A 72,089-nucleotide genomic window follows, 5' to 3' on the forward strand; every position below is an offset into this window, starting at 1 on the left:
GGAAAGTGTTACTGCCCTTAACTCACATGGTTGAACCATGTCTTCTACAACAGAGGGAGATTACTCTTCACACATAACAAATTTGTGCATCTTTTTACTTTCCCTATACAATTAGGTGTTGAATTGTTCTCTATCATTGCTATTCTCTTCTCTTCCCAACCGTCAAGTAAGAACCAATCTCTGAAAATATCTAGGCAACCTCTTCTTTTAAGGGTATAGAAAGACGATTTCAAAAGAGATGTCCTTTTGATATTTCTTAGCACGCTTTACTTGCCCTTTCTCACTGCATATTGGTTTTGCTTTGTCCTTTTCATCATGATGGGAAAATCAGATGTTGAATTTTCAACCTTAGTTTGGCAAAAAGCAAAAGATCCTCTGGGAAAGCTCTGGCCTTTGACTTATATGTCCCCAGCAGTTACACACTAAGGATAGGTAACAGCGGGGGTGATCAGGTGCTGGTTTATGAGCTTACCAAGTTTATTAGAAAGTTGGATAGGATAATGAAAGGCATGGTAGAGAGGGGTAAAAACAAATGCTAGAGTTAAACTGGCCAGAGCTGAAATGGTGCTGTCCTTTCTTAACTGTGATGTTAGGAACTCATTCAACTTCTGTTTGTATCTGCAAAAATTAGATCAACATTGTATACTGCAAAAAATGAAATGAGTTAACATATTACCATTTACTTTAATGTCTGCTACATAATAGGTGCTGAAAATGCTTGAAGGCCATCTGTCTTCAGAATGCTTAGGAGGCACATGGGTGGCTCAGTGGTTGAGTGTCTGCCTTCGGCTCGGGTCCTGATCCCGGGGTCCTGGGATGGAGTACTGCATCAGGCTCCTTGCAGGGAACCTGCTTCTCCCTCTGCTTATGTCTGTACCTCTCTCTTTGTGTCTCTCATGAATAAATAAATAAAATCTTTTAAAAAAAAGTGCTTAGTGTCCCCAGAATGCACTGCTGGATTTCTATGTGTTGTCCTTTGTTGGGCAGAGTAGTGTTACTTCATTTAATGCGTTTCTTTGCCTTCTTTCCCTGCTGCTGGCTTTCCTTGGGTTGCCAAATTGTTGGGTTGCCATGTCAGGTAAGTAGGTATCAAAAAATATGCATCATAGGAATAGAGTTTTTAAAGTCTTTTTTTTTTTTTTCAACCTAAACTGTTCTGATTCCAACAGGACAGCTGAGTAGAATTCTAGCATGCTAGATTGGCGGGCAGGGTTTTCAGGGAAATCAGTTCACTTACTTCTGTCCTTTGAAACCTTGAAATGTAATTCATACTTAAAGAGGCTGGACTATCTTGCAAAATATGATTTTCGGATCAGCATAGCCCTCTCAGACAGCAAAACTGTGGTCTCCTGAAATTCTAGAAAGACAAAACCAACCCTGTACCGCCTGAAATGTAAATACTGGGTAGATAATTTACACATTACGTCATTTCAGTGATTGACACCACAGTGTGAATAAAGTTGTAAACCTTAAATAACTTTTCTCTAGCTTTGGTGAATAGGAAAGGTGTGAGAATAAATGGAGGAAGAGAAAACAGGCAGGTCTCTCTCTTGGTTTACCCTATGAAGGAAGGCAGATATGGTAGATGGCTCACCATTTGGGAAACAAAATAAGGACTCAATGATTATTTGCTGGCAATATGAAAAAGAAGAAAGTTGACCTCCAACAGGGCTTAGTTTGTAACTAAATACTAGACCAATATTTTCTAAGATTTATGGGAGGTCCTTATATTCTGAATATTTATCACCTGATTCTGAGCAATTATGAAGTTATAGAAGCAGAACTGGCCACAACATGAAATTATTCATAAACTATGGCAACTTTATCAAAACTTCTTATTCTTTCTAGAAACACAGCCAGAACTACATATCCCAGTATGCCGTGTGGCTACAGATGGCCACACCACAGAATTTTGGCTGAGAGAATTTGGGTAGTACTGATGGATGTATACAACATCCAGGTTTAGTCCACAAAAAAATCGTTGTCCACAGAGAACATTCTATCTCCTCCATCATTGGCTAGTTGGCTGACGAGGCCAAGAGAAATTTGTGAAGGCACTGAAGTTTAGGGGTTTATCTGTCACAGAAGCTACTGTTGCCTTAATTAACAAAGAAATTGGAGCCAAAGGATATATGATATTATCAAAATCTAAATATGTGACACTGACTTAGCATTTCGTTTCTTGGCAATGCGCGGTGGGAAAATTGACGATCAAATCTGGGAAGATACAGACCCATGCTATTCAGTGGTGAAACATTTGGGAAAGCCATTATCCTAGGAGAGCTTGGAAAGCAGACACAGAGAAGACAAAGTGTATAGCTCTAGGCTGGAAAATAGAATGTTACTAGAGGGTGTTGATTGTTACTGACTTAGCTAGTTTTTCAAAGAAAGAAGTGAGCTTAAGCAAGATTTGGCTGGTTTGCAAAGAATTCATACCACTCAATATAAAAAAAAAAATCCAATTAAAAATGGGCAGAGGACCTGGTAGACATTTTTCCAAAGAAGACATAAAGACAGCCAACAGACATATGATAAGATGCTCAACATCACTAATTATCAAGGATATGCAAATAGAAAACGCAATGAGATATTACTTCACACCCATCAGAATGGCTAGTATCAAAGAGACAAAAAATAGCAAGTGTTGGCAAGGGTGTAGAGAAAAGGGAATCCTTTGTGCACTGTTGGTGGCAATGCAAATTGGCACAGCCACTGTGGAAAACAGCATGGAGGTTCTGCAAAAATTGAAAATAGAAACACCATATGACCCAGTAGTGCCGCTTTTGGGTATTTACTCAAAGGACACAAATTTTCAAAAAGATTTATGCACCTGGGTGCTTATTGCAGCATTATTTGCAACATCTAAGATATGAAAGCAACCTAAATGTCCATTGATAGGGGGATGGATAAAGAAGATGTCATATATATATGTATATATATAAAATGCGTGTGTGAATGTATATACACATGTTGGAATATTACCAGCCATAAGGAAGAGTGTTAAAAATTGCCATATGTAACAACATGGATACCCTAGAGGGTACTGTGCAAAGTGAAGTAGGTCAGACAGCAAAAGAAAAATACTATATGATTATATGTGGTCATATAAGTCAAAAGAAAGTTTATCATTTTTTTTAGATTATTTATTTATTTGACAGAGAGAGACATAGAGAGCACAAGCAGGGGGAGTGGCAGAAAGAGGGAGAGGGAGAAACAGACTCCTTGCTGAGCAGGGAGCGCAATGTGGGATTCGATCCCAGGACCTTGGCATCATGACAGGAGCTAAAGGCAGATGACCAACCAATTGAGCCACCAGACACCCCAAAAGAAAGTTGACTATATTCATATCACTAGGAACATCTAGAGCATCAATATTTTGCCCTCAGTTCCCTAAACTCCAGTTCCCACAGGTTGATGGCCAGAGCGTGAGATGATACTTGTCCACTCAATCAATGGGTTGGGTTGCAAGAGAGAAATCAGACTTTAGGAAACTCGAATCTTTTATTTTGGGCAGTAAGCATGCTGCTCTTTGTTCTAATGGAAGACATTAACTTTATTATACTAGACAGTAAGCATGACTGCCCGTTGCTTCAGAGGGAAACACTGTCTTTATATTTTAAGACTGTAAGGAAACCTGCTCTTTGCGCCAGTGGAAGATATTATCTCTACATTCCAAGAATATTTACTATACAAATTTTTGAAAAGATAGAATGAAGGGTAGACTTGTTTGTAAAATATGAAGAAATGCAACAAATCTATGAAGAATTGTTTTTAGTACAACTCTCTAAACCTTTAGTCTTTTTTTTTAAATATTATTTATTCATGAGAGACACACACACACAGAGGCAGAGACACAGGCAGAGGGGGAAACAGGCTGCCTCTGGGGAGGCTGATGTGGGACTAGATTCCAGGATCCCGGATCATGCTCTGAGCCAAAGGTAGATGCTCAACCACTGAGCCACCCAGGTGTCCCAAAACCTTTAGTCTTAATGGTTCCTAATTTGTTAAGAAGTAGACCCATTCCATGCATTTATTAAATTTAAGAAAGTTCACTTTACTGTAATACTTATTCTGCCAAATTTTCTACTGCCTGCTTGCAGAAATGTCTTCTTTTTCTTCCTGAATGTGATTTACTTTCCTGTATAGCAACCATGGAAGTAATCACATAGATTTTTTTTTTTTTTATTTGATGATGGAAAGAAGAATGTCAGTTGTGTAGTGTCTGAAATATTTTTTCAAATATGTAGAAGTTACCAACTTTTTTTTTAAGATTTTATTTATTTATTCAGGAGAGACAGAGAGAGAGAAAGAGAGAGAGAGAGAGAGAGAGAGAGGCAGAGACACAGGCAGAGGGAGAAACAGGCTTACTGCAAAGAGCCGATGTAGGACTTGATCCCGGATCCCGGGATCACACCCTGAGCCAAAGGCAGACGTTCAGCTGCTGAGCCACCCAGGAATCCCAAGACGTTACCAACTTTATCTTAACTATTATTGTTGCCACTATCAAATATCACTTCTGGTTGGGTAGCCAATTTACAATTTAACCATATATATGGTTTTTTTTTGTTTTTCTATTGGGTTTAGTTTTCAGATTATTAGGTTTGTGGAAAATACGTTAAACCTAAATATATAGTTGCCTGGAAAAGAATTTGTCAAACAAGAAGTATTTTGCACAGTGTTTCATTTTTTCATAAAAATGTTCAATACATATGCTTATTAATACATACATAATTTTTAAGAGTGATAACTTTTTAAAGAGTGATAATCACCAGAAGTTTGTTAATGTGTTAATTTTGTTACTTTCTACAAAGAAGGAATAAATCTAAGATCTACATTAAGATAGAGTTATATAGATCTAATACCAACATTGTGTTCCTATTGATTTTCTAGAAATGGGGACCAGATATGTTCAAGATGTTGTGGGAACTATTTTTCTGTTATTCTGAATTTGACGCTAATGTCCCAGAACTAAAACAATAGCAATGAAACCCTTCGTACTCCGGACTGACACTGCTTATACTTTCATCGAAAAACCACCCTGACTACAGAACCTATGAAAGGGGAGGCTCAACCATTCCTGCCTTTCCCACCCATCATGGCTGCTTCTCTTTCTCCCTCCCATACAAAAAAATGTGGAGAGAAAAGGAGAGGAAATGCAAATGTATTGTTTATGATGAGATATTATTTTCTTTCTTTTCCCATTGGTGGATAAGCATTCACCAAGATTGGGGTTGTAGCAAGAAAAGTTTTTTTTTTTTTTTTTTTTTTTTGCTTCTCTGCTGGGGAGCCACAGGCCCAACCTGGAACAGGTTTGGGAGCACAGCTGAGTCTGAGGTTCAGGTGTAGTTGATTTGGGTCACGAACTAAGAGTCAGGTGCCTACATTTCCCCTGGAGATTAGTAAAGGTGGGGGCCTTGCTAAAATAACCTGTGCCAGTGGGATGGGAAGGGATTATAAAGCTGTGCTGGGGAAGAAAAGGAAGCTTTTGGAGGATCTCAGTGATTCACACAGGGTGGCGTGAAGTTTAGGGAAGGAGGCCAGTGACTATGCAAGAATCTGTTGCAGCTAAGAGAGAGATTGCAAGCATGGTCTATTGGTCCTGAGGAGAAGTGGCTGCAGAGTAATGAAAGGCCAACCACACCCATTAGCGTGGTAGCTTTTGTGGGTTTTCTGAGGAACTGCATCCCATATGCCAATGATAAGCCATCCTATCTAGCCGCTCCTTGCTCCATATTCTGTGCATCAAGGCCACTTGTCCTGTCAAGGCCAGGAGCTTCAGGTTTTTGTTTGTTCGTTTTTTAGATCTTTCTCAACATGTTTCAAGATGCAACTGATACCATAAAAGCTGTTGCAAGGAGACCCCTCTCGACCCACATGAATCATTTGCAGCTTTTCTCTTCCCGATCAAAAGACAACCAGCCGGTTGATTCAGTCCAAAGCATGAGCCACTCAGATCTATTGTTCTGGAAGTTTATAGATGAAATAATGTTAATGAGCTACTTTGTATTCAGGCAGTACCCAATCCTTCTGGGTTCAGCTCTTGGAAATGTGGTGGAGAAAAGATATTTGGTGATTCCTAGAATTACAGAGACGGATTTATCTATCCAGTTTTGTATAGGCACCACTTTTGTTTTACATTTGTTTTAGCTGCATAATGTAAAATTCTTAAGTTTGGCTAAGCTTTCCATTCATGTAACCTGGGGCTCAGTATTTCATATCCTGGAACTGGGGGAGTTTTTCATACTTTCTCTTGCTGTCTTTGCCAGGCTTGTGCACTCTGGGCTTCACGTCTTGAGCAAGGGCCCTGTTGATTCAAAATGACTTCCCCCTCCCCCCCTCCAGGAGTTTGGTTTTCATCTATGGCTGGATCATGTTGGGAGTTATCTTTCAATTTCTGGCTACCGCAGCCAGAAAACTCTGTTAGCTAATTGCATTTTTTTTTTTTTTTTTTTTTTGGTCTCCCTACAGACCCAGAGGCACTATAAAAAGCTCAGATCTGACACACCAAGAGGAAAAAAAAGAAGAATAAACAAGTGTGCTGTGAGCTTTCTACTGTGTAAGGGTGCAGATGCACTCGAGTTCTTAGCATCTTTTGCATACCATGACCATAGTTTGAGAGGTAGCCAGCTCTGACCAGGAGTTAGACTTCAGACATCTCGTGCCTCCCTCAAGAGCATTGTCACTGATCTAAGACATGGGCTGAATATGAACCAAGTTCTCTTTGTTATGTTTCAAAATCCAAAGCAGGGAGGGAGATAATCACTTTACTCCTCCTCCCAACAAGCCTTCCCCTTGTAATGATGGGCTTTGTTCTAGGGAGTACATTTCTCAACTTTGCTCTCATGCTTGGGTAGTTTGGCAGGGTTTCTGATGCTTTGGGGCAATCTGAATCACACCTGAAGCTGATGGGTTGCTGACATATGGAGCTTTAATTAAACCAAGCTGAAAACGGAGAGCATCTGGAAACCAGGGCTGGGCCTTGGAAGGGCCTGGGTGGTTGCTTTTTTGATTATGTTTTTTTTTTTTTTCTTTTTTTTTTTTCAGAGACCGTGTTTATCTTTTCTACCAAAAAAAGTTGGAATAACATGAATAACCGCATTGAACTTGGTCAAAATGTTGTGTCAAGACAGATTTGTTTTCTTTTGTGAGTGTTATAGGCAATACTTGAAAGAGTTGAAGTGGGATTTGGTCATGAAAACAGCTGTTTGAAGGGCACATTGCTCTTCTCTCTCAAGACTGATTTTCAATGGCCTTAAGGGAAGGTGGTGGAAGCCCATTAAGCCAAAAGTGACCCCTACCAGGAGAGGGGTTTTCGATTCAGAACCTGCAATAGATGACCATTATAAAGCTTTGGTGATGCAAAAGACATTTCCTGTTCCTGAAAGTGAACTAATTTATAAAAGTCTTTGACTATATGAAAAATTAATTATAGTAACAATACAGGCCAAAATTGAATTGTTCCTAAATTATGAGAAGAAACAAGAGTACCTTTCCATTTATTAAGTATTTATTTTGACCTAGGCACTGCCTTTGATCCTAGGGTTGGGATCACTCGTTCATTCATGCACAATCCATTCATTCATTCATTCATTCAACAAATACTGTTTGCCTATTATGTACTAGGTGCTGTTTTAGATACCAGGGATAAACTAGTAAGCATGGAAAAGTAGCTGCTCTCATGGAGTCAGTTTCTTAGTGGGAGAGTCAGATAATAAAATGTAAGCAAGGAAACCAAAAATATAATTGTAGGGTGTGATAAGAGACTTAGGAAAAGCAAAATGAAGATAATATGCCACAGACACCTTCATTCATTAGTTCATTTGTCCTACAACATTTCACTGAGGGCTCTTCAGGTGTCAGGGACTTTGCCAGACACATAGGAGCCATTGGAGACTGACATGGGATGAGTACCCCTAAGGAAACCAGGGGTGGAGACGAAGAAGCAGGGGCTTAGATAGGAGTTTGGATGGGCCTAGGAGTGCTTTAGGCAGGGGCTTTGGAAAGACTTTTCTGAGGACCTAAATTATGAGAAGGAAGTGGTGGAGGGAACGATGCTGTATGTGTTGTTGTTGGTGGGAAGATCATTCTAGACAGAAGGAGCACATTATTCAAAGGTTCTGAGGCAGGAAAGATTTGGTGAGGATTGGCCATAAACACCCTTGGTCATGGGTTGGAAGAGCTGGTTAACCAATGTGCCTAAGATGGTGTTGGGGCTAGATCACACAGTGCCTGCAGGCCACATGGAACATTTTGAGCTTTATTCTATGGGCAGTGTGACAACACAAAAGAATTTTGAGCAAGGGTGTGACATGATCTGATGCACCTTAAAATCACTTTCAGTGCTGTGGCCAGGACAGATTAGAGGTGGGCAGAGGGTAGGAGAGCAGCTTGGAGGCTTCTTCAATAATGTGGGCAAGATAGGTGGAGAAGAGACCCACCGATGAGCCTCATGTGCCGCACACACCTCTCTGGCAGTCTTTCTCCCATCCTTCATCAGATCCACAAAAATGGGCTCACGATTCCAGACTTCTGCCTGTAGGCCATTGAATGCACAGGCTAATTTAAAACCTGGGGCGTTTGAGGTATTTGGAAAGACAGCTCTTATTTTAAACTTAATTTTAATCAGGATGTTTCCTGAGAAGCCCAGTTCCTCCTTTTGGTCAGAGTCTGACGTTAAAACAACCACCACCACCACCACCAAAATCTGTAACTCCTGAATATGCCAGTAAGAGCCTGAGTTTAAAAGTAGAGACAAAAAAAAAGAAAAAAAAGTAGGGACTGTACAACTAATTGGTACTAATATTGCGACTCAAATATTTGTTCGCCGGCATTGTCTGGGAGGATGGCATCCTCGGAACAGGACAGTGCGCATGATTTTCAGGTGAAACTTGCCACCCCAGCTGCGAGTGAATGCTCTTGGGTGGTGGCACAGAAAGGCAGTGGGTTGTAGGCCGAAGTAGACCTGAGTCTGAATCTCGGTTCCGCTGCTCAACTGACGAGGTGGCATGTGGCAGGTCACCCCAGAGCTTGTGAGTGTGAGTGTGTGCTTCTACGGAAAGTGAGATGCTGTGTGTGATAAGTGGTACATCATCACTACTCTGGGAGCAAAGCTTCCCTTGTTTCCTTCATGGCTTTCCTCTTCCCTCTTTGAAAGCACATCTCCCCTTTCCTGGCTGTGACACTCTTGAAGATGTTCAGCTCGATTTTCTTCCATCATCACAGAAATATGAAGAGGATAGTTCTCTCCTGTCTACCCCTCCCCCTTCCTCTCCCTGACTCTCTCATCCTCTCTTCTAGAGTCTTTCTCCTTCTGCTCTTCCCTCCTCTACGCCTTCCTCCTTCCCTTCTCTCTCTTCTTTGGTGGAAATAATTCCAGATTAACAATTATGTCCCAACCACAAAAGCTTAGTGTTGGGCACCATGCTAGTTACTCTGCAGGCTTTAACTCGGTCTACACAACAATTCCAAGAGGGAGGAACTGATATAATACCCATTTTATGGATGAGGGAGCTGTGGCTTAGAGAGTCTTCATTGCTTACCCAAATATCACACAACCCGTAAGTGGTGGTGTTGGAATTTGAATCCAGGTAGTTTGACTCCAGAGCCCTTTATGGCTACCTTTTGTGTGTGTTAGATTTCTCTCCTCCTTTGGATGATTTTATAGGGTGTGGGGCATAGGAGCCTTGGTATTGCTGATGGCCTTGGTGGAGAGGTGGGGATTCCTGCCAGGAAGTAAGTAGGATTTGCTGTTTATGCGAGTATGTGGGTGTGTGTGCCTGATTCATGAAAAATTGCTCCCTCCCCCCTTTATTGTCCACCATCTGTGTCACACCTGGAGGTGCTCAGCATTTTCCAGAAATATAAATGATTCATACAATTATTTTCTTATAATGTCTAACCTCGCAGAGGAGGGACCAGAGAGGAACGTTCATTTACGAAGATCAGTTATGCTTTTAAAGGCATCTTAATTTGGTGAGTTGGAGAAAGCCAGGCTGCTAATTGATTAGCTTGTTTCTTGACCTGCTAATTGAGACTTGGTCTCTACTCACATGGCTCCTCGGCAGTTCTGGCTTCAGTTGTGTGTCCTGATCTACGCTTGCCAAAATCAGATGCTTTGGGGTGTAGAGTTAACAATCTGGCAGGGCATCTGGACATGTAATATAGATGCCGTTATGGAAAAATGAGGAACTTCTCTCCCAATTAGAGAAGACTGTGCTGTTGCTTACTCTGTTGTTACAAGCTTGTTCTCTTAAATACCTCCGCTGTCACATTCCAAAATATATGACAATTTTTTTTTTGAAGAGGGAAACCTGTGTATGTTTGAATGCTATGTCTATTATAAATGAATGCTCTCAAGTAAGTGCTCGGTGGTGAGGAGCTGACTCAGTTAACATAGCCCACGTAGGACTAGGTGAAGACGGAGAGGTTTCATGTGGATTTTAACTACCCTCGTCAGAGAGAGGCGCAAGCCACAATGCAGTTTGCAGAAGGGATGGGGTAAATAAAGGGATTTCTGACCGGTTGGCAACCTTTGTTGAACCCTCAGGGTCTCTTGTATGCCCCCATTTGCAGGTAAGGTTTGCTCTGTGTTGTCTTTAGTATCTGCTTTCCGAGTCCTGGGTCTTCTAGGTGGTCGCTGCCTTGCTCTGTGCTTTTACACACACACACACACACACACACACACATATACACACACACCCCTGCCAATCATAAGGCAGTAAACATTTGTTTCTCATCTTTTTTTTCTTTATAGATTTTATTTATTTGAGAGAGAGAGATAGAGAGAGAGAGAGTGGGAGGGAGAGAGAATCTGAAGCTGACTCCGTGCTGAGTGCAGAGCCCGACATGGGCCTCGATCTCACGACCCTGAGATCATGACCTGAGCTGAAATCAAGAGTTGGATGCTTCACTGACTGAGCCACCCCGGAGCACCTTGTTTTTTCATTTTCAAAGCAATCTTCGCGCATTACGAAAAGAGCAGAGAAAAGAAGTCCCTCAAACCTTCTGAAGTAATTAACAAACCATCAAGTTTTCTTTTTTTGTTTGGGAAAAGAAAATAATAACCTACCCATTTTTGAGGACTAATACAATAGCCTATTTAAAGCATAAAACACAGGGCCTAACCTCCAATAAATGGTTGCACCATTTAATAATTCACATTCTCCTGTGTCTCTGCAGGTTTACCACTTTGCTTCTACCCTCCTTCTCCTCCACCCCATTCCCTCTTCCCCCTCTGTCGCTCCTTCTTTATAACACATAGACTACATATATATAGATTGATAACCAACTTATCAGAGATGTTTTGTCTAGAACATTTGAACCAAGTAATCATTAGTACGAGAGTGGGACCCCATTTCCCGCTCACTATTTTTTTTGACAATGCCAATTCATCATTGTGTTCTCCTGTCATAGCTTCAGCAAGGGAGCTGGGTCTGGCAATCTGCCTGCCCTCCGTCCTTCCCTCTGATCCCCATTCCCTCCTGGCTTTCCAAATGGCTAATAACTGGAAGGTGCCAAGTTCAGGGAGCCTACATGCGGATCTCAAAAGATGTGTTTGGGAAACGCTTACAGAGGCAGAACATTCTCAGGATTCTACACAGTGAAGCTGACTTGTAAATCAGTGGGCACTCAGAGAAATAAAAAGACGCCCAAACTGGGACTACTTTCTCAGCTCCTGCCCCCAATTCCACTTCAGATCACTTCTTATCTGGTTAAGCGGTTTGGTTCAAATTATGATTTGAACTCAAGGATCATTTTGCTCAGAATCGTTTTGTCTGAGGTTGGGGCAGGACGACCTCTGATTTCTCTTCCAACCCTGTGATTCTGTGACTTTTATGAAGAGGAGGAGGAAGACGAGGCCAACAAATGGCATTTACCCTTTTGAAAATTCCCCAAGAACTGCACGACTTCGAGTCTATTTATTCAATTCCTCTGCACGTTGGGTATTCTTTAAACACGTTGTCAGGACAGCCTGGCTCAATGCCTGTATATTTTACTAAGAGGTTGGTGGGCTTATTTGAGTTAGCTCATGTTAGAAGTTTAATTGTTTTTTTCTTATTCGTCCTTTTGCTGGCCACAACTGTATCTAGGAGAATAACGCTTTGTCCAAGCGCCCCTCTCATTCCTCACACACGTGAGATGGGGACTGGGGACGGCTGGTGTTTTTCTGAGGTTTCCCCCTGGACCATGTGTTTCACATCAAGTGAGCAAATACCTTTTCGGCTGAAAACCTTTCAACGGCCTCAAGTTTCCAGACCAGACTTTACCTCTGGGCTCCGCACAGATCCAGCCTTACTTCATGTTGGTTCACCCTTAATATTGGCATAATAGATGCTGATTCATGAGAGTAAGTTCCAAAGACCTGCCTTGAGTCTTAAACCTATTATTTCTCCCCAGTCCAAGTCCTGCCATCCTGCAATGGGATGATCTGTGCATAGCGATGCCATAGTAATAATGACACCCCTGCTTCTTCATGAGAACTCTGCAAAGTAGGCATGACTATTATCCATATTTTACGGGTAAGGAAGGAGGCTTAGGGAGATAAAGTCACCTGCTCAAGGTAGAGGCATTAGCATGTAGGGTCGGGATTAGAATCTACATTTATAACACCCAAGTTCAGGCTTTTAACCCCCACGCCAAACTGTCTACAGCAGGAAGGGTAAGCTCTAAGGGCATTTTTTCCCCCTTCCTTGTTGATCAATTAATTTAGAACCAAAGGGATCTCTGAGATCACCTGGTTCCACTTCTTCTATAGATGCAGAAGTCAAGGTTTGCAATGACCACTCGTTGGCTCAAGGTCACATTCCAAGCAGTGCCAGCACCAGAGCAAGTGGGGGCCTGTGCTCCTCCCAGCATAGCACACTGGGTGGGAGCAAGAATCTGGAATTACAGAGAAGTGAGAAGGTGCTGGCCAAGAATTAAGAGAGCAAAGATTTTGTCCTAAATTAAAAATGAATTTACATTTCCTTGAAATAAAAATATATATATTAAAGAATCAAACACATGTAAGGGATCTGGAAGGCTTTTCTGGTGGAGTCCTTCAGTAAAAACCAAACTCCTTCCAGGATCTACAAGGCGATGTATGATCTCTCCCTGGCTTTCCATCCCAAGCTGTCAGTGTTATTCTTGTCTGAGTCCTAGACTCTGGGTCATTTTCTGCCTTGGGCTTTGCACTGCCATTTTACCTACTCCCAGTTCTGTCCCTCTTGGTAGGGCTGGCTCCTATTTAAAAAAAAAGTTTTTTTTTTTTTTTTTAAAAAGAGGTATAATCGGCATATAATGTATTAATTTCAGGTGTACAACATAACGATTCAGTACTTGTTTATATTACAAAGTAATTGGGTTGGCTCTTTAATGCCTCAAATCAAATATCCATCTGTAGACTTCATTTAAATAAGTCTTTCCAGCTATCTCTCTGTATATATACCTCTGCCCCCTCCTTTATCATCTTACCTTTTATTCTTTGGCTCTTACCATGATTTGTTAATTATTTCTTTTTTAGTTCACTTGTATAATGCTTGTCACTCATGCTAGACTAGAAGAAGTCCAGCGCAGTCAGGGTACCTACAACCTGACATATTTGTTGAATAACTGGCTGGCTGGCTGATTGGCTGGCTACATAAGTGAGTGAATGAATTTCCATCTGGTGAACCCCAGATAGCCACTCCTTAGAAACAGCATTATTTGAAGCTCCTCATGGGGAGAGATTCTAGTATTCCAATCCAATTCGAATTTATTTTCCAGGAGTAGTAAACTTAAATCACTAATATTTCACTGTGATTTTTGTCCCTCCTCCAAGCTAAATAGCTACTTAGCAAAAGCCCAAGAGAATGGGCTAGAAGCAAGGCATTATGTGTGTGTGTGTGTGTGGGAAGGTAAAGGATCAAGAACCGTGAGGGTTGGAGGTACCGGGTGCAGGTAGTGCATGCATGCATTGACCTGCAAAAAACTCCCTTTTCCAAATTTTGAATAATTAAAAGAATTCTTAGTTCAAGCTAGTGTCTACTTCCTCTTTCCATAAGTCAAGTTCCTCCTAGAGTGGAGTTCCTTTCTCTACTGAAGAGACTGTATCCAATGCCTCATCCAGTCCCTGGGGCCCAGCCTAGTGCCAGGTGCTCTACTAATGCTTGTTAGGCTGTCTTCATACAGGAAACATACTCATTTATATTTTATAAATATGCTCATTTACATTTTATAAATATAAAATTAAGGATGATAAAAATATGAATAGCGATCATGGAGTGCTTACTGATACAAGGCTTTGTTTTCAGTATTATTTAATTCTTATAATGACCCTTTGAAGTAGGTTCTTCCAAGCTGGTCTCTCGTTTTGTTTTTGGTTTTTAAGATTTTATTTATTCATTTGACAGAGAAAGAGAGAGAGAAAGAGAGAGAGAGAGAAGGAGAAGCAGGCTCTCTGCTCAAGAGATGCGAGGCTCCATCCCAGGGCCCTGGGATCATGATCTGAGTGGAAGGCAGATGCTTAACTGACTGAGGCCCCCTGCCAAGATGGTCTCTGACTCCAGAGCTTTTGTACTAAGCACTCTGTGGTGAACACAAGTCTTTTTTTTTTTTTTTTTTTTTTTTTTTGTGAACACAAGTCTTGACTCACCTTCCCATCTTCTTGAGGAGGAGAGCTAATCAAGAAAGAACCAAGAAGGATCTACCTGGTGGCAGATTCTGGAAGAGCTGCAGCAGAGAGGCCGGGCTGCCTTTGGGCCAGCAGGTAAGTGCGGGGACAGCTCCTGCCTGTAGCCTCTGGGCTGTGTGATTTCCCAAGGAACTTTGTGACACTCTTGGGGCTATAGGACTCTTCTGAGGAAGGTACCAGGACTGAATTTCTGGTTACTGTTCACAGCTGAGCAGTAGTGGAAAGAGACTAGGCCTAAGTGTGGCTTTGAACTCCCTGGCTTTGTGATTCGGGGCACAGCGTCTACCTCCCCTGAGATGGCTTTTTCCTCTGTCAATAAAGACAGAGTGAGGCTAATCACTAATGAGGCTGTCTGTTGTCTGGACTGAAAGAACATAATGTATTCAAAAGTGCTTTTATGCTGCACTATTTTCTAAATGCAAAGGTGGTTATTAGTGATGGCTCTTTCACGTAAAAAATGTGGTGCCTTTTGATCCAGGCATAAGTGATCAATAAGTATTGATTGTTTGATTTGCCCAGTATCCAGGGCCCAACTGCCCTGAATTCCGCTGGCTATTGTCCAGTCTCTAACGGGTGGTAGATCCCAGGCTTCCAAAGCTATGGCCCTTACAGTTGGCTTCCATTGCTGAGAAATGTAAATGAGACCCAGCCACAGGTTCCCGAACATCTGGAGCATTTGTCCCTTTGAACTTATTGCTGTGGAGCATAATTTGTACACTCTAGGTCTGTTCACTGGTACATTTGTATTTGTTCCAAGCAATTGCCCCAAATGTAGAAGTCATGATGTTGGTGGCCAAATACTTTGTCCTGTGCTGACAGGCCGCCAAGCCTTGCATAGTGGTCACACCAGAGCATCACCACAGAACAACCAATCTGCTGGGAGGAGGAAAGGAAACACTTCCGCTCATTTCTGAGTCAGCTTTCTGACTTATTGGTTTTGTTCCTTCCCACGTGAAGCATTTATAGAAATGTACTTGGCTCTGGGAAGCAAGCGCTCCTGATTGGAGAGACGCATGCCTCAGGGGTGTTGAGTGGCTCAGGCAAGGTTCTAAAGCGAGAGATGAATGGTTTTGTATTTTGCGGTTCTGACAGTTGGAGGACAAGACTTCCTTAGAAGGAGAGTTGAGAGAACCAATCAGGCTGAACACAGAATGCTTCCCCTTAGCGAGTCCAAACCAAACCACTTCTGACTTAGATTGGAAAGTCCAGCTATGTCCTCATGTCACTGTTTATAAAGCTGTTGCATTCCTTGGCAGGAGAATCTGTAGGCAACTCACAGAAGGAAACAGAAATCATATAAAATCGTACTTTTGGTGATGAGATCTCTGCTTTTTGTTGTAGGTCCTGGAGGAGCTGACAATAGCTACATCCTTCACCACTACTGACTCTTGGAAATGAAAGGGAGGGAAATGTTCCACCACTACAAGTCACGAGGATGCTGATGACCCTGCTGCTCTAGTGCAAGCAAGGCCACTTCTTACCCTGTCTGAAATTTGGTGAGCCCCACGTCACCTAAATGCTGGAACATTCTGGAGGTGTAGGCATGTAATGCAAGCTGTCTAGAGCGGGGCAGCCCTGGGCAACATGCGGCCACACACGTGTCTGGAAATAGCTTGTCTTTAAATATTATATTTGCGCTGAGTGTTCGTCCGTTCTGAACTTCTAAGTCACCACCAGCAAACTGTCCCTTTACACTTGAATAGTTGAGATGACATGTGCTCTTGCAGGGTATTATGTATACAGTTTCTTAAAAGAGAGAAAAATGTTTTCTCAGCACGTCTGGAAGCGAGGAGGGAGTTTATTTCTGGGGATTGGAAGTTTCTTTTGATGGGGTTTTGCATTGACTCAGATGTGAGATCCACGAAGCTCATCTAAAACTCCCACTGGGACCCACATTGTATGGGGGCGTGTGTACCTGCTGGTGGGTACTTGTGCCCCTGGCTGATAGCCCAAACTCGGAAGACGTGAGAGGTGAGGCGACAGGTTAGAAATGGAGACTGGAATCATTTGTGTGTGTATGTATGTTTGTATACACAGCATCAAAATATCTGGATTAAAAAAATAGGAAAAACCCCCTCTCATTTGTTATCCATGTATATAATGCGTAGATTTCTGGCTGAATGGTTTATGACATTCTCAGTTTTCATTGGGTTCTTAGGCTAAGTGTAGACACAGCATGTAGGTTCTGATATCACTTGTATAAATAACATGCCAGTTTTTAACAGGTCAGAGTCCAGGCCTTTTTTCTTCTTGGGAAGTGGCCGGTAACATCTGTGGCATTTCTAATGCACTTGGGCCTGCCTGTCAATATACCATGTTGGTGAAAGGAATGAATGCATGTGATACGCCTTCTTGGGAGCAGAGCCAGACTTAAAAGGTGCTACCACCCTGTAGAGCTGGATCTTTCTTCAAAGATTTTGAAAAATTTACTTCTTCAAGCTGTTTGGCTGAAGTTTCTAGGTATTTGATAAGGAAGCAGTAGAGTTCTATACCATTCCTCAAAATGAAACAGCTTCATAACCTGATGTATTTTTTTTCTTATTGTTTGAAGTTATATCTAGATGAAGAGATGTGAAAATATGGTTTGGAAAGTTCCTAGTAATTTCCTGGGGACTGCTTCACTGTCCCCAGGCTTGCTTTCTGCAGTATGAAGTTTATGATGTGACACTGTAGAGAGACTTTGGTTTCCGGTATAAAATTAATTTATTTATATTTGTTACATTACTTATATATTTTTTATGAAAACCAGGCATAATTTTACTATGTCTCACCAAAGCATTGCCATATTTACCTGTTTATTATTATTTTTTTTTGTGGTCCATGAGAGTTTTGGCTTTTATTTTATTTTATTTTTATTTTTTTCACAATCAAGTGGGATTTATTCTAGAGATAAATGTTTACAAATTTATCCCTTGATAGAAGCGTGAACTCTTCTCACTGTAGCATTCCAGCTGTTCTCTTTTTAAATCTCAGGCCGAATTCATAGATTTTCAGCATGGTTTGAAGGTTATCTAGGTAATTTGGTGGGGACAGGTGACTTGGGGACCCTACTCTTCTGCCGTCTTCTCTTCTTCTTCCGTGTTTTGGCTTTTAAAATTTTTTTTACCTCACTGATATTATTACCCATAGACAAAAAGATGATACCTTGGTTTATTCTACATTTTAAACAGTTCAATAAACATTTATTGAGTACATCAGGCACTATGAGAAGTGCTGCTGTTACCAAGATGGAAAGATCCAATTGCTGCTCTAGATGAATTCACAGCCTAGTAAAAGAGGCAGAAGACAAACAATTATTTTTGAGACTGTAAAACCCAGTGATTTAGGGACAGGCACCCAGGAATAAGATTTCCTGGTCCTGAATCTTTTTTCTGCCATTTATTAGTATGTGCTCTTGGGAGAGTTTCTAATTTCACATTATCTCAGAGAAGTTAATTAACATGTAAATGGAGATAAAAATGGTTTCTTCTTCTACAGTTATTGTGATAATTAAATGAGGTAATATATGTATAAAGTGCTTAGAACAGTGCCTGGCATAACATAGGAGCTCAATAAATATGAACTGCTACTCAGAATTATGTGGGCAATAAAATACATGTTTGTATTTGCATCAGACTAACCAGGAGAGGGGACAAGGAATTTAGTAAATGCATATTCTTGGGTGTCCACCCCAGAGTTTCTGATTATTTAGCAGGTCTGGGTGGAGTTTGGGATCCTGCAAATTTTAACACTAGTCCTGGGTAATTCTGATGCAGGGTGTTCATGGCCCACGCTTGGAGGAGACTGTCATGCTGGAAGCAGAAGCAACTTTAAGGAAGCAGGATAAGCCTTTGTTTAGAAGTAAGGAGAGGCTTCATAATAGAGGTTATGGTATGGACTATGGGTTTTGAAGGATGGGTGGAAGCTCAACATGCAGCAAGAACAACAGCATGTGTATAGATGCACGGTTATGGATCATTGTGGTATTTTTGGGTCATTAACTTTTCCATGTCATTGGAGGCCGTTAAAATGTTGAATGATTGGCTGAAAGTTGTGGGTGAGGAAGTTACAGAGAGAACAGAATTTCTCCAGAGCACCTGGCCACAGCGAAAGAATTTCAGTGACTAACTGGGTCAGATTGTTTTCTGACATCATTTGGATGTAAATGAGAATTTGATAGAAATTTAATTTTGCAAATTAGCCATGGCATTGGTAAATGGAAACCATCATGACTGGGCTCCACAAAGGATCTAATTCTGCTCTGATAACCAGTGTTGAGCATTTTCAGGAGGAATGCAGCTTAGGCTGTGGTAGTAGGGGATATTTAGGCTTTAGTAGTGACTTAAAATAAGGCTCCTAGGTCTTTCTCTCTCTTCTTGTGGATATCTTCCAAACAAAGTAGGCTTTCACCCATTTGAGGTTTTTAGATATTTTGGATATTTTAGATGTTTTAGATTTGGATACCTGGATGTTTGGAGAGTAATTGGGTCATACCTCAAAACTTCTTTTACTCCATAAAATGAGAAGGAATCTTAGGGAACACAACGCTCTTGTTTTTCCTTGTTAACCTAAATAAAATTATGAATATCGTAGAGGAGGCAATGATCCTACAATACAAATAAATAAGTAAATTTCCGGCAGAATGAGTGATTTTCTCCTTGCATGATGTTAGATCAAGAGGACTTCACAAGTGAAATCAAGCAGGAAGACATTTCCATGTGACACCCATTGCTTCATGGTAGAATGAAATTTTTATTGTAACTCTTTGGTGGATTCCATGAATCATCTGATCCAACAGGAGAAAGAGAAGGGAGTTTTTTTGGAAACCTGCCTGGTAACATGGAGCTGTTGGTAAGGCAAGGGGAAGGAACCAAAACATAGCTGGAAACTGGCTACTTGGCATAGACATCTGAGAGTCAGCTTTCTTTTTTCTTTCTTTTTAAAATTGTCATTCTTGTAAAGTTCCATTGATAATGTTGGCTTATTGCAATATTAGCAGAAACTTTATTTCTGCTAATTACAGACTGCTCTAAAGAAAGAGTTGCATGGTCATACCAAAACTGCTCTAAAAAAGAGTTGCAAGGTCATACCAAATCCTTATCAGATTTCACTGTAATGGGAAGACTCTCCCTCACCATGGGTCGCTCCATTGTTACCGTTATCACCTTTTAGCAACAATTGGTGTCTACCTGATATGAGAATGGATACTTGGCAAGGGAGAAGAAAACTGTTGTGGCTTGTTGGCCTAGGGGTATGATTCTCGCTTAGGGAGAAGAAAACCTATTCTTCTGTGCTTATGACAAGTGGATGGGAACTTGCTTAGAAACCCTTTGGGGACACATTGGAATATCAGCAACAATTCCCCTTAGATACAGAAACAAGAAGTCCATATCAAAAAATGTAAAAGATTTTTGGGCATCTGGATATATCTGAGAGAGCCTGTGTTTAGATTAATGGACGACAGACTGAGTCATGGGTCATGATGGGTGGCCAAATCCTTTGAAACACAGTAGCCCTATTGTATATCGAAGGACCACTAAATTCAAAGCAATCCGTGCCTTAGATGCTTCTGTAAATATACATTAGCCTTTAAGCAAACAAGAAATCAAACCAGCTTTAATTTTTTTCCTTACGGGGAGAAAGTGGGAGAGAAAAGAGATGAAAAAATAGAAGCACCCAGAGAACATTCCTCTGCAATTCTAACTTTTTTTCCTTTTGATATTGTTTTTTAAAGTTGCAGTGGTCCTGTGCGAATGAATATGGGTTTTTATCCCTGAAAACAGAGGCCTGCTGTCTGATGCGGGCTTCTCTTTCCCGTTTGATTGGCAGGGTTTTCTGTCTCACTCCCATTAGAGAAGAAATACTGTTCAGATTTCGACACAAGATATTACCAGTGGAATAAACAGTGCCATTTTCATGATAAAGTGGATGGTTAAGATTAAGGGTTTATTGAACCCCACTGGTGAGTGACATTCTGCTTGAATTAGGAGGCACTCCTGCAGGAAACAATTTTTATAAACTCAATTTTGCCTTTTTTTCCCAAGTTTTTCCTATTGAGCATACAGAAGCACAGTGTCAGCAGAGATATTGCTGTAACCTGTTTATCAGCTGAACTCAGCATAGGGTCTAAGCTCTTTAGCTAGTTGGGGTGTGAGACCCAGTAGGGTTGCTTAAGGCAAAGCGCCCTGCTGGGACCAGCAGGGGGAGCTCTAAGACTGGCTGCACAGGGCCGTGGCTTGTAGGCCTGGGAACAGTTACCCCATCCCAGCCCCTTCTTTTCCTTTTCTTTCTTAAGTGTAGGGAAGGAAAAAGAAAAGGATCACCAGCCAGAAAACAAAGGGCACCAGAGAACCAAATGGCCGCAGCTGAAGATCTTTAAAAAGAGAAAAACCTTCAGGGCGCTTGGGAAAGGAATCTTGATGTCACAGAGCCCCATTCTGGATGTCAGTCATTTTGCATTTGGCCTGGCCTGGGGTCTCCTCCTCTTCTCCAATCATATCTCCATCTCTCCACACCACCTCTATCTTTGTCTTGTGTGATTTGGTCAGATTTAACAGCACCCATAGACTTCCCTTCGAAGACCCTTGACCCACTCTGATGTCATCACACTGCAGGAATAATACTTTTTCAGTACCGTCCATGGTAGTGGTAACGGAAGCACTTCCCCCTCCTCTGTGAAGCAGGGGGGGGCCTCCTCACCTCCTCTCTCCTCCCTTTTATTGGTAGTGCAGAGAAGATACTCAGGTCTTGGAAGGAGCTGAAGTGAGGACACCTGGTTCTCAGCACAGCCCTACCCGCAGGGGCTTCCAGTAACCTCCCTGGGCTCCTGTTCCTCATTTCTCCAAAATGAGGAAATAGGACTAGTCTCTAAGCACTGAGGTTATGTGTGTTCATAAAATAAGAAGTGAGAGGTGACTTTAAAAAAAAAAAAAAAAAAGAAAGGGACGCCTGGGTGGCTCAGTGGTTTAGCACCTGCCTTTGGTCAAAGGTCGAGATCCTGGGGTTCCGGGATCGAGTCCCACATCAGGTCCCCTGTGTGGGGTCTGCTTCTCCCTCTGCCTGTGTCTCTGCCTTTCTCTCTCACTCTGTGTCTCTCATGAATAAATAAATAAAATCTTTTTTTAAAAAAAGTGAGAGGTGAAACAGTAAACCCAAAACACCAACTCCAAAGCAAGACTTTTAGTGCAAGATCTTAAGGTAATTGAGGCACAAGTGCCATTTCTTTTTCTTCTAGATTCTGAACAACCTGATTATAAGTCCTCAGTGTTTTACTTCCATCTCTGTGGTGGATTGATCAACAGGTTTATCCACTTTTTCCATGGTGGTCTGAAGAGAGATGAGCAGATTAGGAGATAATGTTTTGTTTGGCAGTTTTGTTTTGCTAATGGCTTATTTATGAGTTAACAGCAATTTATTCATTAAGTAAACCCAACAAAATTTTGTGTGGTAAACTGACAGATTGTACTTGCATTTCCTCCTTTGTTCTCAGAGTAAAATTTAAATACACTTTTTCAGGGATGTTTTAATTTTGTTGACTCTAATGAGGACCAGGTTGCCCACTGGGATGAGGAGGGAAATGTCAATTTGTATCACATTAATCTGTCTCAGTGACAGGCAGGATTGTACTTTGAGTGGAATAGGTGGACAGATGTAATGATTGAGATAAAGCCCTGATAAAGCAGAGGTATGGGATGTAGATATTCAATTAATCCTAAAATTGTACACGTGCTCGTTGTATTCAAATGAAGGGTGCAAAGACATGGAGAGGCAGCATGTGAGGGGAGATTTAGCAAGAACTCTCTCAGCCAGCAGCTAACAGAAACCTCTCCACTCCTGGTAGGGGCTCCCCACACCGCAGGCGTGAGTGGAAAAGGAGTCCATTTTGCCAAATAAAGAAAAGTGTATTATGCTTCAGGAGAAGAGCAAGACATTATTTCAATCTGGATAAGCATTTTCTCTTCCACTCAAGAGGTGGAATATGGCAAAGTCTCATTCTGGAAGGCCAGGATGGCCTATTTTCCCTTAAATATCCGTGCCAATGATCAGATGAGTTCCTTGAGAGCACATGTGGAAATCTATCTGTCCCTTCAGTGCCTGCTTTGCGCAGGGGCCGTTGCAATAAGAGGCACTCAAAGATGAACTAGGGGTGGGGGAAAGGGGAGGTGGGGATGACTGGGTGACGGGCACTGAGGTGGGCACTTGATAGGATGAGCACTGGGTGTTATTCTATATGTTGGCAAATTGAACACCAATAAAAAATAAATTTACAAAAAAAAAAAAGATGGTTGTTGAACTCAAAGTTGACATTAATTTTTTCCTCCTTAATTCATCATTACAGCTACAGAAACAAACAAACCAAAAAAAGCCCTTGCATGAAGTCATAATTTGGCTCATAGTAGGTGCTGAGTCCATTTCCAGCTCTGATGACTGGATACTCACCACCAGCTTGATGTAGGCTGCTGGGAATGGGTTGCACCAACGGGGAGCAGGGACTGTGAATTGCTTAGGTCATTAAGCATGAATGTGCTAAGCACCACAAGTCAGATTTAGTGCAAGCATTTGGCTACCTCTTAGATCTGGCTTTCTGAGTTTTAAAAAAATAGTTATTTCTATTAATATTAATGCTACTTTCTATTTGGGTCTCTTCTGAGAAAGAGTTCTGTGCCAGGCCAGTGCAGTATGTAGTTTCATGGCATTACTGAGTCAGGACCAGGAGCAGTATGGCAAAGTGCTTGTGTGGATCAGAACCACACAGAATTATATTTTTGATCACATGTATAGTGTTATATTTGGGAGGACTTGCTTGTTGGGGGTGATGTTGATGCTGGTGGTGTGGGTGGTAGGTGGTCCAGTGGGTGATGTGGTTGGAATCTCTGTTTTTCCCATTGTTGTTTAGTCTCTTTGAGCCTTTGATTCTTCATCTGTAAAATGGGAGCTCTTGATATTGAGTTGTTTGAGAATTAAGTGAGAATAAATATGTAAAGTCTCTAGGACATGGTAGGTGCTCAGTGTAGACTATATTTGTTTTTTAAGGGATCCCTGGGTGGCTCAGTGGTTTGGCGCCTGCCTTTAGCCCAGGGCGCGATCCTGGGGTCCTGGGATCGAGTCCCATGTCGGGTTCCCTGCATGGAGCCTGCTTCTCCCTCTGCCTGTGTCTCTGCTTCTCTCTCTCTATCATGAATAAATGAATAAAATCTTAAAAAAAAACAATTAAAAAATATAAAAAATAAAAAAAACATATATTTGTTTTTTAAGATATGCTCTCTAAAGTCCTCTTCTTCCCAAGTATGTTTCCAAAAGGCTGTTAAAAAATGAACTTAATTTTAGATGAAAATTGAGGCTCTCTGGCATTACCAGGGCAGAAATACTACTCATTAAAGAAAATGGATTAAGTTCCTCTGTGCCCTTAAACTTTCAATTCTCTGCCTCTTCCCCACTTTTCATTGCACTCTTCTCCTCAGAAGTCCTGTTTCCAAACCATGTTGCCACCATACCTACTTTCTTCAAGATTCTTTTTTTTTTCTTCAAGATTCTTTATTCATGCTTTTATAAGTGATAATAACTTGGTATGCTAAACTTCCTGAGAATTTAATTATTATCAGATACCAAATCTATCCACAAAGAAATAAAATGTGGAATGAGAATGCCAGGCCTTGGCAACACATGGAAATCTTATCAAGGCACTAGGATCTTACCAGTTTTCTTGAAATTAAATTCACCAGTGGTAGCTAATGCGTGAAACATATCATCTATGAAATCATCAGAACTTTAAGATTAAATAATGTATCACACTAGTTACTTACCAAGAAAGCCCATAGGAGGGCTGCCTGGGTGGCTCAGTTGGTTGAGTGTCTGCCTTTGGCTTAGGTCATGATCCTGGAGTCCCAGGATAGAGCCCCACATTGGGCTCCCTGCTCAGCAGGGTGTCTGCTTCTCCCTCTCCTACCTGTTCATGGTCTCTCACTCGCCCATACTCTCTCTCTCAAATAAATAAATAAATAATCTAAATTAAAAAAAAAAGGCTTGAAGCATAGTCCTCGTGCAGGGAGCTCCCAGTTTAGGGTTAGACAGGGCAGCAAGGAATCTCAAATGCAGTGACAACCTGGAGGCAAAATGGGCATGACCAAAAGGGAGGCTAGTGAGGGGCCAGTGGTGACCATCACAGTCTTTAGAAAGTCCACTGCCTCCTGCTGGGATGAGAAGGCTGCACAGGCCGTGCTGAGTATATCCTCCACAGCTAAGAATTTCCTCTGGGGCCACTTTGTGGGTGGATGAGGGACCAGGTCTATCTCCTTAAGATGCCATTTAACCAGAATAATTTTTAAGCAGGAAATTCTCTCAAAACATGAGCACAGTTATGGAGTCGGGGGGAGGGGGGAGATAATCTATGTGACCTCTTTTTAACCTTGGGACTATTTATGATTTTAAACTTTTTCATTGCCTAGGTGAACAGGGGAAAAGGCTTCTATTTCCACTCTTATATCCTCCATTATACTAATTGCAGGAAGAAGGCTTCTAACATCCACCATTAAAAGCAGTAAAGAAACTCTATCCATGACATGAAACACTACACCCAGCCTATGTAAAATTGAGTTACAGGCTCACAGGATTGTGGCCTTTATTTGAAGTTGTCAGCTGTGCTATTGTGGGTTAACTGTTCTAAAAACATACATTTTTTCCCCCTAAGCAGTAAAACTGTTTCTGTAGTCTTATTTTATTTGGGAACTATGCCGTGCTTAAATATAGTTTGTGGGTGAAATTGTTATAAGTTGGCATTTGTCCTTTATATGGTTTTGTGCTTGGAAACCTCGCTTAAAGAAAAACACTCCGAGAAACTCCGGCAAATGTCCCTTCCTCCGAGCACACACACTGTAGGCTCTTACAGTGGTACTTCATGAGATTGTAAGAAGTAAAGCAAAGAGGAAACAGAAAGTGAGGTGGCACATGACTGAAAACACCAGGGGATCTCATTGGCTCCAGCTCTTTGATAAAAATGAATGTTAAGGTCATGTACTTCCTTGTTAAGTTCAATGAAAAATATTTGTTTATTTTGATCCAGCAGATGTGATGCTGAACTGGTGAAACATGAAGGGAGCTTATTGCTCAAGCAACCCTTCTACACTGCAGTCATTGCCAAATGTTTCTTGCTCTGTGTATTTCAGTTAGTAAGGAGTTAAATATCAACCTTTGTGACTGTGAGATCCAGTCCAGGCTGGAGCTCTTACAATGACCCAAACCTTTTAGAGAGAGAACAGAGAGGTTGAATTGAAGAGCATGGTCATTAGGAAACGTACATACACATTTGGTTACAACCTTACAGGGCTTTTTTTTGGCATCTTTGGTCTTCTGTTCAGATGACCCTATGAGGTGCCAAAGGTAGTAACGTTTGTAGGATGACTTTTCCTCTTTCCTGCAAATAGGGTTCAAAGCTGAGGACAAACAGACATTAAGCATTTCACCTTCTAAAAAGGAAAACCAAAAGCTGGGGCCAGAAACCTCATTTAGGACTTCTGGATGGTGCTGCCTCCATCTTGTGTGTCTACTATCTTGCGTTTCCAAGGCCATCCTGGCAACGCATGTCAGTTCCACTCATATTCTGTGGGTGACAATTAGCCACATGGTTAGCTTCACTACAAAGAGCCTGAGAAATAGAGAGGAATATGTGAAAATTTGCAAGAATCAATAGTTACAGCAAGAGCCATGGCATATTTGGAAGTGCCATGGCTTCCCTTCCCTTTTCAAAGCCAAGTGAATGGTGGAACTAAGGATTCGCTTGTAGAGATTAAGGGTACCTTAAAGAAGGGGAGGCTGTTCCTGATTGGTTACCCGTCTAGGAAACATGTACTGAAGTTCTCCTTGTGCATAACTAAGCATGTAAGAGACAGTTATGTAAGAGTGACGGCAGGGCAAAGAGAGGAAGTGACACTGATTGGAAAGTCAAAGATACAAGGGGAAAAAAAGATGTGGGATCTTTTGGGACCCATGGACTCGGAGAAAGTTGTACCGAAGTCACTTACCAGCTCCCCGTTTATGAGGGTGGGCCATAAGCTGAAGGGGTCTAGTATCAAGAGGCTGTGGGATGCTTTTCCAGGACCAAAAATCTCACTTCAGAGAATTGTGCGGTAGGGATGGTCTTGAAGATGCTCCAAAGAACATCCACACATGTTCCATGAAACAGTCAATATTGAATGTGTGATCACTCAGAGGGCATCGATGCTGATCAATGACGGGCATACTTGTGGCAGATCCCAACAGAAGAAAGATGGCAACAGAGAGGAGACCACTATTGATAACTAAGAGGCAGGTGTTTCTTACCCATTTATCTTTCCAACCCTCGACACCAATGGAGTAAAATCTTAGTAAGGGAGAAGGAAGAGAGTTGCCAAACCCAGACGGCACTTCCCCCACACTAAGAAGCAGTGAGGAAGAACTAAAAATGCTGACCAGGCCTTCTTGACCACATGCTATAATGGATGAGAAGCTCTGAGTTTGAAACTTAGATTGATCCTGAAAATTAAATCACAAGAAAATTGTGAAAATTTCTGAAGGCATCATTTGGGGACTAGAACGAGAGCTTCAACAGAGCAGTGTTGAATGCAGTAATTGGTGAATAAAGCAAAAAAGTGATGAATTGAAACTCCCACTGAGATGAGCCTGTTCAATATGCTAGTTATACATCCTCGAGGGCCTACAATCCGACTTATTAAGGTTGCTCATGTTTCTGATGGGTGAGACCAATGACTGGAATCTGACTTAATCTGTGAGACTGATGTCATGGAGTCCAAGTGAGATGGGGTTAGACTTGTGCCACCTCGGCCATGAGGGCTCCCTAATCCTTCACCTTCCCCTTTTATCTGGATACAGTTGGGACCTGAGTTGACACAAGGCTGGCTTAAGATCAAATTGCTGCTTAATAACAGAGATGGGTCTTTTTGACAATCTTTGGAGTATTATTAAAACTAAATGCTCTAATTCTTGTCTCAAATTCAGACTATCATTTAATATCAAAATAATGAGGTTTGAGGGTGATATCATCCTTTTTATGTTGGTCCTCTGCAATTTTGAGGCTACCTATGAAATAGTGATTTCAGTTTTTCCCAGATCATTTACAGTCGGACTATACAATGTTCAGAACTCTCTGGGAACAGCATCCCCTATGATTGTGACTAAAGAATAAAAGAGCTTTATTGCATATTCCAAATGTGCCTCTGTCCCCCAGGATTGGCTTATATCATTGCCCCTTTCTCTCTCGTTTCAGTTGGGCTTATCACTTTGTCAAATCTCCAAAAGTCAGTCCAGTTCTATGGAGCATTAGAGAATAATGTGAATTTTACTGAAGATGTTACAGATGAGAGAGGAGATGTTAATACCATATAGCAAAACTAAGTAAAAATCTCAATCAAAAAACTTTCCCCCTCCAGTACCTCAGTCATCAGCTGCTTCTTTTCACTCAGTGATGCCCCTAGCCTGTAGCCTAGACAGTCTCATCAAAGCCACCTTTACTTGGCTCCCAGAATGTCCATGACTGCTTTCCCATATAAAGCCATGGAATCTTCTCTTAGTTTCTCCCATCTTTACCTTCAGCCATCATCTTGTTAGGAAATCCCCACTTTAGGTGCAGTCTCCTTAGAAAGCAGAAATTCTAAAAAATAAATATATATTTTTCTCTCTGAAATCAAGTGTTTCTCAGTCACATTGGTAGCATCTTTAGGCAGTAGATTCTCTTCATGTTTTTAAATTCATTAGGAACAATTGGTATTCATAGATCCCTCTTATTCATAGAAGTTTGGCTCCTGTCCTCAAGGAGAATCCCTCCTTAGTGTTGGGCTCTATGCTTGTAGAGAGCTGAGGCTTTAAAATTGATATAGGGGACCCTTCCATGGGTCTCTCTTGCAGCTGACCTGATGCTTGCACTAGTGTCTGCTCCTCCCTCCCTCTGCTCTGCTGCGATATCAGTTATGAATATGGGCTGCTATGCTGAGCTGATCTCACACCCTTGTCCTGGCCTACCCACCTTCTGAGTTCTTATTCCATGAACTAGATTTTTTTTTTTCATCTTTTCCTGTTCTTCCCAGCACTAAGCATTGGTCTTTCCCTATTTTCAGAGAGATGACGTCTGTATTGGCCCTGACAGCTGACTTCACTTAACTATGTGGTTAGAGATAGAACTCTCAACTCAAATAGAGCAGAGTTGGCAACTTTCAGGGCATCGTGGCTGATCCCATATTATGAAGAGAAACTTTTAGGTACTGAATACATATTCTCCTGTGCTGTGTCAGATAAGAGATCTAGCATAGCCCATAAGGATTATTTTTTACAACAATTTGCATTACTGTCTCAGATGCTATACACATTTGGGCAAATCCACCTTAACTTTTGGTCGAGGTTTCCCCAAAGTGTAAATAGGTAAATATATCCATGAAATTATCAGTGCTATCTGAGAAGGTCATTCGGTTAGTTCATAAAACAGGGAGACATTTTGACCTGACAGTCTGAAATTATGAGCTCTAGGAGACCTGTGGCACGGGGTTTTGGTGAAGCAGGAATGCTGGTCTCTCTGCTGTTAGCCACGTAGCTGGTGAGGGAGCTCAGCTTACTGCCCAGCATCAGCCTCTCAATGGACTCGACTGTTCTTTGTTCATCACCATGGGAATTTTTTATGAGGAAAATTATATGCTATTCTTGAATTTTGAGGATTCTTGAAAATCTTGGGTATTTGTCTAGATTCTCAAGCTCTTACTGTGTTTTCTTAGTCACTTCCAGCTCAGGCTGCTGTTTGTCACATGTCTCAAAGGCGATATCTCTCTCTGCCTGGACCGTACTATCTATATGACCTCTCCCAAAGTCTGGAATTAACTTCTTCTGGACATCAGGGGAAGCTGAGAACCTGGGTGAGGAAACTGGATGTGAGTCTTGTTCCCAAACTCACCTATTCTGTGGACTTGTGAAGGGCAGTTGTTTCTCTGTATCTATTTTTTTTTTTTAGATCAGTAAAATAAGCATGATAATATCTTCCTCCTAGAGTCGCTCAAACATCTAAATGAAATAAGAGATAGGAAAGGACTTCCTAAACTGTGAAATTCTTACAAATGCAATGTGGTATTAGCTGGCAATTTAAAAGATTGAGAATATGAAAGTCACCTGCCTACTGTCCTCTTTGGAACAAGGTAAAGGAGATAAAAATAGGTTGTCTTATTCTAAAGTTTTCTTATAACTTTTACACCATCCTGATTGGTAATTCAGCTCTCATTTTTACTGGAGAATTGTGCTAACTTTTCAAAATATCATATGAACATTAGAAGTTATCAGTCATCATTATTATAACACAAACACATGTTGTATTTTAGGATATTAATATAATATTATCAATTGCTCATTCATTTATTCTTCCATTCCACAACGTACTCCAGGAATCATCATGGAGGTAATGTAGAGGATGCAAGAAGAAATGAGGTGACAATGTTTTTCAGGTCTTACTCCTTTCTAATTAGGGAGCCAGGATACAGGAAATGATTAGGAGCAAGAGATGGTCACTAAATATTCAAAGATTGTTCAATTAACAGAGCTGTATAAAGAAACCTTCAGAGAATTTTCCCCCCAAGCTTTCTGTGCATTTAAAAAATAATCCCCTTTAATTTTGCATCTCGGCTCAGAAGTCTAAGCAACCAGTAGGTGCTGTTCACAATGTAGTCTATGTCCTCTTGGATTTCTGGCTCAGCTTCTCTGTAGAACTTTACACTTTGAATAAATGGCAAATTTTTTGTGTCCATTACTTCAATGTCATTTGAAAAATTGCTTCTTGGTTTTCCCTCTTTATTCATTTTTTAAAAAGATTTATTTTATTCACTTTAAAGAGGGAGAGACAGAGCACATGCTCATGCGGGGAGGAGCAGAGGGAGAGGAGAAGGGAGAGGGACAAGCAGACTCCCAGCTGGGCTGGGAGTTCTCAGTGGGGGCTGGCTTGATCTCATGATTCTGAGATCATGACCTGAGCAGAAATCAAGAGTCAGAAGCTTAACCAACTGAGTCACCAAGGTACCCCTTCCCTCTTTATTTTTATTTTTTAACTCTGGAATTGCCACTTGAATCCTAAATTTTTCATGCAAAAGTCCCACAGCAGTCACACAGAGTAAGGAGTATAGTTCTAAACTTCCAGTCTTCTTGAGCTAAAGCCTTCTTTACAGCCAGTATTACGAGTGGGGAGGGTTAATAAATCACCCAGTTCCTTGCTCTTTTCTCGGTGTCCAGTGGCAACCTAGACCCAATGGAACCACACAGACCTGCCCTCAGCTTTTCCATCATTTATATTCCTGGTGCCTGAAACAATGTCCTTAAAATGAAAGGAGCATTCCTGGCAAAAACAGACACCTGCTGTTTGGGTGAACTTGTGAATCCTTTGGTTGAATCCTTTTAACAAAATAAATATTTTGGGGGAAGAGCAAATTCCAGGTCTGCAGATGACTAAAGTAGGGCTGGCTCCGTGAATGCCAAGGCATTCAGGATAATAGAAATAGATGAGCTCTGCAGGAGAGTAGTCAGAGAGAAATGAGAGGGAAGCTCTGAATGAGATCATTACTTAAAGAAAGTATGGTTTGGCCCCAGGAATGAGATCTGTGCTCCCTGGATGGATGTAAGAATTGAATACATGGGTAGCTATGACTCACTTCTCAGATGATAATCCCGACTGGACCCATTGTGCAAGTTTTACTTCTAGCAAATAACAATTACACATGTTTATAGAGTTAAGAGGCTTTCTGTATATATAGAATATAGGTGAAAAGTATTAAACATCATTGCCAAAAATGGGGAAAAGGGAGAGATAAAATTTATGGTATTCCTGCTACATGCCAAGTCCTGTGCAAACATTATTTCATTTGCTTCTCTCAACTAACATATAGGGTGTCTTATTGTTACCATTTCACAGAGGAAGAACCTGAGGTTCAGTGAGATTAAGTTACCAATGGTGACAAAGAGATAAAAAATTATCAAAGTTTGAATCCCAATTGTCAGACTCTAAAACTTAGGCTTTCTCTAGCATAGGACTTGGCCTTCCAAACCCTGTCCTGTATAGAATCATGCTTTTTGTGCTTTGTCAAGATAGTTGCTATCATTTACTAAACACTACATGAAGCATTTTACATATTTCATTTATCATCCCCACAAAAAATCTGAACATAAGTTTTTTTACTATTTTATAGATAAAGAAAATGAAGGATGGATAGGTTAAGTCGTACTCAAAGGCACCTACAATGGGTGGGACTGATGCTAATTCATATCCTGCTTTGCTTCCCTCCAATGCCCATGTTGGCTTTTTATTGTTGTTGTTTTTTAAATTATTCTGAATACAGTGAAGTTAGCAAATTATTCTAGACACAATTAATTTTCTGCATCAAGTGACCCTTGCACAATAATACTTTGGGGCACCCTGTCAACCATGAGTCACTGTGTGAGGATAGGCTGTTTATCAAGGAGACAGGAAGGAAGAAGACATGTGTTCTAGCTGTCTGACTAGATTCCATCTCTATCATATAATGATCTATCATCTATTGATTTATCTATCTAAACTGCCATCAAGTAGTAATATCACAATTAATCTCCAGATGTCCATCCCTAAATTCAAAGTATAGCTAGCTTTTAAAAATTCTTAATAAGCTCAAAAACAAAATAGCAATCTACCAATAGAGGGACTTGGAAGTAAAATGAGGAATGGGGCCAGAGGCAGAATGGACACAAAATTTGTCTCCTTTTCCAGATGAGTTCAATCTCTTCCTCCTAGTTGCTAATGTGTTATTGAGAATCAGAGCTTCAGCTCTTTTAACACCAGATTTGGCAGTCTTGCAATAGATTTTAACTCAGCATTTCTGTTCCTTCAGAAAACAGTTACGGGGAACTTACTATGTGTCTGGCACTATGTTAGATGCTGTAGATATACAGCTTTGTGGGACCCAATCTGTATCCTCAAAGACCTCACAGACTATGGGGGAAACAAGTGTATAAAATGAGATTGTGAGGGATGCCTTCCAAATGAGCTTTCATAATTTAAGGCATGAGAATTCAAGGGACTACAGTACACAGCCAGAGATCAGAGATGTCCCGGAGCCTACTCCTCTTGCTTCTGTTGCTCAGCTGAATTAAAGCTCAGCTCTAGAGTCCTAATCCAAATCACCAACCGGATCCTGTGGGAAAGAAGATCTTCTCATCTGAAGCTCAGTGCAGTCAAACATAAGCACTTTCCTTAGAGTGCAAAGTATATTTTAGTGTAACCAAAATGCTGATGAGGGCAAGTTTCTCTTTACAGATGTATTCCAGCTATGAAATGCAGTAGTAATTAGAGAGTTATGAAGTCAAATTGCTCCAAATGACTATACTGTAAAAACTGTAACAACAGCAACAAAATTAATAGCCCACAACTAAAACAACTCAAATGGACAACAAATGGGTGAATGGATCAATAAATGGTGACAAAGCCTTACAGTGGAATGGTGTTCAGCAGTAAAAAGGGATGAATTATTGGTTCACACAAAAACACGGAGGAATCTGAAACTAATTACGTTCAGTGAAAGAAACCAGTCTTTCCTCCCTCCTCCAAAAAAGTATATAGTATATTATTTCATATATGCACAATTTTAGAAAATACAAACTAATGTATCTTAACAGAAAGCATGTGGGTGTTTTCCTAGAGATGGTGTGGGGGAAGGTACAGAAGGAGCACGAGGAAACATTTGGGGGTGATAAATATATTCATTATCTTGATGTGGTGATGGTTTGATGGATACATATACATTTATCAAAATTTACAAAATTTTATATTATAGGAACCTGTAGTTAGTTGTAGGTCAATTATATCTTTTATACCTTTCAGCTGACTTCCTAGCTCTGTTCCTCTAACATCCTCACAAAATGGCATTTTTCTTATGTTTCCAGGGAATACTGCTATGGGAAAAATGACCCCTAATTGATAAATTGCACTTCGACTTGGAGGGACTAAAAATACACTGCAAAAATCTGATAGGGACACACAAAAAATCCAAAACAACCCAAAAAACCAAAAAACAAAATTCAAGACACATTTCCTCATACAATTGGCCAAAGATGGCAGCCCTTTCTCTTTACTAGTCAAAGTGGCATTACCGTTTGTTAATGGCAGAAATACACAGTGCTGCCTCTCAAATGAAACAACTCCTAATGACTTAAAAAATTTGATGATGTGCATTATTTCAATTTGGTTGCATGAAATAAAACTTTACTAATATTTTCAATTACAGCATTCTTAAACTCACATGTTGCAAATTACTGTCTAATGTTATTATCACATAAAACAATATGAGGGCAATAACAAGTAAATTCCAGATGTTTGGGAGGGGGGGTGTGCGCGCGCGCGCGCGCGTGTGTGTGTGTGTGTGTGTGTGTGTCTGCAGGTAGATGAGACAATCAGGAAAAACTGCCTGAAGCTGGTAAAGTTTGAAGTGGAGGGACAGACCAATGGGGAGGATATCTTGGGCAGAGGGCAAATGTGAGAAAAGGAATAAAAGTAAGAAATGGATGGCGGCTATGGAGAACTGAAGACAGCTTCATGTTGCTGGTGGAAGGTGAGAGATGGTAAAGAGAGGGAAAAGGTTGCGGAAGTCAGTGCACACTGTCTTGTGTGTGGTGTTACAAACTATATCCTGAAGTTGGTGGGGAACTCTTCCCCTGTGTATCCCCTTGGCTCCCTTTCTTGTGCTACTTTCCCTGAAAGTCCATCCCTGAACAAGCTATCTTCAGTGGTACTTCTTGACAACTTCTATTCCTTTACCTTTTCTTCTTCTTCTTCTTCTTCTTCTTCTTCTTCTTCTTCTTCTTCTTCTTCTTCTTCTTCTTCTTCTTCTTTCTTCTTCTCCTTCTCCTCCTTCTCCTTCTCCTTCTTCTTCTTCCTCTTCCTTTTTTAGAGCACCTATCATTTCCTGGCATAATATTACACATCTATCCTAAAATTACTTTGCTATTGTATTTTCCCACAGAATGTGGTTCTAAGAAGACTAAAACTTGGTCTATTTGATTCACTCTTGTCCCCCAGCACTTGAACAGTGCCTGGCACACAGAAAATGTTCAACACTTTGCAAAAGAAATGAATAGGGACCCATCAAAGTTTTTTAAGTTAAGTAATGACAATATTGGATTTGTCAATTTCTCATGCTGGTGGCTGTGCAGAGGAAGGAAGGACTTAAGGACAACAAAATTGGAATCAGGTAAGCTGGGTAAGATATGGCATCAGTAGTGTGGATAAGATGCTGAAGGCTGAAATAGGTTGTCATGGATGGAAAGAGGGAGGAAGATTCTAAAAATATTTCAACTGGAAATCAATAGGATTCAAGGACTGATGGACACAAAGAGTAAAGAAGAAGAAAGCATCAAGGATGACTTACCTGATTTTTTAATCAGGGAGTTTTTTTTTTTTTTAAACTTACCTGATTATGAGTGATACTGATACAGATAGTAATGAAGTAAGGAAAAATTTAAGGGACGATGGTGGGCAGCCCCAATGGCCCAGCGGTTTAGCGCCTGCCTTTGGCCCAGGGCGCGATCCTGGAGACCCGGGATCGAGTCCCACGCCAGGCTCCCTGCATGGAGCCTGCTTCTCCCTCTGCCTGTGTCTCTGCCTCTCTCTCTCTCTGTGCCATGCCTCTCATGAATAAATAAATAAAATAAAATCTTTAAAAAAATAAGGGAAGATGGTGGGGCTGGTTTCAAACTATTGAGGTTAAGACGCCTTTGGTATAAACAGGTGGTGATTTCTAGCATCAGAGTTGTAACTGTAAGTCTGAAGTCTTGGGCCTGGACAGGATGTGACTGGAGAAATAGACTTTGGAAATGATGTCTATATTTCTATTATAACCAGTTCTAATTCAAGTTGTAGATGGCCATTGCAGGGTTTGAGAGTGACTTTGCCAAATGGTTCAAATCTCACAGAAACGTGAACTTTTACATGAGAGTAGAAGAGTGATATTTCAAAGCAGAAATGAGAAGGCAGGGAAATCTCAGCCTTTTGTACTCCACCGGAGAGGTAGGTAGGTATAGAATTCAGTGAAGAGATTATTAAAGCTATATTTACAACCTCAAGGAGGTGTTAGGTGGTTAGCAGAGGGTGATGTCAGTGGTAAGTCAATAGGGGGTGGGGAGTAAGTAGTGGGGAAGCCCAAGGAATGAAGAATGAAGAGACTGAGAAGATAAAGGGTAGGGATGAGGTGGAGGCAAAGTTGTTTCTCATTGACTGAAGAGATGAGAGGCTGGTTGGAAATGATTAGTCTTAAGTGTCTGACTTTGGCACATAGTGTTTTGGTGCCAAAATTGACTAAGGCATTAACATTTGGCCTGGTTTCAGGTAGGGATCTAACTCAGGATGGGGACTGCCTTGGTTTGTAAAACAGCCAAGGGGGCCCAAATGACTTTTGGGTTTCATAAATGGGTTAGAAAATGGAAGCAAGTGTACATATTCCAGTAATTAAATCATATTAATAAAATACAAACTTGATAAAATAATTTGGATATTTTATCTTCTCCATTGGTTGGTATCCTTTCTTCAAAATGCAGCCTTCAGTGATGTAAAAAGAGGAGATTACCTTAGTGGAGGTGGGAGGGAATGAGGTCAAACTGATATTTGATAAACCAAAAATTCCCAGGAGTTATAAGGATTTTTCCAACCAGTTATTGTAGCCTAATAAAGTCACATTTTGATTTTGAATTTCTCAGTCAATGCAGTACCACAAATATAATGTGGTACTGATATAATATAAAATAAATAATGTGATATGACGTAATAGGGTGCAAATTCCCTATGAGTCTTATAGACTGTTATACATATGTGGTCCTAATGAATCGTGCCTCCTAGTCTTCACGCCTTTCTGTAACCTCTTCCCACAAAGCATGGGCTTAGCCACGTGAATCACTTCGGCCTATGGGATGTTAGCAAACACAGCACAAGCACAGACTGGTAAAGTGCTTGCATGGTGGGGCTGGTCAACTTGCAAGTCTTCCTCTTGGAAGCGAATCACCATGTTGGAAAGAAGCTCAGGCTAGTCTACTGAATGAGAGACCATATGGCGGGAGGCTGTGCAACATGAGAGCCCATTCGGACATTCCAGCCACAGCTAATGGCCCAGATGAATGAAGCCACATGAGTGACCTTAGATCTACCAGGCCGAGAGGATCTGCCCAGTGTAGCCCCATCCACCCCCAGGATCATGAGAAATAATATATTGTTTTTTACTCCACTGAGTTTGGCCTTGGTTTGTTATACAGCAATAGAGATCTGATACTGTGTCTCTTCAGGGATAATCTGTGTCTTGTGAAGCCAATCTTTGGAGAACAGGTGTTTCATTGTTCTGTCTCACCTAATATATGATTCCTTCAGATCTTTAGTTGTGCGGATGAATGATTTCTCCTCTTCCCTCTGAAGAAGAAGGATCCCAAAATATTGCTCTGGTTGATGGCCGTATTTCTATTATAACCAGTTCTAATTAATCTTTATATTCAAGGTTTTACTGTACTTCATGTTTGGGTACCTGGATCTTATTGCTATTTCATGCGTGTGTCATGGGATAGTTCTTAGTCAAATGACTCCTATTTAGAGGTGCCAGAAAGATGTTTCCAGTATTATCCTAGGGATTCCATCAGTTCTCATTTAATGGAAGTACGAAAAACAACCAAATGTAAATCCAATACCCGTGACCCACCTCCTATTCCCCGCCCTTCTGCCTACCTTTAACTCCCATTGCTCTTCCAAAAAGGACAAGGAACAAACAGGTCAGCCAACATATGGACTTTATAATCTCTGCTGTTTTAACTTTTCAAAGACTCCCTGTAACATTGGCAAGCAAGTGAGAGCTCCGCAACTATCCCTTTGATTGCAAAACACACAGGGGCTTGCTCCTGACTAGATTATTGTTTTTCCATACACAAGCGGCTTTTCTTTGCAAAATGTGCTCAAGGCAAATGTCCAACACCAACTGAATTCCCATGGTTTTGTATCCACTGTTCTTCTCTATGAAGGAGAACAATTTAACATATAAAACCAGGCAAGATTAGGAGATTTCTCATCCTATCTTTGCCAATCTGGTTGCGACATGTTTATTAGCAAAGTGACATCTGTTTGAGGATAGGTTGAAACTATTTTGCTATGTCACAGAAACACTACATTTCCTATGTTACAAATACATTTTATCTTTTCTTTTCCCTCAGGCCCAGACTTTTCAGTGTAATAGACCAAAACTGTAATCTTTTTTTATAAGCCAATAATTTCTAGGTTCACCAACTGGAACATTTTGTTGTTTTAGGTTTGGAATCATCCATTATAATTTCTATCCTGCACAAGCTGAAGAGGCTCTTTGGAATTATCGTTTGATATTGTTTAATCCCAGTATTTGACTCCAATATTTAGCTCGTCATGGTGGACATAGTGATAACACTTAAAATTTCTGGCCATTTGTTCAGTTCTGCGGTCACAGCTCTGAGCTATTTCAGAAAGATAGATGAATACTTTCTTACTGATGATCACTGAGGACTGTGTCTATATATCCAAGGGAAATAGTCCTTTCCAGTGTGATTCTGTGTTGTCACCTAGCATCATTTTTCCAGGAATGGAGAAGAATTTGTACAGAGTAGTCATTCAGAGGAGGATATTATATTTAAAGGCATTATATAAATAAAGACAATTTGCCCCAGTACTTCTCAGAAAAGTGTTCATCTGCCCTGATTTGCAACCTCAGAAAATTTCTCGCCTTGGAATAAGTGTTCCTGGAAGAACAGAACTTCAGTTTCTTAATGAATGACTCCATTTCAAATCAAGATTTCATAGTTTTGAGTAATTCTTAAAATATTCAATTTGTATGCATACAATCCTCACACAATCATTGCTTGAAGAAACAACGCCTGTCTCCCGTTGTACGTGCTATGGTGGTGGTGTTCCTGGAAGAATCTTGACTCCAACTTAAAGTGGTATTTCTTACATTCTTATGTCTGTAATGAAGATGTCTTTTAATGAGAGAAGAGCACCACTATAGGCTTCACCTAGTATCTTCATGTAAATATGGTCCAAATGACAGATAGAGCAGTAATATTCCTGTTTTAGTGATCTTCGGTAAGTCTGGCCCAATTTTGCAGAGACTGTAAAATTCAGCCTTAAATTATTCTAAATGGAGAACTGTATGGGGTAACTTTCCATAACTCATCTATTATGGAAAGCCCTTTCTAACTGCATGAGGGATCCAGGTCCAGGAAGATAATTATTAAGAGATTTATGAACTATAGAACGTGTTTAGGCTCACTGACTTAGAATTTACATTTGGCTTTGGCGGGTACTTATAAATATGCTCTGGCTTTAGAATAATCCAACTTTTCCTGGGTGGTATCTCTGTTAATCTAGAGGTTCCCGGAACTTAATGGTTCCTTAAAATGCTCCCAGGTCCTACTTCATCCACACCTAGTACAGTATGACAGGATGGTGATATTTTGAGAATGTCTACGAAATGCCAAGTGAAAAAGTAATGCCAAGTGCTTGATTATGAGGTGATGTACACTTTCACAGCTTCTAACAGACAAGTAGATGATCCATGTATAGTTGCTATTGGGCTTAAAGTAATACCTGTGTTTGTATGAAGGGGATCCCCTGTATTGCTTAATGACCACCAAAGCAATGATTTAACTCACTTCTAAACTGTAGTAGAACTCTAATAGGGGCTTATCATGGTGTAACACTGGGTTTATGATAGTGTAATACTGCTCTAGCCCTTTTTTGGAGGTGTTGCCATAAGAAACTCCACAATCTAAAGGCGTAAACACTGGACTGGGAATTTGGACTTCTGCTTTTGAGTGCTCATTGATAGTCTAGGAAATTTGTGGAAGGGCAGCTTACCTTACTCAGTTTACATATATGTGTACACAACTGCACAAATAAAAGCGGACTGAAATGACAACTCTCTATGACCCTATTGTTGATTCTGATTCTCTTTTGTGGGCAGCAGGGGATGGGAGGGAAAGCATTGTGTGTCTTTAGCACATACAGATTAATAACCATCTGTATCTCCTTTTGGTGATGCCTGGATTAAGTCATCGGTAATGGCTCCAGCATTCTTCATTCTGACAGCTCGCTTGGTTTCCAGGGTTGTGATCATGCAGGGATTAGATCCTAATTTTTCCATCCTTCTTTGGGGACTGTGGGGAGAAAGAGTTCCCTGTGTGTTCATGTATTGGCATATCCTGCTGATTAGGTAAGACCACACACTCTATTGTTTTGATATTTGTAGAATAGTGTATGTGTCTTGCTGTGGCATTCTGATAGGGGCTGCCAAACAGCACGGAGCTGGTAATTAGTTCTTAGCGTATGGAACAAATTGAAGAAACTCTATTCCAATGATGCACGTTCAAAATTGATTTTCCTTTAGAGCTGAATGTCAAGGTTTAAAAATAGAATATCTCAGCTTTTCCATAAATGTGGATGGTGAATGAAGATCCAGTATCCAAATATACACAGGCAATTTCCCTTTTCCCATAAATTTCCCCCTTTCTGGGTCTAAAATGAAAATGCAGGCTTTTAGCCATTTGGTGGCTGTGTGAAGGCTGTATGCAACGTTCTCAATTACACCCAATTTTCTGTTTCCTGTACAACAGACTAGATAAAATGTTTGTTCAGAGACAAGCTCATTATTGTTTTTAGAATGAAAATAACAAAACATCCCAAGCCTTCATCCTCCAATGTAAACAATGTAAATTGAAACTTTAGATTCAAAGGCATAATTTTGCAAAGAAAAGCCTTGTTCTTACCCTATGCCTTTAAATGCCTTGGGCTCTGTGCTTTCTTAAACTCCCAAACACTCCTGGCTCTCAAACAGAGCAATTGTGTGCCTGGGATAATTGCTTTCTGATAACAAAAGGTGAAAATACTTTTGGATCCCTGATACATCACAGCTAAAGTTTTGTCAATTAAAGCCGTATTTTTCTCTCATTTCTGTGGTCTTAGATATCGTATTCTTGTCTGTTAAATTGTTTGATTTAGGTTCCACTCTTTGGTTGATTCATTTGTGAAATGTTTTAAGCAGCAAAAGAACACAAGTCCCTACTCTGTTCTGAGCAGATAATGATTATACCACCAACTCTCTTCCCTTCCCTATACAGCGGCTCAGAGTGGTATTCCAGGGTTACATTTCTTTTTTCTTTAGAGCTTCTTTTTCATTCATCTTTCCTAAGACCTTTCTTATTAAACACTATTAAGCGAGCATAAACTGGAAGGGAAAAAAAAAAACCGCTGTGTGCCAAAATTCCTTACATCCTATGCATTTGGATGTGTAAAAAAATCGGCTATTTTTTTCCTTTGATCTTTCCTTCTTAGTGATAATTCTAAGCAGACCTTTTTTGGAAATAGATCTCTAAATTTTGGGGAAGCCTCCTCATTATATAGGTAAGCTTTACCTAACTTAGGAGTCTTGTGACCCCACTTTAGCATGGTGTTGCAATCAAAGAAATGCCTGTCTTGCATTCAGAATAATTGAAAAACAATTTACATCTTACTGTACTTCTATGCGGTTACATCATTTATAAGAAAGGAAAACTTGTTAACATGGTTTTCCTCATTTATCTCATTCCTAATATCTCCTACCCTTCACTGCACCCTGAAATCTCTCTCTGCAACCATGTCAAGCTTTCCCAAACTTTTGTGGGAAACACAGTGATATTTCTTGCCTCTTTCTGGATCAATTATTTATTAGGTAAATCAGTTTGGTCTCTCAGTACCTTTCAATTTTTATGCTGGAGCTTTTTTCCTGCATTCTTTGCAGCACAGAAGGATATAAAAACTGAACACAAAAGCAAGGATCTATTCTTCTTCAAAGGCAGGTGAGGGTGTGGGAGATAGGCAGGATGGCAAGCACATACATTTATGTAATTTTTTTTTTTATCCTCATCACGTGCAGTAGTTAGAAGTTGGAGCACTATGGTTCTTAATCACTGAGCACAACTGAAACTCAGAGCTAAGAATGAGGACCTCCTCCACTTATAGGAACTGTGGCTAATCTTCATTTCCTCACCAGTCCCCATTTCCTTGGTTATCTCAAACCTACCTGCCACTGACCTTTAATGACTGATTGGTAAGGATTGAAAGTAGAAGTCGTCACTATCTCTCAGCTTAACAACTTCACTCTCTATGCATACAGGCTCATTTATTTCAATTTCTTTTTCAAATGCAAAGATGCTTATATCATACTCTGTTGTTTGAAACCCTCTGTGTTCTGGTGCCTTTGGATGATGTCCAGATGCATAACCTACACTCAATACCTCTGCCACATTTCCCCATAATATTCTACTCTCCAGCCGTGTTAATTTTCTTTCAGTCTATGGATTGCCATGATCTCTCTTACCTCTGAGACTTCCCACATCTCGTTGCCTCTGGTGAAATATTCTTCCGGCCCCATGTTGCTTTTTTGTGGCCAATTCCTTTTCCTGCTCTGTCTTGACTTAGACATTATTTCCTTTAAAAAGCCCTTTCCAGTCTCTCTGGACTGGATTAAGTGGCTCTGCAGTGAACTCCTTCGGCACCCTGAATTTAGCACAGTGTGTTGCTTGGCTAGTAAAATCCAAACTCTAGTTTGTCTTGCTCAGTTATATTTCACACTGCATGGCATGAATTAGGTCCTCAACACATGTTTGTTGAATGCCTACTGGATGAAGGATCTAATGTTTGTTGAGCAGCTACTAGGTGCATTGTGCACCAATCTAAGAAAAGACACCTATAAACTGGGTAAAATTTCTTCCCTGCAGGACTCTGTACACAACCCTTAGTGATGTGGGGTAACGTAGGTCTGTTCCTCACACCCACCTAATATTTCTACTGTGAGCTATTAATGAAGATGTCGGTAAAGAAAACCCTTATCTCTTATCATGTGTCAAGCCTTGTCATAAACGTTTTACATGAATTATCACATTTAATTCTCACCCTAAATATTTTGTTGTTTAGTAGGTTGTGAAGTAGGTCCTCTTATTATAATGTTTGTTTCTTTGAAAGAGAAAGTTGAGGCTTAGGTAAGCCACATAGTAAATAGCGCCAGGATTCAAGCCCAGGCATTCTGGGTCTACTCTGCTAAACTAGTTTCAGTGAGTTGAATTCATTAGATAACTTGGGCCATTATGATGAATACGATAATTGTAAAACCTTATCATTATATACATTTTGCGAGCATACCTCATTTACTCCTCTGATCCATGTTATGAGCTACACAAAGTAGTTTTTACTTTCCTTCTTCAGCTGCTGGTAAAACTTGAAAACAAACTGACCAAATGTCTCCAATCAGCCTCGGTGTCCATCAAAAGATGAATGGATAAAGAAGATGTGGTCTATGTATACAATGGAATATTCCTCAGCCATTAGAAACGACAAATACCCACCATTTGCTTCGACGTGGATGGAACTGGAGGGTATAATGCTGAGTGAAGTAAGTCAATCGGAGAAGGACAAACATTATATGGTCTCGTTCATTTGGGGAATATAAAAATTATTGAAAGGGAATAAAGAGAAAGGAGAGAAAATGAGTGAAAATATCAGTGAGGGTGACAAAACATGAGAGACACCTAACTCTGGGAAATGAACAAGGGGTAGTGGAAGGGGAGGTGGGCGGGGGGTTGGGGTGACTGGGTGATGGGCACTGAGGGGGGCACTTGGCAGGATGAGCACTGGGTGTTATGTTAAATGTTGGCAAATTGAACTCCAATAAAAAAAAAACAATAAAAAAAATGTCTCCAGTCAATCGGCCAGTGAGCAATGAATGGAGCTCCAGAACCCGATTGTTCTTACTAGTTAAACATTTTTACTGGCTCTCTGTGGACTTGAGAATGAGCACCAAATGCTTTAACAAGATGAACAGGGTTCACTCCATCTTTTTTAGCTTCAGCTTCCACCAGCTTTCCCAGTGAACTTACATTCACCCAACCAGACTACACTCAGTACACATTCAGAGCTCAGAGCTCAGCTCTTGATTTATACTGTTTTGACACCCAAACAAGGAGGGTCAGATGGAGTGGCAGATTTTGAAAAAACAAGGAAGCTTTGCCTGGATCAATTTAGACAAGTGGGGGGTTTATAAGTTGTGATAGACAAATGGGTGGGACAACTTTAGCATTTCTGCTTTCTGATCCCCAGAATCTGAATCTTCATGGCCTGGTCATTCCACATATTCTAACTTGTGATTGATTTACCCTGATGGTCACACTCTTGCAAGTGACACATGGATAGTAACTGTGGGGAAGCACACAGAGTGAAAATAGCCTGTTTCTTCAGTCAATAATTGGAACATCCCAAGCTCTCAGACACATTAATAGGCAACATCTGCTAAAATCAAGAGAAAGTGAAAAACAGGATATGAGGCTTTGGGGATTAGAGTGAAGGGTATCCAGTACGAGCAAAGCTCCCATGACCGGGGTAACTGAGGCCAAGTGACTTGGTTAGGCAAAATAAAAACAACTGAAAAGAAACTATTGAACTGGAATAGCATGAATTTTATTCATTTTTTTCATCAGTCTCTTTTAGATGAACAGATAATATAGAGAGACACATAAAATGTTCTTGAGTCAAAAAGAGAGTCAACTTGATCATTTAAATCTTCAGGGAATTATGTTGAGAGGGCTTGAGTCTAATTCTTTTTACGTTCCCTTTTGAAAATAAAAAGGAAGTCAGGAGGGACTGCTTGAAATTAAAAAAAAAATCATTGAAAACCATGATGGCCTTTCCACAATCTTCAGATAATTCCTAAGTAAATGAAAATCATTTCATGAGATTTTTACTTAGTTTTGAAGAAAAACACAAACCCATGAAAGCAAGCCACAGTGCTTTTAAATATTCTTTGAACAAAAGCCATTGTAGAGCTAAATTTTATTTACAGTATGCAACACTGAGTGCCTTCATGACTTTGCCCTGGCTCTGATATGGCAACATAATAGGCTTCTACCAGAGGGAAAGCAAATACTGAGAATACTGAGAATTGATTCTATTAGGCAGAATAATGCACATACCTCTGGAAATATATTTCCATCCATGACCATTCAGAGATTGTTTTGTCTGTTAAGGGATATCTTTCTCTGTTCCAGAATCAAGGTAATGCTATTTCGAAGAGCAAGCTATGGCTCACCCAAGGTTCTGCAAATTTTCTCCACAAAGGACCAGATACTGTGTAGTTTTGGTTTTGTGGACTATATATTTTCTGTGATTACTACTCAATTTTGCCATTGTATTATGAATGGAGTCAATGAATGGGCTTTCATGTTTCCCAATTAAACTTGGTTTCAAAAATAGGTAGTGGACAAGATCCTGCATCATAGATTCCTGGTCCCTGAATTGTACCAAACTTTCTGCTATTTGATACGAGAAGGAATTTTTCTCTTTAGATTCTAAGCTAGGTCCAATAATGATTTCAGCTTTTCTAGTTGAATATATTGATTTAAATAGCTGCACATCCTGAAAAGAAGTTGCTTCCTAGTTATACATGATGAAAATGATAAAATGTTACTAGGCTGGCTGCTTTTCCTTGGACTTTTAAACACATGTCACAACCTCACCATAAGCTCTGAATATTGAATGGGATCCAATTAGAGACAGACTGATCTTGGACACAATTCAAGAAAGGTCAGAACCCAAAAGGCCAGCAATACCTCATTATAAGGTAGTGTTGCTTCTTGGGCATGGATCTCAAGGGTGCTTTTTGAACAACGATGTTCCTAACACAGAGGGCTATTTTCTGAGAGGTGTGAAACTTGAGGAACACACATTATTTTTTCCTTCAAAGGTCTTCAAGGAGAACAAAGAATAGACTATATTGTATTTCCAGATCTGCTTCCAGCCTATAATGCTTGGATTCTACCCACACTGGCAACAGAGGACTTGTCTCTACTCTCTGTAGTTGAGTGATCGCCTCTTATTTTTATTTTGCCCTTAGGGATGAGATTAACCCTGCGGATTGCCCCCTCAACTCCAGATGCTTTTAGGAGGTCAGTAACTCATTAAGCTGTCCCTGGTGAGCTTCTTGAAGCAGGTGTGCACACCTCTGGATGCCTGCTGCCACAGAAGCCCCCTTTACAGTCAGAGCTTCCCCTGGGGAAGAGCATAGTTCTGAGAGTGTTGGGAAAAGGGAGGTTTTGCTTTTTCTCTCTCTCTCATTCCTCTTCCCTTCTCATGACTCTCTGGGGCCTGGTAACATATGATCATTCCATTCCATTAATCACTTTTTCATTTCCAATGAAGAAACTATTATATCAAAGACACAGAGAGGGCAGCAATAGACCATTTGTTTTGCAGCTCACGTGCCACCAGAAGAGTTGTAAAAGTCTTTATTCATATTTCAATTTAGAATTTGAACCGTGTAGGCTTTCGCTGTCCCTTTGAAGTGAACGTTCTGAGAGCTAAGTGACATTAAATCAATATTTTAGAATATAAAATGGTACTGCTGGCTGTGGCTCACTCGAGGTTTTCCAAGAGGGTGGTATTGCCTATCTTTCTGGCCCATGGCTGCCTTACCTCCGATAATCACTGACACAGCTGCTTGGCACTCTCACCATGGACCAGTCCGTCTGTCCAGTTCTCTGCTCATTTTCCCAGGCTCTGTAGTCCATGGTCACTATTCATTTGTAGATGGTAATGGCCATGAGAAGAGTGTTATGCCCCTGCTGACCACAGTGACTGGAACGTACTCATCCTTCTCATTGTATTTTTATGGTTAAGTGGTCAACTGATGAAAGTATTGGATGAGAGGATAAACTCTAGCACTAAAATTCTGTATTTATCTGATTCTGTTTGATTCAATTAAACCAATATCACAGAATATATGATGTGATTATGTTCAAAATTCCGGAACATAAAGATGAGTAATAATTCCTTTTTTTTTTATGAGTAATAATTCCTAAAGAAGCCATACTTCCTCTGGAAACACTTAAGAGTGTATTTTCCAAGACAGGCTTTTCCTCTCTTTCATACTCCTATCACGTTGGCTCTACTGGTCCTTGATGGAAGGAGACACCAGGACATAAAGGGAGAAGGTAACTAAAGAGCCCTTAAAAAAATTCATCTGTGAATATCTCTTTCCTCTTCAGTGGAAAATATGTATCCTATAATTTTCATACGTGTGAGTTACTTGGTCACTGCCTTCCTGGGCTGATGGCCATGCCACTCTGCAAGCTTTGGCAAATATTTTGTGCCCAAAATTTGGCTTTGATGACTCCCAGGAATGTCTTTTGGGCCTAACTGTAATCCTGGAAGGGAGTCATTCCAGTAAAAGGATAGCAAAAAGTTACAGCAGTTATAGGGTTCCGGTCCTTGTCAGTAGGAGAATGGGCTGAACATTCTTTCCCCTGGGCTGCAGGGTGGTAGTCTCCAAACGTAAGGGTAACAGGCTTATAAGCCAAAAATGGTATCTTTCAGAGAAACTCAGTATTAGAGCTGGGGAGTGAGAGTGACCCAGGGAGATTTCCAGTTGTGCTGGAAAAATAATTTTCCTTGTTGAGAGTTTGGGCAACCCACACCATGGGTTACCCTTGATTACTAAACCCTGTTTTTGTGCAAACAGAGTATGAATTGTAGAATTCTCTTCATCCTGGTAGTACTTGAGTCAGCAGTAAGTGGGCAAGGGAGGATTTTAGCAGAAAATTATTCAACACTCATATGCTACTCCCTGTAGACTAATGCTGCAGGACACTAGAGGCACAGAATGATGAGACCACAAAGGAGATAAATAAAAACTAAGATTGAGCTGCACCTCTTTGTAATCAACTTGTCGCTTACCAGTTTCTCTTCTTTCTCTCTTTCTGTCTCCCTTTCTGTCCCTTTACCTCTTTGTCTCTTTCCACGAAACTTTCTCTATAGGTCTCTGTTGTTTTTTGTGCCTCTCATTTCTTTATCTTTTTTTGTAGAAACTTTCTTATTTTGGAATAATTTTAGATTTATAGGAAAATTGCAAAGATAGTAGAGAGATCGCATGTCCTACACTCAGCTTCCCTTATGTCACCATCATACACTTATCAAAACTAAGAAATTAACCTGAGTATACTACTATTAATTAGATTATAGCATTTATTTAGATTTCACCACTTTTTCCACTAATATCCTATTTGTTTTCAGGCTCCAATCCAGGATATCAAATCGCATTTAGTATCTTTCTCAGTTTATTTGCCTTTTCAGGTCCTTTTCTTTTTTTTCCCAAATGAGGGTGTCATAATGCTTCTTTGTTGGGAAGGGCACATCCTATCTTTGTGTGGTGAGAATTTACTGTATTTCTCATGTCTTTTTTTGAGGATATGCCAAAATCATCAAGGGTTTGTTTTTGCCCCAAAGTTAATGCTCCCAAATATATCTTTCCCATATTTTTCCATTTGTAGGAAGTGTCTTTTTCTCACACACCTTACTTTTTTTTTATTTTTTATTTTTTATTTTTTTTACACCTTGCTTTCTATTCTGTTTCAAACCCAATGCAGATCAGATTAAGATACCACATTTCCTACTAAGAAAAAGGAGTCACATGCAGAAAGAGGATCAGCTTTGAGGTACTGGAGCTCTGGAACATTTAGAGATATGTTATGTTGGGACAGTAAAAAGTACAAATGATTATTGGCTAACAAATATTTATTATGGGCCTACAATGCACAGAGAGCTCATGAAAGCTGGGATCATTGATTCACGGAATGCTAAGGCTGGAAGGGGCCAATGAGAGACCTACTTTACCTCAGTTCTTTTATGGAATTAAAAACTGGGGCCAGGGAAGGAATGGTCTTGACCAAGTTCCAAAGGAGAGTAAAAGCTAGAATTCATTTCTTTTTCCTTTTGTTCCAGTGATTCTTATACCAGTTTTGGCAGGAAAAGCCCTACTGTCCAATGCTGTGGGATAAATAGTTGACTGATTAATTAAATCATTTAAAGCAGAGAATCAGTAAAAATGATAGTACATATATTTTAGCATTAACATTTTCTTTTATCTTAAAAATATACAAGTGAACATATTTGAATAACTTAAAACGAAGTATGGCCATGCTAATTTATTTTTTCTGAGTATGAGCCTAGAGATTAGAGGTCATATTGCCTTCTTTATATAAGCCACACTTTCCAGTTGGATTTCCATGTAAAAACACTAAAACTGAAACACTAAAAATACTAAGTAAAAACAAATTTGTCTGATATATAAGGTTCACATTTAGAAATAAGACATGTCTTGTATAAAGCAAGAGTGATCAGCTCTTAGTGGGTATCAGTATGCTTCACAGGGAGAAAATGCTGTAAATCAATCTGGGAAGTACTTTGATGGAAAAATTAGCTAAGAGATCTATTCAGATTTCCAACCTTTATTGCATCTCCAACACGAAGGCTTTCCTAGCTTCTCTAGCCCACAGATACCCCTGTCATTTCTGGTTTCTTTACCACCTTATCATTTAACAAAAGCTATCCCACTCTATTTCTTTCATAGGAATATGCTTCACTTTTTACCTAAAATATTCTAGTGACTCAAGGCAGATATCATGACATACTTTTATTGTGTTCCTACCTAGCACTTAGCTTAGAGCTGGGCAAAGAGAACCATTGAACATGGACTTATTGAGTTCAACTGAATTTGCTGCAGATGTCTTCTGAGACCACCAAGGGGAACATGTGCCTCTTTTGTCCACTGTCGGAAGAATTATGTGGGTGCTCTTTGAAGAGCTCTTCTGTTCATGGCTCTATGATGGGCACATTAGGGAAGAGCCCAGATAGAATTCCATGATAACAGGGTGCAAGCCGGCCCTTTATCAGCAAGGAAATCAAGGACTGCTCAAGGCTGTGTTGTATGTTCTCAATCCCATGGAGAAATATCTGAATTTAGCTTATGGATTTTTTAAAAATTTTATTTATTTATGAGAGACACAGATAGAGAGGGAGGGAGAGATACAGGCAGAGGGAGAAGCAGGCTTCATGTGGGGAGCCCGATATGGGACTCAATCCCGGATCTCAGGATCATGTCCCGGGCCGAAGGTGGTGCCAAAAGGCTGAGCCACCAAGGCTGCCCAGCTTATGGATTTTGAACCTATGAAGAGGAACTCGCTGACAGGGAAGGTTGTTTAGTACTAGACTTGGTTACCAAGGCAAGTTCTGGAAATACTTTCCCAAAGGCCTTTATAACAGGATGGATTCATCTTTCTTTCTGGTGTTATTGGGCCACAAGGCTCCATTTCTGCAATTTAACCACAGATGTTCTTTGTTTGAACCATCCAAGACAAAGGGACTGCGCTTTTCATATGAAATCTCCATAGGGAAAGAGGCTCCATGACATCCCAAAGGAGCTCTTCTCAGTGCTTTATCACTCAAACCTTGAAGAGCCCTTCTTTTATCCAATGGCAAGCTCTCTGGCTATAACTTAAACATGTTTCCTTTTGTTGGTTCTCTGTGGACATGAGCATAATCATTTATTTAATTATTTATCATGCTTATAAAAGAAATCTCAATGAATTGCTGTACTCAAGTCTCTCTCTTCTAAACCCTTCTGGTTCCTTTAACCTTTTCATGCAGCAACTCTTTCTTATCCCTTTAATCACATTGACTGTTTGTCTCTTGCCAAAAGAGGAGGCAGCAGATTAATTCATGCTGGGGCATGAGGAATCTCTATTGATATGTGGGCTGTGCATGTGACACCCAGCAATCTGGCTTCATGGACAACATATATTCCCAGGACATGCAGAGTATGGCAGGGGGTAAGACAAGAGACAGAGCAAGATTACAATGCTTATGAGATGTCTTACAAAAGACTATTTAGAAGACTTTAAAAGATGTTGTTCTGTAGGCTTAAATATAGCGTTTTTAAAAATAGATCAAACGGTTTAAATATGATACTGTTCCTCCACTTTGTGAAAGCTTCGACTTTCCTCTCGAGTATAAAAGATTTCCAACACTGAGAATGGTATCATAAAAATGCAGTTTGCAAAAAAGGCATGCTGCTGACACTGTAAAAATTAATAGTTTTCTTGGAAGTGGAGTCTCTTCAATTCTCACAGCGTAAACGTAGAGAGAAATGGACGACTTTTTTTCCCCCTTTTTTTCTTGTAAAATTAATTGATTTGCTTGTCTTAGTTTTCCTGAATGAAATATGTTGGATGGAGCACATAGAGAATGCTCATACCAGACTCCTTTAGCTTATCATTCAAATGCCTGTCTTGGGTTCTGGAACTCTTTCCATCACAACTATTAATGGTTATATGGGGAAAAAAAATGTGACCAAATACCCAATATCTGGAATAGTTACATAGAAAAAGTTTATCCTCTTTTCCTGTTTTCTTAAATGTAATAAGAAATCATGACTATTATTTTTCTTCCATTATCAAATATATTTGCTACTTCTGGGTGCTCAGTTCAATAATTGAAAATCCTGAAAAGAGAGCATGGATTGGATCTTAGATATTTTCAGAAAGACTTGGAGAGTCTTTGTGCCTATGCAAAAGGGAGCTGATTACGAATTGATGAGATAGTTCGAGTTCAGGCATGGATTTCGTGATGTTTTTTAATCTTAGGGAGGGTAACTCCTCTATGCTAGGGCATCTCTTTACAGGAGAGCCTGAGAAAACAAAAAGCAAGTAAAAAAGCCAGTGACATTTTTGAAGTCGAAAACTTTATATTGGAACTTTCTGAAAGAGTCATTGGTATTTGTACATTTCTAAACTAGCAGAGACATCCTGAAGGTGAAGAGATGCATGAGCCTTGATGGGGGAAAACACAGAATCTCAGATCTAGGAGCATTTTAAGAATCATCTAGTTCATTGATTTCTGTGTGGATCTGATTAAAATGTATTGGTGGTTGTTTATCTGTCTTCTAATTTGTTTCAAGAGTGGTCTTATACTCCCAGAGTCTTTTTATCTTTAGGCTAAATGGTTCAATTCCTATACCATCGAATTATTTGGATTCTTTCCCATCTAGATTTCTTTCCACTGAAAACCACTTTGGTTTGCTGAGAGGTTCCTCTTAAACTCCGACTCCTTAAATGCACCCTCTGCTGTGAGTTTATTTATCTGTGTGCAGATATTTTATATCTAAAAATAGTACTTTCATTTTTCCTTGTAACTCATGATTTTATTACAATCAGGCATCTCTATCATCTAGTTGATTAGTTTGTCCTTTTATCTTGATATTATCACATACTTTCTAAGCAGTTGAGCTGTCCTCATCTGAGTCATTGATAACAGTATTGAGTAGAATAGAACCTGACATAAACTAAATATTAATTATAGTTCATTGTGGAAATAAAAATGAAAAGGGAAAGAATAAAGGCCAGGAGGAAGAAGGAGCAAGATCACCATAGAAAAGCAAAGAACACAGATGCCATATAGGTTGGGCAGGAACCCTACCTGCTGGGGGAAGTCGACTTCTGATGAGGACACCTGTAGGAAATCAATCCACCCACCTGGGCAAGCGCTGTCCTTTCCTGGTGGGCTTTGGAAATCCGGTGGGACCCAATGAAAATCTGCTAAAATTCATAGCCTTGAAAATCTGAAGGGAATCTGAACATTTTCCTCATGATTGAGTCAGTTGACAGTTGGCAAATGCAACTTCCTGTTTTTATGGGGAAAATGGATTAAAAATATTTCTGAAAAGATTCAAAAAATCTTTGTGGAGACTAAATTGCTCCTGGAAAACAATATTTTGATGATTATAGTGTAAATGAATCAGGATCACATGGGTTACATTTCTGCTCAAGTATACATGGTTTAAACACGGATGGAAAAGTGGTTACATCTTGTAAATTTCATGGCTTTCTCTCTTTCTGAGTCTTCGAGCCTCTTCCCTTTCCTCTGCAAAGGACAAGGGAGAGATTGAGAGCTTCACAAAACCTCAACTACACCTGGCTTTCTTCTTGCCACCATTGAAGACTTTATGGATGAGTTTTTATTACATAAATAAATGTGGCTGTGGAAAACTAATAAACATGCCCAGCTTCACCAGGTGGGTCTGATGTCAAAAGAGCACAGTCTGAGGTTTTCTCCATTTCTTTTTCATTTCCCTATTTGTCCAGCTTCCAGATTTTTCTGGACATTTTTAAAATCTCTCTGTCCTCACATACTCCCACATATAATTAAATCAACTCTGCTATTTCCTTTTATAACTTACAACCCTAGAAAAGTACTGTCTTGGTTGATAAGGAGGAAGAAAAACCTCAGTAAATTTAATGATCTCTTTTGCCCTGGGGAGGGAGGAGGGCAGCAGACGGGAGTAGCTACAGGCTCTCGGACCCTGTACCTCTTCCTAAGCTTCTGAACTGGCTTGCAACACCCTCTTGTATATGCCGCAATGTTCCAGACCAGCCCCATTGTGTCTTCTAAGGGGCCCTTAGTAATTCATTAGTAAGAATGTCTTGTGGCTGCTCTCACTCAAATTTTAGCAATCATCTACCCAGTTACTGGGTTCCCATCTTGTTTCGAAGGCCCAGTATGGCTGAGTCTCTGTTTCTAGTTACCTCTCCAGTGGACAAATTTCTTTGCTCTTCCTCATTGCTATTGATAAGATTTCTGCATTGTGACATTGGTCCTTTTAGTGACCAGATACTTATCTGGTAGCCTCGGTACCAGCACCTGGATTTATTTTTTCTGAATCCAGGATCCCTATGCTCAGGCCTTCTACATGCGGTCCCAGCACAGGGACATTTGTTTTTGCCCACCATTTGTAACCTTCCATCTACCCCCCAGATTTCCTGCTCTACTCAATTGATGCACTCACTCATTTTCTTATTAATTTCTTTGCTTATTCAGTATGTATCAACTGCTTATCATGTTACATGAATGGTACTGGTGTTGTGTGAACAAAACAGGAATTATCCAAGTCAAAAGTAGAGTGGAGGGCAGGTATTGTAGGCAAAGGGAATAGCACTTACTCTGAATTTTGGATATGACACTATGAAAAAGGGCAGAGTCCTTGCCCTCACAGAGCTTTCACTAGAGTTTCTAGATGATAAGTTTTACCTGGAAGGTTTTTAAAAACACAGATTTCCAGATCCTGTCCTTGGCATGTCCGAATCAGTAGGTCTGGAGTAGGACCTGGAAATTTGCATTTTAACAAGCTTGCAGGTGATTCTTATCATCAGCAAGTTTGGAAAACTCTGCAGTGTGAGATATGTGTTTGGAAACTAAGAAGTTCCATCTGGTTGGATTGTGGGTTGCTGGATGGGAGCTGGTGAGAGGTGTGTTGGAAAGTAAGCAGGATCCAGGTCACGAGATAACTCAGGTGCCAGCTAAGGACCCTTGACTTTATCTAAAGGTTATGGGAAGCAGCAAAAGATCTTTCTGGGGGACAACAAAATGACAATTTTTAAATGTCCTCTCTTTGACATTTGGAAGGTCAGGAGAGAGGTAGGGGTTGGGGCAGATGGAGTTAGAGGATAGAAAGAGAAAGACTATGGTTTTTTTTTTTTTAAGATTTTATTTATTTATTCATGATAGTCACACAGAGAGAGACAGAGAGGCAGAGACACAGGCAGAGGGAGAAGCAGGCTCCATGCACCGGGAGCCCGACGTGGGATTCGATCCGGGGTCTCCAGGATCGCGCCCTGGGCCAAAGGCAGGCGCCAAACCGCTGCACCAACCAGGGATCCCAAGACTATGTTTTTATATATAATGTTTATAAACATTTGGGATGGAGGTGTGAATTTGAAGTCATCTTGACAGACACGGAAATTGCACATGTTGGTCATTTTGGATCTTTTCAGTTTCGTTTTCCCAACACATATGTTGCTCTCTTGGTGTCTCAGCTTTCCATGTGTGATTTTGTCTCAAATCAACTGTGTGTGGCCTAGCTCTCATATTCAGGTCCAGCTCCTGCTCAGCTTTCTGGGTTGGCCTAAACTTCTGCACCTAGCTTTCCCTACCTTCACGAGTCTGATTGGGACCTCAATTCTCAATAGCCATGCCTGCGAGGGAGTGACCAGGCAACTGCTCTCTTCCCATCCTATCTCACATGCAGAGCTAGTAGAATCATTTTTTACTTTTCTAAGCTTCTGTGGTTTCCTACAGGAAAATGGAGTTAGGTCTCCCACATGGTAGAAAGCTTCACCTACCTCTGTGTGATGAGCAGCTGTAAGAGTGTAGGCTAGGACTAGGAATGTCCTTTAGTTTTGGATTTAGGATAAAAGATAATTTGGGGAAAGCCTACTTGCTTGTTTCATCTCTCTCCCATTACCTTTATCTGTAAAAATAGATTTCTGCTTTGGAAACACTACTCCTATTGATCTTATGTGGTTTTTAAGGTGCTAATAATAGGAACTAGGGTGTTGGAAAAGCAGTTCTCATAGGATATAAGCAGCAAATCATATTACTTTTTTCATATTGTTCTCTTATTTTTGTTTAGGATTTATTTTATTTATTTTACAGAGAGAAAAGAGAGACAGAGGGGGAGAGAGAGAGCAAGGGGAGGGGCAGAAGGAGAGGGAGAGAGAGAACCTTAAGCAGGCTCCATGCTGAGCGTGGAGCCCAATGTGGGGCTTGATCTCATGACTCTGAGATCACAACCTGAGCTGAAATCAAGAGTCCAACACTTAACCAATAAGCTACTTAGGTGCCCCTCACATTGCTTCTTTAAATTAAACCTGTGGATTGGTTTTTTTTTTTTTTTTTGGTTGAAATCTCTCCTGAAAACATTTCAGATACTTCTAAATAATAAAAAATCCACTAGTCACTTTTAGCCCAAAGACACTTAATTAAAATTTGTTATCCAGTTCAAGTCATCATGGCAATACTAAAACATAGTATTGCTTTAGTCTGGAAAGCCTGTAGGGGAAAGAAAGGTTTATGGCACATCTCTCCTTCCAGATCAAGTTGTCTTTTTTTTTAGGGGACAAATAGCAAGCTCTCTGTGTGGGCTGCTTAGAGCCCCTTTCTGTAGGATTGAGATGTGGGAAAAATGATCTTACCCTTGCCCCGTTCTCCAATAAAAATGCTTTTCAGAGAAAGCCTCTCTTTTCTTCCTTTCAAACTTTTTACACCCTTGAGGTTGGGTAATGGATGAGGGCTGACCTAGCCAGCTTCAAAACCACCTAGGCAGTCAGATTCCTCACCATGTGATGTGGAGATACTTGGCATCTGCTGTTTTTCTCTTGGTCTTTCTTCCTTGGCAAAAATGAAGTGAGAAAGAGTCGTTTGTAAGATTCCATTAGCAGGTTAATGTTGGCTAGTGCAATTTACTTTGCGGAGTGTTTTCACATATATTAATTTCATTTGTTTTGTAGCAATTCCATGAAATAAGCAGGACCAATAAAAAAAGTGACACCCAGATAGATTAACTGGCGTATATGAGCCCAAAAAGATATTAATGGTGGAGTCTGGATTGAAACCCAAGTCTTACAGTTTAAGGCCGGTTTAGGACTTTGCCTAGTAGAGTGGAAATATGAGAAGTTTTAAAATGGGCCCCAATCCAGCTTTTTTTTATTACTATGTTCTGACTTTATGTCAATTTCTTAACCTTTCTGATCTTTACTCTCCTGATATAAAATAGAGGTAATACCATATTTACCCACAATTTTAGAAGGAATAAGATAAAGGGATGTTGAAGATCTGTTAAAATGCAAGCCTGGATGGTGCCTGAGATTCCAAATCTCCAACAAGCTCCCAGGTGCTGCTGATGCTGCTGGTTTGAGGGGTTACCACGAACTGCAAGAGCACAATGCTTGTCAAATGTTTTGTTCACAAGTAGACATTCAATAAATATCAGTTTCCTTCTCCTTTCTGTTCGCCTGTTTGCCCAGCTTTCCATTTGATTTTAGGATCTACTATTAATTTACTCAACTTGTTATTTGGCACAGAGTCAGAGATAACATAAAATACACATTAAAAAGACACCCACACACAAACCCTGCATAGGGTCTTCTTTGAATGCACTTGAGAGAAGAATCTAGTAGTGTTTGAATTCTGGCTCTCAGTAATATGGCTCCAGCAACACTAATATGAGAAAAATTACCCAGATCAGAGGGCGTGCCTAGTTCCAGGTTCCTAAGCAACTGCTTTATCTTCATTGAGCAAAGAAATCAGTGGCGGGCTTGCCAACAGAGTTTAAAAGATGTTCTTGAGAGTATTTTTAAAGAAATTAGATGGTTATAGAAATCATGGAGTCGGCTCACGACCACTCACACGATGGCCTAAATCCATAAACCAGCTATACCTTTGACAAGTTTTCCATGATGATCTATTGAGAGAGGAAGGACAAAAATATTTTCAAACCCCAAACCTAACTTCCAGGGCTGAACACAGTTGTTTGAATTCTGGCCCAGCAGCGTATTGGCATTGGCCGAAGCTCATTAATCTTTAAGTAGATGTAAAGAGATCTAGAAAAACCTTGTTTTCCAGCAAAGGGCTGCAAATTTTGCCTTCATCGTTCAGCACCTTTGTGTGATAATCGAGAACCATTTTAAATTGTCACCAGTTTCAAAAATAATCCTAACCTGGGAAGGGGAGGCATTTTGATAATGGTATGCAATTCTTTAATTATGTTTCCTGAATTTATTTGGGATAATTGATTTTTCTTCCTGAGTAAAAACACCTCATTTGTTAATGCTTTGAGCCTGTTAGCTACCGAACTAGTCTGAGATGAAATGGAATGACCTCCTTCCCGAAGTGGACAAAATCAGAGGAGACTCCTGCTTTCCCCAGGTGGCCATGCGTGGTCTGTGGCTTGCGGTGTGTAGGAGGGAATGTTGACGTATTGGACACATGCAGTGGAAAAAAGAACCAACAGGGGTAAAATTGTTTGTGGTATAGGAAGGCACATTTTGTGTATTAATAGAAAAGACCAGAATATGCAGTAATTTTCTTGCAAAAGTAACAGAAATTTATAGAAGCTAGAAGACTTCAGCAGAACAATTTGTTGTCCCTGAAAGTTTTTTTTTTCATTACCAATAAATGCAGACCATAATGACATGTTTACTATTTTTTTCCATTGCAAAAGTAATACTTAGAAAACAATATCTGGAAATACAGAAAGTCCATGAAAATATATCCATATTTTTGGCATTGAAAGGCGACCAGGTTTAACATTTTGTAATGTTTTCTTTTTGTCATGTTTCTTTTGTAATGTTTCTTTTCTGCCTTTTCTCTGCAAGAAAACAAAGATTGGTTACTGAAAATGTTTTTGACCATAATGTGTGGGTTGATGGCCTCAGACCCACCAAGAAAGGAGGTAATTGGCCCGTCCATAATAAGATTGTGCTGCATGCCTGTAGTTACCAAGAAAGGTAAAGTCTCAACCTCAAAGAGGTTGTCAATGTCTTGCATCCCTTGTCAAATGGGGTGCCTCTTTTTTATAGATCTTGGTGTTTTATGGTCAAATGCTCTGAGCTCCCTGCAGTGTGCGTTATCAATCTCCCTTTTAAAATGGCCTCTTCCCAAACTTCCTCCCTTGGGACTACCAGTCTGGTCTCTCCTCTCACCCCTGCGGAGAATCATGAGATCTCCCCTTGCTACCTGACTCGGGGAGGAACCTCCTCCCCTCTTGACCACACGTACAAAAATTCTTGGAAGGGTCTTAATTTGAAGTCTTGGATGAGAGCAAACCTGTAATTTTCATGAATTAAAGAATTGGTAATCCCCAGCCTCTGGCTGGTGAGCACCTTCCCCCTTCCTTTCTGCCATATGAAGTTTATAAACAACGAGGTCTCATTTAAACGATTCTGAATTTATGTTTTATTTTCTACGAAGTAGGATGGCATAGTGAAGAATCAGGCACATCGTACTCTTAAAATTAATCCTTAGGTGCTCTGACATATGAATATTACAAAATGTACTTGGTCTTGCAACAACAGTATGTTAGTAGGTATATATATATATATATATATATTTGCTGACTGTTTCAGATTTTATTTTTCATGAAACTTACTGATGCAAAACTTACATAGAAAACATGTTCCAGTTGGAGTTTTGACACCTGTGTTCTATGTAACCAATCCCACCATAATCCCTATAACGGTACATTTCTGTCACCCCGAACTTCCCTTGAGTCTCTTTGTGGTCAGTCACCACCTGTTCCCACCTTAACTTTAAGCAGGTACTGATCTTCTCTCACTATAGCTTAGTTATGTCTAATCTAGAATGTTCTATCACTAGAATTATCTAGGATGGATTCGTGCATGTGTTGCTTCTTTGACTCTACAAATGTTTTTGAGATTCATCCATGGTCTCCTATCTTGTAATGTGTTATTGTGTTGTAATTTTTGTTGCTGGGCAACCTTTCATCCTATGGCTATATTACATTTTAATTGTTCATTCGCCTCATTATCCTTTTGATGTCTTCAGTGTCTGTAGTAATACCCTCTTGTTCCCTTCCTGATATTGGTAACTTATATCTTTCTCTCTCTCTCTCTCTCTCTTTTGCAGTCTTGCTGAAGATTTGTCAGTTTTATTGATTTTTTTTCAATGAGCCACCTTTTCCTTTGTGTGTGTGTGTGTGAACGTGTACATGTTTGTTCCATTTCCATCTTATGTTCACATTTTCCTTTAAAACTGAGCATTTCTGTAAAAGCTGTTTTAAAGTTCTTGTCTGCTAATTCCATGATCTCTGTTGTCGTGTACCTGTTTGTACAGACTTATTTTTCTTCTGGTTATGGGTCGTATCTTCCTGCTTCTTTTCATTTTAAAGAATTTTTATTAGGATGCCGGGTCTTGTACACAGGATCCCGTTGAATGTCTGGATTTACTAGTCTTCCTTTTGAAAGTTGAATCTTGTTTTGGCAGAGAGTTAAGTGATTTGCAGTTCAACCTGGTCCTGATGAGGCTTGTTTTGAAGCTTTCTTAGGGTGAGTCTGAAGTATGCTTTCCTCTATGGCTAATTTAATTCACCTCTGAAAGCATGTCCCCTCAGGAGGCTCTGGTAAATATTCAGGGGCTTCAGCAAAGTCTCTCCATTCCAGCTGCTCACAACTCAACTGCTGCTTCACAGAGCCCAGAAATCTGGCCTCTCAGAGTTTCACCTTCTCCATGAACAGTAGATATTCGACAAAGTACTCAAGGTAACTCTTAGACATATTTCTGGAGCTCTTTTTCTCCGGTACTCCATCCCTTATGTTTCAGCTTTCTTGGCCTCCTTGAACTCTGATCTCTGTCTCCTAAATTCAGAGAAATGGCTGTGCTCTGCTCGGGTTCCACTTCCTTTTGTTGCCGTCTGGGGAGTAGCTGCCTCTAGCCAGAAAGCCATGTTGATCCTAGGATGTACTTCATTTCTCTCCCTGTTGTCACAACTCACAATGCTGTTCTCTGTCTTTTTTTTTCAAGGTCCCAAAACACTTGCTTCACATATTCAGTTTCCTAATCGCTTATAGCAGGAGGACAAATTTGATATCAGTTATTCGATCATATTCAGAAGTGGTAGTTCCCTAAATATGCTCCAAAAATATTTCTATTCAGAATGATCAATGTTTCCTTCTTCAATTTCTCTTAGTAATTCTGGGGAGCTCCAATTCATTTATTCTCAAATACATCGACAATCACTTGGAATATTTTAATGTGGTATACAAACATCAGTCCTCCTCTGCTCACTATTATCACCTCTCCTCCCCTAAATTAGTAGGAGGTATTTTTCTGAGGCCATGGCTTTGGTGGTTAGGGCAGGAATTCAGTTTTCAAATTTAGTGTGTAGGGCAAAAATTGTTCTCCTCTCATTTGGGGGGCATAAAATCGTAAGAATGAGGAACATTGCCATATTTGATGTTGCCCAACAGACCCCCAGGTAACTTTCCAAAAAGTTGCACACTTAGGGATGTCTCAGTGGGCATTTTTTTTTTTTTTTTTTTTTTTAGTACTTTATCAGTAAGCTTCTTAGTCACATGGCAAGGTCTTGGTATTTATCAGAAAGGGATTTGAGTGAAGGTGTTTTAAGTTGATCAGTATTTGGAGTGAGAAAGATCTCTGTTTTTATGGTCCTTATCAGAAAAATTTCCCTCTATTTATCAGGAATGCCAAATACCTCAGATTTAAGTAGATACTCCGGGCGCAGTTCAATGTTTCAAGAATAAATGCCAGAGGGAATGTGTTTCCTGTTCTAACTCCCTTACTTCTAGACTTTTGAATTTTCTCTGAAAGGTACTTAGAAAAACTGTAATTGATTGAATAATTCAGTTTGAATTATATCTTGTCATTGAAATAGGCAAGTTGATAACTAGTGATTTTTTTTTTTTTTTTTTGTAAATTAGTTCAGGATAACTTTGAGGAGGGCCTGAAGTCTTTTTTTTTTTTTTTTTTTAAAGATTTTATTTATCTATTCATGAGAGACACAGAAAGAGAGGCAGAGACATAGGCAGAGGGAAAAACAGGCTCCCTGTGGGGAGCCTGATGTGGGACTCGATCCCAGGACCTTGGGATCATGCCCTGAGCCACCCAGGTGCCCCAGGGCCTCAAGTCTTAATATTACACACAAACTAAGATGATTACATGAAGTGTGATGGAAAATTTCCTTTGATTTTTCTGAAAAAGATGTTGAAGACTTGAGACTGAAAAACAAGTTGAATAACGTAATAGTGTTTGGGTTAATCAAAGCTTTGATAGGTCAAGCTTAAATATTGTCTAGAAGCATTATTTGTAAATAAGTGGAACTTTGTGCCTCCTAATGATTTACAAAAAGATCAAAATCATGTCAAGATTTACTGAGAATTGTATTGGTATTGGAAACTGAAGGTTTCTAAAAAATTTACAGGAAACTAATACAGAGTTTAGAGTTTACAGCTAGTAATCAAATACAGAATGCTATAAGATAGCTGATGAGATCTTATTTTTGATTTTCTCAAATAAATAAAGGCTCTTGGTGATTCCATCAAGACAATTTTGCCTGTAGGACAATAACATGTGTTTTTATCTCCATGAACATATGTTTGCAATTGCACCCATACAACTTTTTTAGGAGGAGAAAGTTTCCTGGCCTCTGTACTGTACTACTAATAATATTAGTACTGTCATAGCGGAATCTGAAGCCAATGAGATAGGAAGCACATAAAGCCTTCTAAAAGAAACAGATTGATGAATTAGTCAAGGATGATGGGAGACATGGGAGCTAATAGACATGTCATATCTTCTTACAAATGTTCTCACCATCAAAAAATCACTAATGTGCCTTTGACTGCTATGGTTAGGTATCAGATATTTCCAGATCTGGGTCACAAAGGAGCTCATAGTGTAAGAGGGTAGGCTTTTAAATAAGTAGACAAATTAGTAGACTTAATTTGCCAGTCCAAAAGTATTGGAGCACTAGAAAAATCTAAATTTGAATCTTCGCTCTGTTACATAAAATGTGATTTTAGGATTATATATATTTTCATTTTAATGGGCTTCAGTTCTATCTCAGGTAATAGCATTAAACCTTTTAGGTAGAAATCCTAGGGATTATCTATCCTGTCTCATTTTCCCTCACCCTTTATCTCTTATTTATTTATTTATTTATTTTCATTGGAGTTCAATTTGCCAATATATAGCATAACACCCAGTGCTCATCCTGTCTAGTGTCCCCCTCCGTGCCCATCACCCAGTCACCCCAACCCCCTGCCCACCTCCCTTTCCACTACCCCTTGTTCATTTCCCAGAGTTAGGAGTCTCTCATGGTCTGTCTCTCTCACTGATATTTTCACTCATTTTCTCTCCTTTCCCCTTTATCCCCTTTCACTATTTTTTATATTCCCCAAATGAATGAGACCATATAATGTTTGTCCTTCTCCGATTGACTTACTTCACTCAGCATAATACCCTCCAGTTCCATCCACGTCGAAGCAAATGGTGGGTATTTGTTGTTTCTAAAGGCTGAGGAATATTCCATTGTATACATAGACCACATCTTCTTTATCCACTCATCTTCCGATGGACACCAAGGCTCCTTCCACAGTTTGGCTATTGTGGACATTGCTGCTATAAACATCGGGGTGCAGGTGTCCCGGCGTTTCACTGCATCTGTATCTTTGGGGTAAATCCCCAGCAGTGCAATTGCTGGGTCGTAGGGCAGGTCTATTTTTAACTCTTTGAGGAACCTCCACACAGTTTTCCAGAGTGGCTGCACCAGTTCACATTCTCACCAACAGTGCAAGAGGGTTCCCCTATCTCCACATCCTCTCCAACATTTGTGGTTTCCTGCCTTGTTAATTTTCCCCATTCTCACTGGTGTGAGGTGGTGTCTCATTGTGGTTTTGATTTGTATTTCCCTGATGGCAAGTGATGCAGAGCATTTTCTCATGTGCTTGTTGGCCATGTCTATGTCTTCCTCTGTGAGATTTCTGTTCATGTCTTTTGACCATTTCATGATTGGATTGTTTGTTTCTTTGGTGTTGAGTTTAAGAAGTCCTTTATAGATCTTGGAAACTAGCCCTTTATCTGATACGTCATTTGCAAATACCTTCTCCCATCTGTAGGTTGTCTTTTAGGCTTGTTGACTGTTTCTTTTGCTGTGTAGAAGCTTTTTATCTTGATGAAGTCCCAATAATTCATTTTTGCTTTTGTTTCCTTTGCTTTCATTGATGTATCTTGCAAGAAGTTGCTGTGGCCAAGTTCAAAAAGGGTGTTGCCTGTGTTCTCCTCTAGGATTCTGATGGATTCTTGTCTCACATTTAGATCTTTCATCCATTTTGAATTTATCTTTGTGTCTGGTGTAAGAGAATAGTCTAGTTTCATTCTTCTGCATGTGGATGTCCAATTTTTCCAGCATCATTTATTGAAGAGACTGTCCTTCTTCCAGTGGATAGTGTTTTTCTGCTTTGTCGAATGTTAGTTGATCATAGAGTTGAGGTCCACTTCTGGATTCTCTATTCTGTTCCACTGATCTATGTGTCTGTTTTTGTGCCAGTACCACACTGTCTTGATGACCACAGCTTTGTAGTACAACCTGAAATATGGCATTGTGATGCCCCCAGCTATGGTTTTCTTTTTTAATATTCCCTTGGCTATTTGGGGTCTTTTCTGATTCCACACAAATCTTTTTTTTAAAGATTTATTTATTTATTTATGATAGACAGAGAGAGAGAGAGAGAGAGGCAGAGACACAGAGGAGGGAGAAGCAGGCTCCATGCCAGGAGCCTGACGCAGGACTCGATCCTGGGACTCCAGGATCGCGCCCTGGGCCAAAGGCAGGCGCCAAACCACTGAGCCACCCAGGGATCCCTGATTCCACACAAATTAAGATAATTTGTTCCAACTCTCTGAAGAAAATCCATGGTATTTTGATAGGGATTGCATTAAATGTGTAAATTGCCCTGGGTAGCATTGACATTTTCACAATATTAATTCTGCCAATCCATGAACATGGAATATTTTTCTATCTCTTTGTGTCTTCTTCAATTTCTTTCAGAAGCGTTCTATAGTTTTTAGGGTATAGATCCTTTACCTCTTTGGTTAGATTTATTCCCAGGTATCTTATGCTTTTGGGTGCAGTTGTAAATGGGATTGACTTCTTAATTTCTCTTTCTTCTGTCTCATTGTTAGTGTATAGAAATGCCACTGATTTGTGGGCATTGATTTTGTATCCTGTCACACTGCCGAATTGGTATATGAGTTCTAGCAATCTTGGGGGGGAGTCTTTTGGGTTTTCTATGTACAGTATCATGTCACCTGTGAAGAGGGAGAGTTTGACTTCTTCTTTGCCAATTTGAATACCTTTTATTTCTTTTTCTTTTTCTTTTTCTTTTCTTTTTTTTTTTTTTTTTTGCCTGATTGCTGAGGCTAGGACTTCTAGTACTATGTCAAATAGCAGTGGTGTGAGTGGACATCCCTGTCATGTTCCTGATACCTTACCTCCTATTTAGCAGTAAGTCCTGTTGGCTCTACTTTCTTCCTTTCTTCCTTTCTTTTCTTTCTTTCTTTCTATTGGTAGATTTATTTATTTATTTCAGAGAGAGAGAGAGAACACGAGCTGGGAGGGGCAGAGGGAGAGGGAGAGAGAGCCTCAAGTAGACACCACACTGAGCAGGGAGCCTGATGTGGAGCTCGATCTCACCACCATGAGATCATGACCTGAGCCAAAATCAAGAGTCAGACACTTAATTGACTGAACCACCCAGATACCTTTGTTGGCTGTACTTTCAAATAGATGTGAACACTTCTCTCCCTTTCACAGTTACTACTAAATCCAAAGCACCAACATCTCTTGCTTAAACCATTAGCCTCTGAACTACTACTTTTGTCTTGCCCTCTTCTTGGATGAATACCAGATTGATCCTTTAAGTGTGCATTGGATTATACTACTTCCCTACTCTGACCCTCCGGTTCCTGCCCATTGCATTGGAATACCACACAACCTCTTCTCCATGACCTTCATAGCTCCCTGAAAACTTGCCCCTGTCTGCCCCCATCTCTGGTCACATCTGATCCTCCTTTCCTTCCAAACTTTACTCACTCCACTGCAGTCATCCATGACTAGAAGCTTGTTAGACTCATTTCTTTCTCAGGGGATCTTCTTACTCCATTTCCACAGGCCTGCCATCTTACTACATAAACTCTATGGCTAGCTCAAGTGCTACCATCTTGAAAAGGTTTTTCCCACCCTGTCTAAAATAGCTTGGTATCTCTCAATCCTCTTGCCCTGTTTTATTTTCTTCATGGCAAGACTGAAATGTTATTATTTTTAAAAATATTACTTCTTCCTTACTAGAAGGTAAGTTCCATAAGGATGGACTTTGTCTTGTTCACTATTCTGAGCATATAATGAATAAATATTTGTCAAATGAATAAGTAATTTTTAAATGAGGTGATGATATTTTCTTTTAGATTTTATGATGATGGAATACGAGAACATACACAAGTTTATATATACTTTAAGACTCTAAAGTACTAAAAAAAAAAAAAAAAAAAAAAGACTCTAAAGTACTAAAATATTAGTTATTCAGAGACCTATAACTAAAATGATTGTAAGGCATACCAAGTATTTGGACATAGTATTGATAAGCATCTCCATGAGCTGAGACTTAGGTCTTATATTTAATTCTAATTTCTGTCTTAAGAGAAAATGAGTGAGTTTTATTCAGTTGGACAAGTACTCATGATTTACTCTTCACAATTAGACTTGGTTTATGCATTTTGACTTGTTATTATACTCCAGCAATTACAAAATGTCTTATCCCTCTGGGAGGTTGGGGATACAGTGGAATATTTTGTTTGCAATAATGCTGTCTATTACACAGCAATGTTTTCATCCTTTCCATCAGTTCAATGGGAGTAGCCTTTACTAGTCCTTCAGTTCACCCGACAAATGTGCACAAATTCTGCAAAGTCCTCAGTTCTCTTCCTACAAATTCTGAAAACACAACTGAGCATTATATGAGTAATGATACTTCTTGGGACAAGTGTGGGAGTAACGGTTTGACTTACCAATACAATATTGGTAGTGCGTTCCTTGGATTTGCTGCTTAGTAGGGCTCTCCAAATTCCCATCTTGTTCAAAATCCCAGAGATCAGTGCAGATAGTTTTGCGAGATTTGGCAAATGAAAATATAGAATGGCCAGTTAATTTGAATTTTAGATAAATAAGTGCTTTTCTGGTATAAGTATGTTGGGGTCATATTTATGTAGAAAATTATTTATTGTTTATTTGTAATTCATGCATAAATGGGCATCATGCATTGTATCTGGCAACTCTACATGTAGGATAGCCAGTGGCATCATTTCTGATACTATTACCAGTTCTTTGGTTCAGACCACAGCACAGTGTGCCAGCCTCAGTGTGTGCAGCTAGATTGCTCAGACTGTTGGATGTGTTATGGTTGTTGAGGTGGGCCTCCTCCACTGTGTCCCAAGTAACAAGAATACTTACTATCCCTTCTTTCATCTATGTGACTTTAATATATGTTTCCTTGTATTTGGGTGACTTTGAGTGGGAAATAGACATCAAGAAGAATCTTCCCCATGATGTCCAGTGAATTCTGAATGTTTCTTGGCATTTCCATGAAAAACTCGATCACAGTGGATTAAGTGATCAGTTACTGCTCCCAGGATTTCTGTCATCTGGTTTGAAAGTCAGAAGTGGACTTTCTGTAAAGCTAATGAAACTAGGGCCTTCAACTTGGGTAGGTCTATTCTAAGACCCAATACCTAGTTTTGCATTCTTTTTCTTAAAATTGTCCCCTGCTTCACCACCCCAAACTGTATAAGCTTCAGCTTCTCAAAAGCCTGGATCCTATTCCCCACATCACACCATCATCTTGGGATAAGAATCCTTGCACAGTGACTCTAGAGAATTGCTGCTTTGGACGATTTTTGGATAAAATATTCAAATTTGCAAGGTAAATATTTTACACACAGCCAAGCTGCATTTGCTTATTTTATGTCCTAGGCAACTCAATTCATTTTGGTTACTGGCTTATTTCCTTTCCCATTGGTCAAAGCTGTCACATTATGCTCTCATGAACATGGGGCAGGAATTTAATGGTCAAACAGATCTTTAAATTTCCTTTTCACTGGGCAGTACCTAATTCAACATCTCTGCAACTCGTTGTAGTTTATTCCAGTTTCAGAGCAAAATTCTAGCTCTCTAGCAGGAAGCTTTAACGCTCTTTGGTTGAGATCTTTAGTTTATTCCATCATTATTACATCCCTTAATTTAAAAGCCTTTCATTGTACTTCCTCCAGTACCCAACCCCCAGCTATGACAGTAGACATCTCCCACAGCCTTGCAGAATACCAGCAATATGGACACAAATCCTGGAGGTGGCCCCTCGGTTTCCTCAGACCCCCAAGAGTATTATGAACCCGAGATGGCCTGGGCCCTGTTTCTGGGGATATTTTCAGTTTCCCGAAGGAAGGACTGGAAAGAGATCATGTTGGAGTCACCTGGGCCCCATCCTTGGACTTTCTCTCTATTTTTAGGTACTCTCATTCCCTTGGTGATCTCATCTTTTTGTCATGGCTTTAAAAAGCATCCCAACACTAATTCCCTAGTTTATATCTGAGGAGTAATTGGAGGGTTTAGAGTAAAGAAGTGATGAGATACAATACAGACTTAAAGGATCAGCTCAGAATTTCTCCCCTGAACTCAGAACTTACTCAACTTTCCACCTGGATGTCCACTAGGCATCAGTGAAAATTAATAAAAGGAAACCTCATTGAGAATAGAGTCTAAGGCCAGCAGGGGGAGCTCTGAGGTCCAGCACTGGATGTCAATCGCATATCCAAAAGATATAGACCTTGCAGGTGGACACTGCTTTACTATCCCAGCAGGCGGAAGGAAGATTTCTTCTGGCCCTGGCAACAGCCCAGCCAATGAGAGACAGTCACAGCTCAGCCAATGAGAGGCTACTATACTTGCAACTTCCAGTTTACTCCAATGGACATTTAGTTTACAATCACCCCCTTTCCTCTATAAAAAAGGGATCCTCTCCTTTGTTCTCTGGACTGCCTGTGGTCTTGCTGTAGTTTGTTTGCTCTGGTTTGCAGTTCTCAGTTATTCCTGAATACACCCATTTTTTTTTTGCTGGTAAAATAACTGACAGCTTTATTTTTAAGGTTAACACATTTCAGACATGTGTCCAAAACTTAGCTCCTGATCTTACCTCCAAATGTACTCTTTCTTCAGTTTTCCATCTCAATAAACAGCAACACCATTCTCCTGGATGCTCAGGCCAAAAATCCTGGAGTCATTTCTGACTCTTCTCATTATCATATCATTTGTTCAAACTATCTAAATAAAAATCTATCTACTAAATACTCTTTGTCTCTACCTTCAAAATATATCCAGAATATATCTCTCATCAGCTTCGCTGCAAATACCTGGTCCAAGACATGTCACCTCTCACTTGATTGTAGTAGCAGCCTCCTTTTAGTCTGTACTCAGCATACCAGTCAGAGTAGTCCTTCCAGCACACAAGTCAGAGGTTATATCCAGCACTCAAAAACCTTGAAGAGCTCCCACATCACTAGGAGTAAAAGACCAAGTCCTGTAATGGTTCACAAGGCAGTACCTTATCAGACTCCCAACAACTTCCCTGACTTTATCTCCTAATACTTTTCCCCATCACTCACTCTGCTCCAGCCACGTTGACTTGGGTATTGCTTTTGACATGACAAGCCAGGCACATTACCTATTCAGTGCCTTTGTCTTTTCTGTCCTGTCTTCCTGGATTTCTTTTCCCTCAGATTTATTCCTTCCTTCCTTCCTTCCTTCCTTCCTTCCTTCCTTCCTTCCTTCCTTCCTTCCTTCCTTCTTTTTCTTCTTTCCGTGTGTGTGTGTGTGTGTGTGTGTGTTTGGCGGGTTCCATGAACACTCCCATGTATTTTCTCAAATTTTCCTCTCTCGGTGATCACTCTTTTTAAAATTATAACTTCCCCCCATTCCTTATTCTTTGTTTTAATTTTTCTACATAGCATTCATTACCTCTAACATAAATACTTATTTCAATTTTATTTTTACTGTACCTCCCCTAATTAAAATATCAGCTCCATGAAATCAGGGATTTTTTAATTGTTTTGGTCACTTGTAATCTTAGCATTTAAAATAATGCCTAGTACAAGGGAGGCACTAAGTAAATATTCAATGACTGAATAAAATAGGAGAGGAAAGCTTGAAACATTTACTTAATGTGTCTCCTCAGTAATTCTTAAAGGGTTCAACAGCAGTCAACTTTTCTTTCACTTCTGTGTTTTTTTTCTCCTAGCATCTAAAACCTAATGTCTCTGAGCTAAGCCATTAAGGGAATTCTAGATCGCTCTTCACAGATCTCATATTGTATTTACTGAGCTCCAAAAAGACCTTGCATTCGGTACCAAGGATGGCATACAGTCACTGATGATGATGGTGGCATTTCCAGGATCTGTGCTCAGTTACATAGATTTTTGTTCATTTCTAAGGGCCTATTTCTAAGGGCATATTTAGGAGGGTATAGATTCAGTCCTGCATCAACTAAAGATCTCATATTGAAAGGACATTATTTATATTTCTCCAAAGTCTGGTTAAAAGCGACTTTGACTGTTTCAATTAAATTGACTGATAACTCTAGGTAAAACATCTCACTAGAATATTTTCCTGGTATCCAATTAGCAGTACCTATTAAAGATGACCGTCTTCAAAAAATTCCCATATCAGCCAGAGTAGTTCTTTCAGGACACAAGTCAGAGCATGTCATCTACCACTCAAAAACTTTGAAGAGCCACCACATCACTAGGAGCAGAAGGCCAAGTCCTATAATGGTGGTCAGTGAGTCAGTGCACTAAAGTGAGCATTTTAGTAGAGAAGGAAAAAGTCCTGTTATGTTGTACTTTCCACACTCACATTCATATAGCAATAATAACAATACAGTCGACCCTTGGACAACACAGGGGTTGGGGCACCAGACTCTGTGACCCTTGTAGTTGAAAATCTACATATAACTTTTGTTTCCCAATACACTTAGCTACTGATAGTCTACTGTCAAACCAGAAGCTTACCAATAATATAAACAACAAATTAACACCTATTTTTGTATATGTGTTATATACAGTATTCTTAAAGTAAGATAAAGAAAAGAAGATATTATTAAGAAAATCATGAGGCAGAGAAAATAGTTGTACTATACTGTATTTATTTTTAAAAGTCAGCATGTGACTGGACCCACACAGTATGAATCCGTGTTGCTCAAGACTCGATTGTAATAATGAATGAAAGGGGGAGAAGTGTTAATGAATGAAGAATGTAGAAAGGTAGCTCAAAATGGAGAAACATCAAATAGAAGCACCCAAAGGTAGGTAAATCAGGAACAGAAGGCGTAAATACCTACTTTTGTTTGCAATGGAGAATGAACCGTGGTGAGTCAGGGAACTAAAGTGAGCATTTCAGTAGAGAAGGAAAGTCCCGCTACGTTGTGCTTTCCATACCCATATTTCCATGTTCTGAAGGGTTAGAAGTACCTTTCTTCCAAAGGGGACACTTCTGTGAGGGTACAGCAAGGGTCTCATTTCGTGATATTCTACAGCTGCTATCTGGACACTTTGGGTTCCTTGTTTTCAGGGACCAATGGATGAGAAGTAGGGTCCTCATCTTGGCAAAGTAGCTGGCTCTGATCAGCATAGGGGGCAGTGCTATAGGGAGGATGACACCCAGGTGATTCTACTTGGGTGTCTACTGTACCATGTCCAGGTGTGATGGTAAGTGGAGAAGTGCAGCAGCCCTTGGCTGTTGAGGGCATGGTGAGTGAGGGTCCAGATCCGGCAGATATGAGGGTCTAGGGCATGCCACCGGATAAGCCATAATGCCAGTAGAGGTGTGGCCTCGGTAGAGAAGAATCTAGGCTGGTAGAGGAAAAGAGATGATGAACATCAGTTGCACCTAAAGAAGACAATCTGAAGACCAGATTCAGGAGCAGGGACTATCCTTTATCCCAATGACTCTCCTCTTCTTGGCTTTCCCCAGGAAGAGACACTTGGTGGAACAGTGGGAAGACTGTTCTCTCAGTGTATATGAAGAAGTGGAACCAAGTGGCACAAAGGATACGCTGTGGTGGACATGGAGATGTGCACCCCAGGCTCCTTTCTGGGAGGTTTTGTCTCCAGCTGTTGGTATCTTCAGCAGATAGCCTCTAGGTCTCAGCATCTTCAGGGGTCAGCCATCCCTCAGGTGGACCCTGATAATGACTGATGGAGGGAAGAGGTAAAGGCCCAGCCATTTTAGCCCTGAGCAGGATAAGTCTGACAGGCTCCAGAGCTCCCTGTGGGGTTGGCTAAGCCTGTCAGGTCTCTGGGTCTGGATCACAACTTGTATCTCCTTGTGCTCAAGCCCGCTCTCTCCCTCTCTTCTACAGGTGTTGGTCCCAAGGGAACACTCTACACACAGAACACTAAACTTGGTCTCAGGTCTGTGGCTGGACAACCCAAGCTACAGTGTTATATGACTGGGGGCATTTTTGTAGGGTTAAAACTAGTCAAGCATTATAAAAGCCTGGGAATTTTTTATTTTTTATTTTATTTTTAGCAGATGCAGTATTCTGAGAAAGGGATTAACATGATTGAAAGTGGTGGCCAAGAAATATGATTCTTGTTGCTGTGTTGGAAGATCTGGACGTGTAAGAGGCTAAAATATAAAACAGACTGGGAATCTGTTACAGGAGTCTAGGAATGAAATCCACAGGCTAACAGAGGGTTGTAGTTGGAGGGAAAAAATATACTTAAGTTATTTTTCAAAAGAGAATTGGAAAGATTTGGTGTCAACCTGGATGTGAGGATGAAGACAAGCCAGCTAGAATAAATATTGATTCCAAAGCTGAGAGCAGAGGTGTCTGAGAGCGCCGCTGATGGGAACAGACAAAATGGAAAAAGGTTTAAGCAAGAGGATAATACCTAATTTAAAATGTCGACAAGATATTTAGGTGGAAATTTCGGCCTGCTGGGAGCCATCTGGGTTATCCAGCCATGGGAAGGAACCTCAGATACCGTGGTCAGGCTATCACCAGCAGCAGGGCTTCGCGCCCACGGCTGAACAGAGGCTGAGCTCCAGACTCACTGGGGCCTCATCTACAGAGAGGATGGGATAACTTCCATGATTTGCAC

General features: G+C 40.2%; 1 long non-coding RNA gene across 1 annotated transcript; it reads left to right on the forward strand.

Annotated features, from left to right (window-relative positions):
• The first annotated feature begins 14,103 nt into the window (after positions 1-14,103).
• On the forward strand, positions 14,104-43,235 carry LOC140626855 (uncharacterized). The gene is made up of 3 exons (XR_012025855.1): positions 14,104-14,725; positions 15,992-16,146; positions 42,900-43,235. It is a non-coding gene; the product is annotated as an uncharacterized lncRNA (long non-coding RNA).
• Positions 43,236-72,089: the final 28,854 nt, after the last annotated feature.

Source organism: Canis lupus, chromosome 38 (genome assembly GCF_048164855.1).
Source record: "Canis lupus baileyi chromosome 38, mCanLup2.hap1, whole genome shotgun sequence".
Lineage (NCBI taxonomy): Eukaryota > Metazoa > Chordata > Mammalia > Carnivora > Canidae > Canis > Canis lupus.